Source organism: Rhea pennata, chromosome 31 (genome assembly GCF_028389875.1).
Source record: "Rhea pennata isolate bPtePen1 chromosome 31, bPtePen1.pri, whole genome shotgun sequence".
In the NCBI taxonomy this organism is placed as follows: Eukaryota; Metazoa; Chordata; class Aves; order Rheiformes; family Rheidae; genus Rhea; species Rhea pennata.
The window spans coordinates 3,430,929-3,502,257 of NC_084693.1; the positions used below are offsets into that span (position 1 = coordinate 3,430,929).

The window sequence follows — 71,329 nt, forward strand, 5'->3', positions numbered from 1 at the left end:
GGTCCTGTCTACAGAAGCCCTGAAACTGGAGAAATCCAAACTGTGACACAGGCAAAGGTCTCCCCTCTCCTCCCTCTGCCCAAACACACCTAGTGCAGGGAGGGGAGAAGTTCATCTCTCTGAGCTGGGATCCTTGCTTTGAGCTGAGCCAGGCCCTAGCAGAGGCAGTGTGCAGGCCAGGGGGGTGCCAGAAACATCAGCTAGTGCAGAATGAGGGCTCTTTGGCCGTGGCTGGCAGGGGCTTGAATTTGGTCACTGGCATGACAGACTCGTTATCAGTTTTGCACCCTCAGCTCAAACCACAGCCCTAGTGAGGTCTTACATAAACCAGCTGCCCCATAGCCTTCCAAGAACTGCAGAAGCTCTTCTCACCAGCACCTCCAGGTAAGCGCTGCTCTTTTTGGCTGCTTCTTTGGCAGGCAAGACTCCCTGGCTCTCAGTGTGTTCAGCCCCTGATTCAACCTCCCCTTGTGCTGCAGGCACAGCCCAGCTCTCCAGCTCCAGCAGACTTTCTGCTGGTGCTGCCTCACTTCCTTGCCCCAACACTTCCCTCCTAACAAGCTGAGTCTTCCGTGTGCAGCTGCTGTTATCTCCAAAGGCCTTAGAGTTGCAAGGGAGGCTGGGATGGGGTGGCAGAGAGGAGGATGGGAGGGGAAGGAAGGGGATGAGAAGGGAAGGGCTGCAAAAGAGCAGGCTGTATTTGGAGATGGCCTGAGCTGTGGCTAAACTGACAATGTTGTGAATACCATAGAACCCCTTTTCCCTTTCTTAGGTCTTCTTCTGCGTGTGGTTGTCTCCATCTTGCTCTCACCCCTCCTCTGAGCTGACTGAGTTTCCATTTCTGAAAGGATTCAGACAATATTCTTCCCTCACTTGCTAGTGAAATTCTGCTTCTCCTTCTGAAGGGATACAGAATTTTGGGGGCTGGATCACACAGCACTCAGAGTCCCAGGCTGAATGGAGCCGGGGCTTATTAAAAGCCAATGTTTGTGATAAAATAAGGATTTTTTTTGGGGGGTGGGGGCAGAGCTTTGCAAACATGCAAGTCAACAACAGGTTGCAGTTAGAGGAAAAAACAGTGCGTCCTTTTCAGTGTGCATGTCCATTGTCAAAAGCACTACTGAAAACGCTGAGACTTTTGATTCTTTAAACAGAGGAGTCAGTAATATTTTTATTCCTTTAAAAAGTTCAGCAAGTGTGCATTGAGTCAGAATGAGGACCGATGAGGAATGGGTGCATCTGGATGACAAGATTTGCCAAGGTCTCAAATGTCTTCCCAAGAGATTCCTGAAGTCCAGGGTTGCGATCGTACCTATTGCCCTGCTTCCCCCACACAGGATGCTGAACTTCACCATCTCATGCTCACTGCAGCCAATGCTGCCCCCAGCCTTCACATCTCCAATCAGTTCTTCTTTTTGTTAGCACAAGGTCCAGCAGCACTCCTCTCTTTGTTGACTCCTCCACCACCTGTGTCAGAAAGTTAGCATCAGTGCTCTGCAGGAACCTCCTGGACTCTTTGTGCCTAGCTGCGTTGTCCTTCTGGCAGATGTCAGCGTGGCTGAAGTCCCCTAGGAGAACCAGGGCCTGTGATTGTGAGGCTACTTCCAGCTGCCTGTAGAAGGCCTCATTGACTTCCTCTTCCTGATCAGGTGGGCTTGTTGTAAGCACCCACAGCAGTGTTGCTCATCTTGGCCTGCCCTTTAATCCTTGCCCAGAAGCTCTCGATTTGCTCTTCATCCCGCCCTAGGCAGAGCTTGATACGCTCCAGTGACTCTCTTACATAAAGAGCATTTTCACCACCTTGCCCTCCTGGCCTGCCTTTCCTAAAAAGCACGTAGCCATCCATGACAGCATTCCTGTCAGGCGAGCTATCTCACCATGTCTCAGTAACTGCAATGGAATGAAGGCCCTGTGACCACACACAGATCTCTAATTCTTCTTGTTTATTCCCCATGCTGTGTGCATTGGTGCACAGGCATTTCAGAGAGGTAATTGAGCATGCAGGTTACCCAGGAGGAGCGCAAGACGCTCCTCCATGTTCATGTCCCCCTCCATGGTTATGGCAGACACTTCCCCAGCTGCATGCACCTGCTGGGGGCATTGCGACTTGAGCTGCGTTTTGCTGACTACCCCGTCTGTGCCACTCTCCCCTTCCCCCATCTTTCCTAGTTTAAATCCCTCCTTACCAGGCTGGCCAACCTGTCGGCAAAGACAGCATTCACAAGTATTCCTCGTGCAGGCGGCTGATGATCATGTGGCAGCTATGGAGCAAAAAGCGGCTGTCCAGTGTTAGGTGCAGGGAGGTGCCAGAGAACTACTGCAGGCCTTGTTCAGGCCAGGTATCCTGGAACCTGCTGCTGATGGTGTTGCAGTGGTCTCTGGCATCCATGTCCCCCATGAGACTCCTATTCCGGTGCACAAGAGCTCGGCCTTGGGTGTCAGGGCTCTCGGAGCCTGGGCAGGACTCCAAATCCCGCTGCTATCTCCCGGCGGGTGGGCCAGGAAAAGTCCCTCTTGTCCCCGCTGTTGCCGAGGGTGGAAGGAAGGGCATTGTTGGAGGGGGAGACAGAGGCCACAGCGGGCGATATTTACCCGAGGGATGACTCTGCTTCGTCATCACTGTCTCCACATGTCTTTTCCCTCTGCGTCCTCTTGACTTTCTCCAGGAGACGGGTGATTCCAGCACGCAGGGTTTGCAGAGTCCGTGGGGAAATGCTCCTGTGGTGGCAGGAGAAAGACACCCTTTGGCTGAGACCTCCTGCGTCTCTCCTTGCCCAGCCCCTGCACTCACACGCTCCCCCATGTGGACCCACAAGGCTTTCAGCTTGGGAGGGGCGTTAGGCAATGGCTTGGGGCTGCAGAGCACTGCCTAGCATCAGGGCCTAACGCAGGCCATTGCCATGTGCTGAGAAAGCAGAGGATGCCGTATCTACACCCGGGGTGGAGCGAGAGGGATGCGTGTCGTACAGCTGGGTCACAGCCTCTCAACTGGGGCTGGCACACACTGACCTTCTTGGGGGAATCTCATTGTCCTCTGTGTCCAGGTTTCCTCCAGCCTCTCCCTGCTGCTCCCTTTTCCTAGGAGTGGAGGGTTTCTGTAAAGGACAGAGAGTGCTGCAGCACAAGGGGTTGTTCCCAAACAGCGTTCCTCCCCGCAGAAGGGGCCAAAATGCTGCCTGAGAGCAAGGCTGTATCAGATACTGTCGCCTTTGTTCACTCTTGCTCCTTCTTTCCCTTTCACCCGCCCCCAAAGCAAGCACAAGCTTTGTGGCTACCTTTACTTCTCTGCCCGAATTCTCCGTGCGTGTGCAAGGATGCACGTCTGCCGAGGGCTGAAGTCTGCCTTCTCCATCCGGGGCAACACTGGTGGCTTCCTCTGTTGGCAACTGAAACCAAGGGAAAGACTGGTTCCGGTTTTGTGTTTGGTCAGAGCGCTTAGGAGTGAGTCCCCACAGTTCAGCTAACAAATGACCCGTACGTACAAAGTTACCTTACAAATAATGTTGGTGACCCTGCAAATAGAGGTGGAGTAACTGAAAAGATGCCCTGCAGCTGTGCCTCAGCAGGACACCTGGGCGCAGCTGCCTCAGACCTTTGGACTATGAGAGCTTGCGTTCAGAGCCAAGTGCAAGCAGAGGCTGCCTAAGGTGCAGCGAGGGGTGGTCAGGCCATACCCTTCCACCACCAGATTGCTAGTCTTGCCCTTTGGGCCGTGGTGACTCCTGTGTTCTGAGCGTACAGACTAAGGTGCTTCTTTGAAAGTTAGGAAGACACATGAAGTAGTTTTGTGTAACAATGAACACGCACGCGGGGATCTCTAGCGTGCCCTTATCCATGGAGTGCTGCTTCCCTAGCAGTGAACACCACACAAGTAATTTGGTGAATCTGTCCCACGTACCTGTTGTTCTTCCTCAATACTCCCACATTTAGGGCACACATATATGACTCTTTTTCGAGCGGTTGCTGCCTGCTTGCCACTCTTGCCCTGCGTGCTGCTCTCTTGGATTTCAGGATGATGACTGAAAAGATATAGAAGCATTGAGAATATCACAGAGCAACCTCCTCTTTGGGAATGCTTGTAGACTGAGCACTTCCACAGGACTCACTAGCTCATTGCCATCAAAAGGAAAGGAGGAGGAGGGCCTAATCTTCTGAAACAAAGCACTCGCACAGCTGCCAGAGCACCACAGCACCCTCACCCACTTCTCCAAGAGGCTCACCTTCGAGATGCCTTCTTCCTTTTGACTTTCGGCCCCTTGTCTTCCTTGCCTTGGGTCTCAGCAATCTTGGGCAGAGGAAGCTGCTCTCGGGTGAGGTGGTGTCCGTCAGGAACGCTGCCTGCAGGGAGAAGATGACAAAGCCTTTCAGAACATCACTGGTGTGATGTGTGGGGCTGAAAGGATGTCAAAGATGTGCTGAGGCCTGTGATGCCACTCCTGAGGCAGTGCCTCTGCATGTTGGAGAGCCCTGTTTTGCAGGCCTTTGCTGACCCTGGAGCTTGCCCAACTTTGACTTTCGAGTGTGCAACAATATCCTGTGTGGCCTGAAATTTGTATTGCTTTGCCTGATGCTTCTTCACTGCATGTCTTTGAGGGGATCAATGTCACCAGAGGGAATGTGTTTCCTGGAGGTGTCTGAAGGGGCCTTCTAGATTCGTTTTCTCGGCCACTCCTTTGCTCCAAGGGCACATGCGTGCTACAGGCGTTGCTTTGAAGGTGCGTGAGAGCAATCCCTGGAGAGTGCTTGCAGTGCCATCTTGGGAAAGGAGGTGACGTTGAGGCACAGGTTAGGAGCCTTCTTTCCCTTGGCTCTGGGTGCTTTTTTTATCGTTACATCAAAGCATGCTGCTTCTGTGGGACGTTTCTTCCCGTTGGTCTGGTATGCCTCAAGCGGAGTTTGTTACTGTGGGCAGTGGTGGGAAGTGGCCAGTTTGTGCTCCCTCCTGCAGGGAGAGGCTGGTCAAGTGAATCTGCTGTGTGTAGAATGTGCTGGATGGCAGGCAAAGGCTCACATCTCTGCGCAGAAGGAGCAGCCTCTGACATTACCTTTGCTGGAGCTCTTCTTAGAGCTGTTGCCTGCTGCTTGTTCCCCCTTTGCAGCCTCTTGATAATGTCCTGCGGCAGAGGCTGCCTTTTCTGCAGGACCTGTAGTCTTGACCCTGGAAAGAAGGACGTCACAAGAACCAGGATGACCTGAGAGTCCCTCAGGGTTCTGCAACTCAACTGCCTTTCATAAAGAACACACTTTTCAGTGACCCTCGGGTTACCAGTATTCCATGGAGAATAGAGACACCCACGGCCAGAGGACACAAAGCATTCACAGGGCTACCAGAGCACCACAGCATCCTCACCAGTCCTCCAAGAGGCTCACCTCCGAGATGACTTCTTGCCATTGTCACCCAGGCTCTTGTCTTCCTTGCATTCGACCTCAGCAATCTTGGGCAGAGGAAGCTGCTCTCGGGTAAGGAGCCGTCTGGCAGGAACGCTGCCTGCAGGGAGGAGATGACAAAGCCTTTCAGAACAGCATTGGTGTGATGTGTGGGGCTGAAAGGATGTGCAGACGGATGTGCTGAGGCCCGTGATCCTACTCCTGAGGCAGTGCCTCTGCATGTTGGAGAGCCCTGTTTTGCAGGCCTTTGCTGACCCTGGAGCTTGCCCAACTTTGACTTTCGAGTGTGCAGCAATATCCTGTGTGGCCTGAAGTTTGTATTGCTTTGCCTGATGCTTCTTCACTGCATGTCTTTGGGGGGATCAATGTCACCAGAGGGAATGTGCTTCCTGGAGGTGTCTGAAGGGGCCTTCTAGATTCGTTTTCTCGGTCACTCCTTTGCTCCAAGGGCACATGCGTGCCACAGGCGTTGCTTTGGAGGTGCGTGAGAGCAATCCCTGGAGAGTGCTTGCAGTGCCATCTTGGGAAAGGAGGTGACGTTGAGGCACAGGTTAGGAGCCTTCTTTCCCTTGGCTCTGGGTGCTTTTTTATCGTTACATCAAAGCATGCTGCTTCTGTGGGACGTCTCTTCCCGTTGGTCTGGTATGCCTCAAGCAGAGTTTGTTACTGTGGGCAGTGGTGGGGAAGTGGCCAGTCTCTGCTCCCTCCTGCAGGGAGAGGCTGATCAAGTGAATCTGCTGTGTGTAGAATGTGCTGGATGGCAGGCAAAGGCTCACATCTCTGCGCGGAAGGAGCAGCCTCTGACATTACCTTTGCTGGAGCTCTTCTTAGAGCTGTTGCCTGCTGCTTGTTCCCCCTTTGCAGCCTCTTGATAATGTCCTGCGGCAGAGGCTGCCTTTTCTGCAGGACCTGCAGTCTTGACCCTGGAAAGAAGGACATCACAAGAACCAGGATGACCTGAGAGTCCCTCAGGGTCCTGCAACTCAGCTGCCTTTCAGAAAGGGCACACTCGTCAGTGGTCCTCCGGTTACCAGTCTTCCACAGGGAACACAGACACCTACGCCCAGAGGACACAAAGCACTCACAGGGCTACCAGAGCACCACAGCATCCTCACCCACTTCTCCAAGAGGCTCACCTTCGAGATGACTTCTTGCCATTGTCACCCAGGCTCTTGTCTTCCTTGCTTTGGGTCTCAGCAATCTTGGGCAGAGGAAGCTGCTCTCGGGTGAGGTGGTGTCCGTCAGGAACGCTGCCTGCAGGGAGGAGATGACAAAGCCTTTCAGAACAGCATAGGTGTGATGTGTGGGGCTGAAAGGATGTGCAGACGGATGTGCTGAGGCCTGTGATCCTACTCCTGAGGCAGTGCCTCTGCATGTTGGAGAGCCCTGTTTTGCAGGCCTTTGCTGACCCTGGAGCTTGCCCAACTTTGACTTTCGAGTGTGCAGCAATATCCTGTGTGGCCTGAAATTTGTATTGCTTTGCCTGATGCTTCTTCACTGCATGTCTTTGAGGGGATCAATGTCACCAGAGGGAATGTGTTTCTTGGAGGTGTCTGAAGGGGCCTTCTAGATTCGTTTTCTCGGCCACTCCTTTGCTCCAAGGGCACACGCGTGCTACAGGTGTTGCTTGAGAGCAATCCCTGGAGAGTGCTTGCAGTGCCATCTTGGGAAAGGAGGTGACGTTGAGGCACAGGTTAGGAGCCTTCTTTCCCTTGGCTCTGGGTGCTTTTTTTATCGTTACATCAAAGCATGCTGCTTCTGTGGGACGTTTCTTCCCGTTGGTCTGGTATGCCTCAAGCGGAGTTTGTTACTGTGGGCAGTGGTGGGGACGTGGCCAGTCTGTGCTCCCTCCTGCAGGGAGAGGCTGGTCAAGTGAATCTGCTGTGTGTAGAATGTGCTGGATGGCAGGCAAAGGCTCACATCTCTGCGCGGAAGGAGCAGCCTCTGACATTACCTTTGCTGGAGCTCTTCTTAGAGCTGTTGCCTGCTGCTTGTTCCCCCTTTGCAGCCTCTTGATAATGTCCTGTGGCAGAGGCTGCCTTTTCTGCAGGACCTGCAGTCTTGACCCTGGAAAGAAGGACGTCACAAGAACCAGGATGACCTGAGAGTCCCTCAGGGTCCTGCAACTCAGCTGCCTTTCAGAAAGGGCACGCTCGTCAGTGGTCCTCCGGTTACCAGTCTTCCACAGGGAACACAGACACCTACGCCCAGAGGACACAAAGCACTCACAGGGCTACCAGAGCATCACAGCATCCTCACCCACTTCTCCAAGAGGCTCACCTTCGAGATGACTTCTTGCCATTGTCACCCAGGCTCTTGTCTTCCTTGCTTTGGGTCTCAGCAATCTTGGGCAGAGGAAGCTGCTCTCGGGTGAGGTGGTGTCCGTCAGGAACGCTACCTGCAGGGAGGAGATGACAAAGCCTTTCAGAACAGCGTTGGTGTGATGTGTGGGGCTGAAAGGATGTGCAGACGGATGTGCTGAGGCCCGTGATCCTACTCCTGAGGCAGTGCCTCTGCATGTTGGAGAGCCCTGTTTTGCAGGCCTTTGCTGACCCTGGAGCTTGCCCAACTTTGACTCTCGAGTGTGCAGCAATATCCTGTGTGGCCTGAAATTTGTATTGCTTTGCCTGATGCTTCTTCACTGCATGTCTTTGAGGGGATCAATGTCACCAGAGGGAATGTGTTTCTTGGAGGTGTCTGAAGGGGCCTTCTAGATTCGTTTTCTCGGTCACTCCTTTGCTCCAAGGGCACATGCGTGCTACAGGTGTTGCTTGAGAGCAATCCCTGGAGAGTGCTTGCAGTGCCATCTTGGGAAAGGAGGTGACGTTGAGGCACAGGTTAGGAGCCTTCTTTCCCTTGGCTCTGGGTGCTTTTTTTATCGTTACATCAAAGCATGCTGCTTCTGTGGGACGTCTCTTCCCATTGGTCTGGTATGCCTCAAGCAGAGTTTGTTACTGTGGGCAGTGGTGGGGACGTGGCCAGTCTGTGCTCCCTCCTGCAGGGAGAGGCTGGTCAAGTGAATCTGCTGTGTGTAGAATGTGCTGGATGGCAGGCAAAGGCTCACATCTGTGCACGGAAGGAGCAGCCTCTGACATTACCTTTGCTGGAGCTCTTCTTAGAGCTGTTGCCTGCTGCTTGTTCCCCCTTTGCAGCCTCTTGATAATGTCCTGCGGCAGAGGCTGCCTTTTCTGCAGGACCTGCAGTCTTGACCCTGGAAAGAAGGACGTCACAAGAACCAGGATGACCTGAGAGTCCCTCAGGGTCCTGCAACTCAGCTGCCTTTCAGAAAGGGCACGCTCGTCAGTGGTCCTCTGGTTACCAGTCTTCCACAGGGAACACAGACACCTACGCCCAGAGGACACAAAGCACTCACAGGGCTACCAGAGCATCACAGCATCCTCACCCACTTCTCCAAGAGGCTCACCTTCGAGATGACTTCTTGCCATTGTCACCCAGGCTCTTGTCTTCCTTGCTTTGGGTCTCAGCAATCTTGGGCAGAGGAAGCTGCTCTCGGGTGAGGTGGTGTCCGTCAGGAACGCTGCCTGCAGGGAGGAGATGACAAAGCCTTTCAGAACAGCATAGGTGTGATGTGTGGGGCTGAAAGGATGTGCAGACGGATGTGCTGAGGCCTGTGATCCTACTCCTGAGGCAGTGCCTCTGCATGTTGGAGAGCCCTGTTTTGCAGGCCTTTGCTGACCCTGGAGCTTGCCCAACTTTGACTTTCGAGTGTGCAACAATATCCTGTGTGGCCTGAAATTTGTATTGCTTTGCCTGATGCTTCTTCACTGCATGTCTTTGAGGGGATCAGTGTCACCAGAGGGAATGTGTTTCTTGGAGGTGTCTGAAGGGGCCTTCTAGATTCGTTTTCTCGGCCACTCCTTTGCTCCAAGGGCACATGCGTGCCACAGGCGTTGCTTTGGAGATGCGTGAGAGCAATCCCTGGAGAGTGCTTGCAGTGCCATCTTGGGAAAGGAGGTGACGTTGAGGCACAGGTTAGGAGCCTTCTTTCCCTTGGCTCTGGTTGCTTTTTTTATCATTACATCAAAGCATGCTGCTTCTGTGGGACGTCTCTTCCCGTTGGTCTGGTATGCCTCAAGCAGAGTTTGTTACTGTGGGCAGTGGTGGGGAAGTGGCCAGTCTGTGCTCCCTCCTGCAGGGAGAGGCTGGTCAAGTGAATCTGCTGTGTGTAGAATGTGCTGGATGGCAGGCAAAGGCTCACATCTCTGCGCGGAAGGAGCAGCCTCTGACATTACCTTTGCTGGAGCTCTTCTTAGAGCTGTTGCCTGCTGCTTGTTCCCCCTTTGCAGCCTCTTGACAATGTCCTGCGGCAGAGGCTGCCTTTTCTGCAGGACCTGCAGTCTTGACCCTGGAAAGAAGGACGTCACAAGAACCAGGATGACCTGAGAGTCCCTCAGGGTCCTGCAACTCAGCTGCCTTTCAGAAAGGGCACGCTCGTCTGTGGTCCTCGGGATGCCAGTCTTCCAGGGGGCCCACACCCAGAGGACACAAAGCACTCACAGGGCTACCAGAGCACCACAGCACCCTCACCCACTCCTCCAAGAGGCTCACCTCCGAGATGACTTCTTGCTGTTGTCACCCTGGCTCTTCTCTTCCTTGCCTTTAAGCTCAGCCATCTTGGGCAGAGGAATGCTGCCTGTAGGGAGGAGACAAAAATGCCTTTCAGAACAGCATTGGTGTGATGTGCGGAGCTGAAAGGATTTGCAGATATATGTGCTGAGGCCTGTGATTGCACTCCCTGAGGCAGTGCCTCTGCATCCTGGAGAGCCCCGGTTTGTTGGCTTTTGGGCCTTGCTGGTGCTGCATCTTGCCCAGCTCCGATTTTCAAGCATACACCACCATTCTCTTTGCTCTGGCTTTTCCCATGCTTTCTCTTATGCTGCTTCATAAAAAGACTCTTTATGGCTATTGGAAGACCCCCCTGCCCTTCTGCCGGCTGCCACTCTTAGGAGGGCTGGTTCATTTGCCCTGCAGGAAGAGTTTCCTGGAGCTCTCTACTGCTCTCAAGGACCCTTTGCTCATTTTCTATACGGACACATGCACCCCATGGGACATTGCTTTGGAGCTCAACGTCCTGCTTCCTCCTTTGTGCTCCCCTGTGCTGCATGGAGTGGCTTGTCAAGTGAAAGACCTGTGTGTAATACATGTTGGAGAGGAGGAAAAGGCTCCAGTCTCCACAGGGAAGCTCTGAAATTACCTTTACAGGGGCTTCTGTTCTTTCCACTGCCTTTCCCTTGCTCCCCCTGCACTGCCCTTTGAGAGCGTCCTGTGGCAGAGGCAACCTTGTCTGCCGCAATCGCAAACCTTGAAACAAGAAGAGGACATAAACAAAGAGGACGTGAGCATCCCCGAGGGGCCTGCACCTGGCCTGCCACCAGCAAGCACACGCTCGCCAGTGCCCCTGGGGTTACCAGCCTTCCAGGGGGAACACAGCCACCCATGCCCAAGGGACACAAAGCACTCCCACAGCTACCAGAGCACAGCGGCACCCTGGCCCGCTCTTCCAAGAGGCTCACCTGAGAAACCACTTTGTGCTTTTGTCACCCTGCTCCTTGTCTTCCTGGCCTTCGAGCCCAGCAGTCTTGGGTGGAGTAAGCTGGTCTTGGCTCAGGAGATGGCTGGCAGGGGTGAAGCCTGTAAGGAGGGGATGAGAAAAGCTAGAAACCACCTGTCCGGAGAAACCCCCTGTAGGGAGAACCAAGGTTGCCATAAAGCAGCTCATGTGCACCGCCTCTCATCCTTTGCCTGCAGTCCTTGGAGAAGAATCTGCTTCTGCCTTCTCTACCTCCTCCCATTAGGTAGATGAGGACAGCATTGCCATCTCCCCTTTGTCTTATACAGGCATAACATACCTTCTTTTTCCACTTGTGGCTTGCATGATGTGCGCCGCAGCTCCTTCTTTAGCTGCACGGCTCTCCCTTCCGTTTCCTTGCCCACCTTTTCCTGCACGGGGGCTTCCGGTAAGGGCACGGGGATGTTCTCTACTAAATCCCTTGCAATCCTAGAAGCCAGAGGATAGAACAGCAGTTGGGAGAAAGAGCGCCGCCTTCCTTTTGCAGCTTCCATGAACAATGAGGTTGCCGAGAGATTTTGGAGCAGCTTGGTGAGTCCACAGAGTTCCAAAGCAGAGTGTGAAACAGCTGTATAAGGCTGTATAAGGGCAAGTGCGTGACACAAGGGCCTCCCTCCGGCGGTGCCAGTGCTTCGCTCTGCTTAGCGTTCATGTCGGGGCATCTCTAAAGGGTTAGCTGCGCTGCCAAGGCCTCCAGGGGAGCTCCTCTGCAGGACTGGACCCAAACGGGACAGAGCTTGGCACAGCCCCACTGCAGAGACTTCCATTCTGAGGAACTTTGGGGGTGGGAAAGCCCTGGCAAGCTGGTGTGACCAAAGAGACATGATCTGAGAAGCTGTTTGCTTGGTGTGCCAAGGGCTGCAGAGGTAAAGATACTCACGCTGGGAAGACGAGGACACAGCCAGGACACATTTTATAAGCCAACAATTCTGGGCCAGTTATGACCAAATCCTCCAGCTGTGGGTTCTGCAACAGGGACAGAGACATGAGAGGTGACTCCAAGGAAAGGATCTCCTTGCTCACAAGGACAGCAAGTGTTTCCGCTGCTCAGAGAGGAGGCTGTCTCTAAACCCTCTCACCAGCCGCTCCTTCATTAACATTAGCCTCTCTCCCAGGTGCTCTGAGGAGCACTGGGAAAACTTACACTGCACAGAACTCTCATGAGGTTTCCACTCAAGTCCACAGTGAGAAGAAAGTGGTCGCAGTATCTCATCCTCACATCTTTCCCACGAACGACGAGAATGCCCACATCCTGGAGAACGAGGTCTACGTTCTTGCCATCCAGGAGGTAGCACGCAAACAAGAACACGGTCTCGTCTACACACCCCTGCACTGTGTCTGGAGAAAAGGCGGCCTCCACGGCAATCTCTGCGTAGTTTAACGGAACAACTTCTCTGTCCCCTAGAAGACAACAGGGGAGGAACAAAGTCACTCTGAGCTCCCCTTCGGGAGGGCTGCTGGGCTTCTCTCCATCACCTCTCAGCAGCAAGTAGCCACTGAGAAGCTGCTACCAGGAGAAGCCAAGGTTTTCACTTGTGCTCTAACCAAGAATCTCTTCACTAGGAGGTTTGAGCCCGCGGAGCTCCACAAAAGCCTCCGAGGGCAGGAATACAGGTCTCCGAAGAATGAAAGAAGTATCCTTGTATGCACTGTGATATTGCTCCTTAACAGTCGAGAATGTGCCGATTCCAGTTATTTTGACCGCCTGAGATGAGAAACAGAGAAAGAAAAAGGAACGAGCCTGGGTGTGGTTCAGATATAAAAACACTGATGGCTTGCAGGAGCGTAGGGAGAGGGCTTGGCGCACTGCCCTTTCCTGAATGGGTGAAGGGGCAGGATGGGGCCACATTCCAAAGCTTTGGAGAACACCTGTGTGTTGTGGGCTTTCTTTTTTTTTTATCCTCTGCCTCCTCCTGACCCTTTCAAAAAACCGGGGTGAAGTGAACACCAGGAACACTTCTCTCCTCTGGGTAACATCCACAGGGTTTCCAAGAGTGAGCAAAAATCAGTGCCAGCAGTGGGGAAGGCAGAAGGCAGAAGAAGGAGGCCCACTTTGTCTGTCCGGATGTGGAGTGTGAATTTGAGGAGGATGAATGCGGCAGCTGGGCTGTGGCATGCTCATCCCTTGCAGTGTCCCTCTGGGGTGTTTTTTCTGTTTTCAACGGAGGGGAAGGCCAACTGCACTGCATGTCACGGAGGACTGTCAGCGCTGCTGCACTGCTGGGGCTCAAGGGGAGGAGGAGGACCCAAATCCCACCTTGTTGAACAGCAGCTGCAGCTGAATGTATTGAGACACAGCAACCCAAATCTTGTTGACATCTGGAAAGCAAGTGAGAGGCCTGTGGCGCATGCTCTGCATCAGCAAGCTCACAACCACCCAGCACAACCAAACCAAAGAGATGACAGATGCAGGTGTGACCAGATAAGGCCCTGGTGCCAGGGACTGCTGCTTGCGGGTGGCCAGGAAGGCAGGTACAGGCGTGTTGTTGCAGCCACCAGCCCTGTGTCACTGTCTCCCCCGTGCCCGGGGCTTCCACAGCTTTCTTCTACCTAGTATTCCCTAGGAGACCACGCAGGGAAGCACCTGAAGGCCTTACCGTCACGGGTAAGCTTCCTGAGGGTTGGGCAGACGTCAGGCCCCACGAATGCCATCTCTCTCCCTCCTTGCTTTGGGTAGCTCCTTTAGCTGGAGGGTAGATAGGAAAGTCCTCCTCTCCGATCGCCTCTCTCCTCCGCACTTCACAGAACCGGCTCCAGTGCTGTCCTGCTGCCTCCCTTTGCCTTCTCCTCTGTGCTGCAAAGCAGCTTCTCCAGGGAAAAGTGGTTGCAAGAGCAGGCAGCAGCACCTGGACTCACCCCTGCCTGGCAGTGAAGTGTGGGGAGGGCCTGGGAGGTGTTGCGATGACATGGGAACCTCCCACTGTTACCCCGGACTAGGTCATAGGGAGCTGCACCCGCACGGCACTCCCACGCCTCCCAGGATCCTGCCAGATTCTCACAAGTATGTTGAGGATCCCTTGCATCCAAGAGAAGAAGTGGCAGCTGTCCTGCCTCCGGGTTCCAGCAGAAACAGCCTCCCACCCCACAGCCCCCATCGCATTCTCCTGCCCGACTTTGCCCGGCAGCCCCATCTGAGCAATTTCCTTTTTGGCCACGTACATAAGTCATTGATCAGAGGGAGCCAACTATCCCTTTTTCCTCCAGCGATAGCCATTGGGAGGGAGGAGTGCTACCCTGCTAGGTTTCAGGACCCCAAACCGATTTGTGGACGTGCAAACAGGGGCTAGTAGAGTATACTGAAGGGGATCGACTCAACAACAAGACTTCACCCTTTCCAGGCCCTCTTTCTCATAGGATGTGCAACCGGTCATCAGCACCATCTCCTTCCTGTCTGACCTACAGGCCTCCCTCCACAGGTTTAAGTCTTGCTGGAGAACTGAGTAACTCAGTTCCTCGGGCAAGTCAAGAATCCTCTCCTGTTTGGCTGCGTGCTGTGCCAAGAGTTGCTTTTTCTCTTCAAGCCTCATGCTGTCCACGCCATCATATTCCAGTGGTGAAGAGGGCCCACCTAACTTTGGTTTTCAGCAGTGTTGAGAAACGGAGGGAGAGGAGAGGTGAACAATTCAAAGAGCAGAGCCACTGCTAATACAGCTGTCCCCATGCGTATGCAGTGTATGTCAAAGATCACCAAAGTTGCTCGCCCCAAATACCTTCTGGGCCTCCTTAACACTGTAATGATACGTTTTTCCACTTGCATCCATTGCCTCTCGACCTGTCCCTGGGCACGAGCACCGAGAAGAGTGTGGCTCCTTCTCCAAGGAGAATGGAGATTTGTGTGACGCAAAGGCAGTAGCACAGGAGTTGCTTATGACCCAAACTGAAAAGAGCCAGGACCGAACCCCTAGGGTAGAGCAGTTAGCTTTATGAGTGGCTAACAAATGCTGTGCGTGCTATGGTAAAGCCCCAGCTACAGCTGCCCGGGTGAGAGCAATAATAAGTAGACCTCCTGGGACCCAGAGGAGTGGGATGGTAATATTTGGAGTACTTCATCTGACCTGAAGGTTGAATTTGGATTAGAAGGAGAGCTGGCTACTCCCCAGGTCCAACCTCTTGTGCAGCTGAAGGGGGAGAGGCAAGTAGATGGGAAATCAGTGGAGCAATCTAGGGCGTGTAGCCCGAAGGAACTGCGTGAATTGCTAACTACCTTCCAGCAGCAGCCTGGGCAGTATTTGTCAGTCTGGTTAGTGAGAGCACGGGATGCAAGTGCCGGATCGCTTACTATCTAACGAGAGGAGCTGAATGTAATGAGCCCTTTATCAATCGATGCTCAAGTACAGTATTGTCTTATCCAATAACTTTCTCCACGAGATGAAGCAGGAAATGTTGTTGTAGCTCTAACACTATGTGAACGGTCGTGTGCCACTGTAGTAGGTGCTTTCCTATGCACAGGTGAACCAGCTGCCGCAGTGGCAGCGTGGCACACGTTTGCGGAAGGGAATGACATGTTGTGGCAGCTAGGGGCAGCAATTGAATTAGCAGAGGGAGATGGCCCGCCTGGTGTGGAAATAACACGTCAGACGAAAACTCAGTTATTAAAGGGGGCTTCAGGTGCCTGGAAGCCGTTAACTCCTAGGCACAGTAATGCCTGCAACTGGGACAGTAAGGGCTTTGGTAAGCAATATAAGGGATTTGGCACTTGTTGGTGAATGAGGTACTAAGCAACTGAGAGCAGTTGGGAATTCCAAGGCGAGAAAATTGGCAGAGACTACTAAGTCGAGGGGAAAGATAACAAGACCAGAGATGCGGGCTGATTTGCTGCAGGTAGGGGTATTATGTGATGAGATAAATGGTCTTTCTATTGCTGACTTATTTAAGCGGTGGCAGCGGTCGCCTGCTACTCATCAGTGTTGAATAGAGCCTACCGCCTCCCTGCCCCGCACCAGCTGCACAATGGAAATAGCCAGCCAAAAGACAATGAGGAGGAGGCAGGCCCCCCCCAATACCAGGGTCTGTTGCAGCTTACCGTAGCGGGGGAGTGGTGGTGGCGGGACCAGTGCCCTTCCGTACCCTTGTGAATTCCCTGGCACTTTGGAGGAGAGATTGCTGTGCTTGCTTTAGTAGATACTGGGACAAAGTCACTGTACCACATAGCGCGGTAGCTCCGGGGTAGGCCACCACCCATATATGCGGGTTGTGAGGATTGACCAGCCCAGCGGTAAAGGCTCTACTTACCTTAGCAATTGGCAAAACGCCCTCCCCCTCCATTTTCTACTCCCGTTTTATTAACACCAATTTATGAGTACAGCTAGGGAATCATTGTGATACTGGGTAGAGAGATTCAGACTCTGCAAGGATTGTTCTCCTTTGGAAAAAGTCCTGCGTTACCACAGTTGTGATCCATTACTCTGATTAGAGGGCGTCCAAAATGGGACCCAGTGGATTTAGCGGTTCCCCCCACTGTGGTGCAAGTGAAGCCACAGAGAATTCCTGCTGGGGAAAAGGAGCATCAGAAAACTATGGACGCTTTACCGCATGCTCCCATAATACGCCCTGCCCTGTCGGCTGTCAAGAGTCCGATTTGGCCTGTTTGGAAGCCTGAGGGTTCATGGCGTATGACTGTGGATTACAGGGAGTTAAATAGAATTGCCCCACCTTTAACAGCTGTAGTACCTGACATGGTAACTCTGCAACTGTGTTGCTCTATTGCATACAATCCTCCCACAGATACTCCCTGTTTTGCCTCAGGAAGGGGCTACTCAGTTCAGTGGGCCGAACTGAAGGCTGCAGCTATAGCTCCTGATGAGGCAGATGCACACTGCCTCTATAGGGCTAGCAGGGCAGTACACAAGGGTCTGTGAACCTGGTTATGAACACGGGCCACCACATGGTGGTGGATAGATGACAAGGAATTCTGGGGGAGCCCCTTGTGGGAAAAGATTTGGGAGTTTGTGCAAACTAAAGCTGTGTCTGCGCGACATGTTGACACCCATCAGAAAGAGGGGACCCTCGAAACTCAGCATAATACAGCATTTGATCAGATGGCAACTCCCTCAGAGTAAAAGCAAGCTTGGCAAGTGCAAGAACGATCAGTGCATCGCAGCCCCATCACAGCTTAGGCTTGGGAACCTCTCACGAGGTCATCCCATGTTAGCATTACATTGGTATAAGACAGCACGTGCTAACTGTCCTGTCTGTAGGAAGATAACAAAAGTGCCTTTCACCAGCACACATGGTTGCATCAAGCGAGGTGAACAAGCCTTTGCAACCTGGCGAGTAGACGATGTGAGCCAATTGCCACCCTCAAAGGGACAAATGTGTATATAAGCAGCTGCAGACACTTACACAGGCCTTATGTATGCATATCCTACCTCCTGTGCATATCAATCCTCTACTGAACGGGACTTAGAGCAACTCATGTCTACCATGGTATACCAAAAGAAATGCAGAGTGACCAAGGTAGCCCCTTTGCAGGCCAGATAGTACGAGAATGGGCAAAGGACTTGGGGATCACCGGGGTCTTGCATATACCGTACCAGCATCAAGCTAGGGGATTCATAGAGAGGATGAATGGTCTGCTAAAAGAACGCATTTGAAAACTTACCACCATGCAGACATTAAGGGGATGGGTGAGCATGCTCCCACAAGCGCTGTGCATGCTTAACAACAGGCGTGTTGGAACACTTACTCCCTATGAGCGAGAGAGTAGAAGCCAAACTGACGCTAGCAATCCCTGTCGAGTATCTGTAATGGAAGGGGGCACAGCCACCCACATACTCTCCTGTGCGGAGGCAGAATTGTATACCTCTGTGCAACCTGTGATTACTGAACAAAGAGACAGACGCTTACCTTTAAGTCTTCTCTGCCCTTCACAGTGTGTATGGGTGTTTATACCTTAGATGCCTGTTCAAACAGTGCCACTCTTCTTCACCTCAAGATCTATCTTTCCAGGTATCCGCATCTACGCCAGTGAATGTCTCACAGGGAGCACTAATTCTGCAAGGAATTCTGATCCGCAGTGCTGGAGTCCCTCAAGTTCAGCAAACACCCTCAACACACACTTTAGCTGGTGTGTCGATACTGACCCCTCAAAGGGAAAAACAGCCTGGCACTGTTTTAGCAGATAGTCGAGGAGCCACTGCTCTGGTTCTGCTTAGTGGTGATACCATGCCTTTCTATCATCCCGTCAACAGGTTATCACGCCGGCATTTGTAAGTTGCTGTTGGAGCGTTGCCTCTTGCTGACCACGACAGATGCCATTGATCTACAAGACCATATGGCCTCCCATGTAAATACATGGATTTGGCTCACACAAAGATGAGCTAACCTCTCTGCTTTCTGTATTGCAGGAGGACGATCAGTGGATGATGTCTTAACTATGTGGTACATATGTGTACCAACTCCACTCGCGATATCGCAGAGATATACTTTTCTAAAAAATTGTGATATATCTGTAAACTGAAACCGAAGCACAGGAAGTTCCACCTGAATATGAGGAGGAATTTCTTTAATTTCTTTCCTGTGAGAGTGACAGAGCCCTGGAAGAGGTTGCCCAGCGAGGCTGTTGTGTCTCCTTCTCTGGAGATATTCAAAACCCACCTGGATGCAATCCTTATACCTTATACTACCATCAGGATGGTTCCTTCTGTGTGGCACTACAGCATATACATATGTGGCAGCCAGTGCCACATGCGGCCCATGCACTGTAGGTCGTGTTACTTTAAGCTTGCTTCCCTTTATGATGGAGCAGTGGAGGACCCCATGGCGTATCCTAGATGCCATGTGTAAGTTTATTTTCTCAGAAAGAAGACAGGCCTATTGTTAAAGCTAGCTGGGATCTTGGGGGCGATCACGCATAATTATAAACAGTTAGAGCATGTTGCGTGTGCATTAGCTCTCGGCCTAATTTGGACATCCAGCACCATTGCCTCTTTAAATAAAGAGTTGGGGACAGTCCAGCAAGGACCACTGCAAACTGTCTAGTGATCGGCTCTCTCCTATTGCGGCATAACCCAGGATGTCATGCCTTCGCTGGGATATAGCATTTTGACATCACTTATGAATTGGCATCTACTGAGAATGACATCAGCCACTTACAAGACATTATCCAACATATCGGGCAAACTGATGGAGATGCCTGTCTGTCTAATTGGTGTGGCTCCCTAACAGGATGGCTGGGCCATCTCATAAGGAGGACTCTTGCTTATCTTTTGCTCTGTATTATGTTATGTTTTGATTTCATTACTTTGAAAAGTCCCTTGCCTCACACCCCATGCCCTTTTGAAGACTGGATTGGCCTGCAATTAGCTTTCCACTGTGCTGGTGGAGCATATGGGAAAATGCGTAAGAACATTGAGGAGACAGGCAATGTAAGCTAGTCAGACCATATGTGGGAAAGTGAGCATCAAGTGGGCACACTGACCCATAGCCGTGGTCGCTCATATGGGCGCATGCCAGTGCGGTGGTACACCTGGGCTTTGAATCAAAATTAGCCTTGAGCTCAAAACGTGTACTGCACATGTATATAGTACATACTTGCCTCTGCAGCGTTCCTCACCAGGGATTCACGTTCAAGGATGCCTTGGATTCTTCTATGGCTTCATTGCCTCAATTGGGAAACTTCCGGGGACTGCCCACTTAGACACTGAGGTAATACATGCTCAGTATCAACCACAGTGTGCTTTGTGTTTGTGTATGTGTTGCTGCTGGGGGTCCTGGCAGTGTCCCTGTCTCACCCTTGCAATTCCAGACCTCAGGCACCTCTCTTGCTCTCCATGACCTGTCAAAGAATGGCCTAGCAATAACATCTGCCAGCTCCCTCAGCACTCATGAGTGTATCCCATCAGGGCCCATGGATTTTTTGGGTGTCAAGTTTGCCTAAATGATCTCTAACCCAATCTTCCTGCACTAAGCGAAAGTCTTCCTTTCTAAAGACTTTCTGTCTTGTCTCTCGTGTCTGGGATTCCTGAGTGCTGCCCTTAGCAGTAAAGACTGAAGCAGAGAAGGCGTTTAGTACCTCTGCCTTCTCTGTATCCTTTGTCACCAGGGCAACCACCCCATTCAGCAGTGAGCTCACATTTTCCCTAGTCCTGTTTTTGCTACAGATGTATTTGAAGAAGCCCTTCTTGTTGTCCTTGGCATCCCTTGCTAGATTTAATTCCAACTGGATATCCTTCCTCATCGCATCCCTGCATTGTTCCCTTTTTCCTCCCAGTGGCCTGTCCTTTTTTCCACATTCGGTGAACATTCCTCTTCTGAGTTTTGCCAGCAGCTCCTTGCCCATCCATGCAGGCCTCCTGCCCCCTTTGCTCTTCTTACTCATAGGGATGCACCACTCTTGAGCTTGGAGGGAGTGATGCGTGAATATTAACCAGCTCTCCTGGACCCCTCTTGCTTCCAGGGCCCTAACCCATGGAATTCCTCCAAGTAGTTCCCTGAAGAGGCCAAAGTCCAGGGTCAGGGTCCAGTCCTGAAGTCCAGGGTTGCGATCCTACTTACTGTCCGGCTTCCTCCCCGCAGGATCCTGAACTCCACCATCTCACGGTCACTGCAATCCAGGCTGCTCCCAGCCTTCACATCTCCAATAAGCCCTTCTTCATTTGCCAGCACAAGGCCCAGCAGCACACCTCTCCTCATCGGCTCCTCCACCACCTGAGTCAAAGTGTTAGCATCAGTGCTCTGCAGGAACCTTCTGGACTCTTTGTGCCTAGCTATGTATTAGTCTTTGCTTGGATGTTTGTCACCACTGATATGAAATTCAAGAAGAAACATTTGTGGGCAACGCACTGGATTGCTTCTCTAGGATAGATCTGAGATACAGCAACCTGATCCAAGTCCCCAGCAAGCTTAATATTTATATTATGAATAGCCTATTTCTAGCTATAGGAAGCTATATGAACTATATGATAATATATGGGTGGAACTCGTCATGGCTTTGTTCAAAACGTGTGTGCCTCAGATGTACTGACCACTTAATGCCTGGCCAGGTGAGATACAGGTTTTGTTTATAAATAAGTTCCATATTGTAGCTTGTGTAGTAGTACTCACTTTGCCTTTAGTAACATGCCTTTAGTAACAGGCAGGAGGTTTAATGTACAGAGAAAACAACATAGCTACATCACATCTCAAAGCACCACACTCATGTATTTTCATAACTTCACCTATGTAAACATAACTTCACGTATGTGATAGCTCACATGTCTTCAGGCTCCACATTTATGTCCTACAATAGCATGGCACAGACGATCTGGCATACTCTTCAAAGGGTCAGGACATGCCAAGCCTTTCCTCAGCTGCCAACGCTGCTTCCCAGTCCTGAACCAGTGACTCTAAGGTCCCTGCTATGGGTTCTCAGAGGTGGTGAGGAGCGGTTATCCTGGAAAGCACCCCAATGGGCAAGAGGCCAAACTTGATCCTGTCCCAACTGCTACGTTTCCAGAATAGGCTTGGGTAGGGAAGAGATGGATGGAGGAATCAAACCTTACCAGGTTGGCTACATGCCCGCTATGCTCTGAGATCCCAGCTGACCCTCCTTGCCTTTTCCTGAAAAATTATATCAGGCTGCTACAGACCATCTTAGGTAGTCTACAGTTGGGTGAAAAGGAACCTCATGAAGTTCAACAAGGGGAAATGCAACATGCTGTACCTATAGTGGAATAACCATGTACAGGCTAGGTGCTGACCTGCTGTAAAGCTGCTCTTCAGAGAAGGACTGGGAATTTTGGTGGACAAGAAGTTAGCCATGAGGCAGCTGTGTGCTCTTGTGGCCAGGAAGGCAAATAGTCTCCTGGGGTGCATTAAGAAGAGCGTTCCCAGCAGGTCGAAAGAGGTGATCCTGCTGCTCTACTCAGCCCTGGTGAGGCCTCACATGTAGTACTGTGCCCAGTGCTGGGCTCCCTAGTACAAGAGAGAAAGGGAACTACTGGAAAGAGTCTAGCGTAGGGCTACAAAGACGATAAGACGGCAGCATCTCCCCTAGGACTAATGGCTGTGAGATCTGGGCCTGTTTAGTGTGGAGAAGAGAAGCCTGAGAGATCTTTTCAAGATCTGTAAATACCTGAAGGGAAGGTGTCAAGAGGATGGGCCCAGACTCTCTTCTGTGGTACCCAGAGACAAGCTAAGAGGCAACAGACACAAAATGAAACACAGGCAATTCCACCTGAATGTGAGGAACTGGAACAAGATTCTCAGAGAGGTTGTGGAGTCCCCTTCTCTGGAGATACTCAAATTCTGCCTGGATGTGATCCTGTGCAACCTGCTCTAGGTGACTCTCCTTGAAGGGGGAGGGGGTCAGACTACATGATCTCCAGAGGTCCCTTCCAACCTCAAACATTCTGTGATTCTGTATTCCTTGCTTGCTCAGAGCTGTCTGCACTTCTCTTTGCAATCGTACTGATACCTTCAGGTTCAGAAAGGAAGTGCTGTCAATTATCGGGGAGATCTCTGGCATGGCCAGAAACCAGGTCTGGTATGATTTGTCCTTGATAAATCCATGTTGGCCTCTTCCCAGTAACTTTCCTGTCCTTCAGGTATTTAAAAATGGCCTTCAAAGTGATGTGCTACATCACCCTCTCAGGTACTGAGGGTAGACTGACCGACCTGTAGTTACCCAGATTCTCTTCCTTGCCCTTGCCCTTGTTCTCTGATATTTTTTTCCCAGTCATCAGCAACCTGCCCTGATTGCCATCATCTTTCAAAGACGATAGACAGTGGTCATGTGTCTGATCAGAGAACAGCTGGGCAGGAAAATTCAGAGGAGACCAAGAGAGCAACATCAGGATTACAGACAAGCAAGTCCTTGTCATGACTCCTTTGCTGACCCAACCCTCACCTTCCTCTTTGTCTGCCACTGGGGCAATGCTGTGGCCCTTCCTCTGCCCCATAGCATGGGGTAGGGGTGACTTCCTACCCACTTCAAGGGCTGCCAACCCAGCTAATACATAGCAGAAGCTCTGCTGTGCCCCAGTGTCCTGGCTAGAGCCAGTTCCAGCGCAGTCAGTAGTGCTCAGCTCACCAGTGTGGCAAAATCAAATGGTCTTGGACTTTCCTCAGCTCCAAGCTATGGCTGTTGCATTTGCAGCTACAGAGGGATGATGTTGGAATTGCAGAGACAATAGGGGAGGGGAATCCCATGTGCAGTGGGGCTTTATCGCTCAGCATTTTCTTGGCAAGTGGTGTAATATCTAATCTCTGCTGCACATGGGTTGAATGTTTCCTAGCACAAGGGAATGGTTGCTGGCAAAAGAGAAGGCATAAGGCTCTGTGAGATAGTTCTTTTCCTCATAATGAGGTCTTTCACTTTTTCATGCAGTACATGTCTCAGAGCAACTGACTAGGTCTTTCTGGGGAGTGGTCACAGTCCTTACAGTGCCTTCTGTAGTTAAACGTTTGATTTGGCCACCTCTTACAGCCCGTATCTCTGACTGATGATGGGGGTGATGGCTCTCAATGTGCATATGTAGAGGTTCCCCGGGCTGAATCTGTGCTCAGATCAGTAGGGTTGGCTATGGGGCTGACAGCCTGGGCTCTCTCTGCCCATTTTGGGCCTGGCCTTCTCAGGAAATGACAGGGCCCATGCAAAGCCTGCATGAAGTGGAAGGTGTGAGAAGAGGGTTTATACCCTTCCTGGACATTACCCTTCAAGTTAAAAAAAGAACAGGAAAAGGGTTATGTTCCTTCAGCTGCTCTCCTGGCCACAGACCACAGCTTCACAGCTGTCCTTCAACTCCCAATGTGAGTGAGCAGGGGGCTGCCTGGAAGTACAACGTGTGTGCGTATGTGTATGTTTCTCTCACCTGAATGAGCTCCCCTCCACTTCCTCAGTCATGGGCACCGACAGCCCAGAGTTACCAAGCCCTTCACCAGAGATGTTGCTCTGATCTTGCAGACCACAGTTACTCTGACTGTCCCAATACTGTCCGCTGCCACTCATGTGCTCTGCCTGCCTTACATCCTAAGTGCACTAAAAGCTGCTTGAAATAGTGGTAGGTGAATTGCAGGCGCCAATGACAGATCTCAGTCATCTTGGTTTTACATGTATGTGTGTGTATCTCCCTCTCCCTCTCTTTATATATATATATATATATATATATATATGTATGCATGTACATATATGTATACATGCACATGTATACTTGCCTATGTTTGGGAAGGATTTCTGTTAAAGAGGGTGTACATCTCAAAGGAGATAAAAGTCAGCTGCCTCTGAGGCAGCAGTCTTCCTAAGATAAGAAAATGACTTGCAGCCTGGAAATGCAAGTGCTGAAGCCTTGAGAAGGATGGTGGTAGAAAATCTGCTTTTGAGCGTTCTGTAGACAGGGGTCCTGTATGTTCTCTGTAACTTAAGTGAATTCTGGAAGAACGGAACACCAGCAGCAAAGCAAAACTGCAAGCCGACATTGGGAAAGGCAGCAAGGCCAGAGCAGAGCTGGAGCAGTGTCTCAGGGACGCAAGAGCAAAGGTGCACCAGGCAGAGCAGGAAAGGGTAGCTGCCTGTGGCCTCACTGCCCACCACAGCAGATGGCAGAGCCCTGAAACTGGAGAAATCCAAGCTGTGACATAAGCAAAGGTCTCCCCTCTCCTCCCCCTGCAAGACAGACTTGTTACCAGTTTTGCACTCTCAGCTCAAACCACACCCCTAGTGAGGTCTTATATAAACCAGCTGCCCCATAGCCTTCCAAGAACTGCAGAAGCTCTTCTCACCAGCACCTCCAGGTAAGCGCTGCTCTTTTTGGCTGCTTCTTTGGCAGCACAAGGACTCTCCTCTTCCCAGTGTGTTCAGTCCCTGATTCAACCTCCCCTTGTGCTGCAGGCATAGCCCAGCACTCCAGCTCCAGTAGACTTTCTGCTGGTGCTGCCTCACTTCCTTGCCCCAACACTTCCCTCCTAACAAGCTGAGTCTTCCGTGTGCAGCTGCTGTTATCTCCGAAGGCCTTAGAGTTGCAAGGGAGGCTGGGATGGGGTGGCAGAGAGGAGGATGGAAGGGGAAGGAAGGGGATGAGAAGGGAAGGGCTGCAAAAGAGCAGGCTATATTTGGAGATGGCATGAGCTGTGGCTAAACTGACAGTGTTGTGAATACCACAGAACCCCTTTTCTCGTTCTTAGGTCTTCTTCTGCGTGTGGTTGTCTCCATCTTGCTCTCACCCCTCCTCTGAGCTGACTGAGTTTCCATTTCTGAAAGGATTCAGACAATATTCTTCCCTCACTTGCTAGTGAAATTCTGCTTCTCCTTCTGAAGGGATACAGAGTTTTGGGGGCTGGATCACACAGCACTCAGAGTCCCAGGCTGAATGGAGCCGGGGCTTATTAAAAGCCAATGTTTGTGATAAAATAAGGATTTTTTTTGGGGGGTGGGGGCAGAGCTTTGCAAACATGCAAGTCAACAACAGGTTGCAGTTAGAGGAAAAAACAGTGCGTCCTTTTCAGTGTGCATGTCCATTGTCAAAAGCACTACTGAAAACGCTGAGACTTTTGATTCTTTAAACAGAGGAGTCAGTAATATTTTTATTCCTTTAAAAAGTTCAGCAAGTGTGCATTGAGTCAGAATGAGGACCGATGAGGAATGGGTGCATCTGGATGACAAGATTTGCCAAGGTCTCAAATGTCTTCCCAAGAGATTTTCTCTGGTTTTGGCAAGTGACAGTCAGGCCAGTTCAACTCACCCATGGTATGAGTCTTATGCTAGGAGGGGCCTCAAGGGAAGTATAGGGTAGCTTTTACATGTCCTTACTCTTCTCTGAATTTTTGCATATGGCTTTTGTTGAGGGCTTTCTCTTAGGTTTTATGTCTCCTTTAATAGGACCAGAACAGCTTCACCTGTGCTTTTCTGGCCCATAGCAGCCCTGAGCACTGCTCCAAGAATGGAAGGGAACAGAGAGTAAGGATCTCAGGAGCAGGGAACTTCTTGCTCAAAGCAAATCCAAATAGAGCAGGTTGCTTTGGGCTCTGTCCAGTTAAGAACAGAAGACTTCGGCTCTGTTTTCTCTACATCCTCCCATTATGTAGTCTAAGACAGCAATCATACCTTGTACTGTTTCTTGTCCAGGCTGAGCAACTCAGCTTTCTCAACTTCCCTTTTCCCTCATGTGTTCCTGCCCCCAGGGATATTGGTGGCATTCCCTGAACCTACTCCAGTATGCCCAAGTCTGTCTTGTGCTAAGGGGCTCCAAACTGGACACAGTACTCCAGGTGTAGTCTCTCAGGTGCCCCATAAAGGACAAAAATCTCCCTTGCCCTGCTAGCTATACCCTTGTTAATACAGTTCAGGATGCAGTTGACCTTTGCTGCAATGGCATACTCTTGACTCCTGGTCCAGTTGCTGACCTCCTTTTTCTGCAAAGCTGCTTCCCATTTATTCGACCCTCAGCTTGTCCTGTGGCATGGAGGGATGTTGTTTGTTCTTGTGGTCACGGGGTGGGAAAAGGAGGATTGGATACTGGAGTGGAGAGACACTCAAGGCATGTGAGGAGTTAAACAAAGTAGATTTAATGAAGGACTTACTTACTCTCCAAATTTCACAGGAAGCCCCAGGAACTTCGTGTAGGGGTCACTAATGGGAGGCTGATGGATGGATTGGTTGCCCAGGGTGGACTCACTTTGTGTATTCTACTAGAGCTATTGCAAAGCTTTAGTAGTTGCTGGCTGCGAAGCAGCTACAGGTTTTTGACAAAACAGAATATGCATGTCTGGCCCTGAGTGGTTTCAGTTAGTGTATAGAGAGCATGCTCCGGGGCTGCTGTCAAATACTCTACCAGTCGCCTGATTCGTCACTGGATCTTCTACAGGTGTTCTCTCCATAGCCCTGCATTCTCTTTTTTTTTCAGTGCAGACTCTGTCAGGAGTCCTAATTAATCCATGCTGGCCTCCTATGATGACTACTTGAATTTTGACATGTTAGAGTGGACTGTTCTTGTGCTTTGAGGAGGTTGTCTCTGAAGAGGTTTTGCATGTTGTGGGCCCTTTGCCCTCCAAGATATTATTTTGTGTCCTGCAAAGCAGCTTCCAGAACAAGCCAAAAGCTGATCTCAAACTCCAGAGCTGTATTTCTGCTATTTATCTTTGTTATTTCTCCTAGGGCCCACCATTTTCCCACGCTGCATGTGTTTATGTATAGGCACTTGAGAGAGGGCTCCGGTCATGCCACTTTCCCAGAGCAAGTGCAACTACCTATCCCTTTATATTATTTCCTGGGCACCTCCTTACATTCCTTACTTCTGCACTTCTCTTCAGGTTGCCATCTACTTCTCACTCTTTTGCGCTTGGAAAACCAGTCTGATTTGAAAGATCACCTTGAGAGACACCTAGATAAGAACACCACTCTGAAGGAGATTAGTCCAAGCACAGATAAGCCTGAAGAGGGGAACACTTAGAGAATGCCTGAGAAAACCTTACTTTAAGGAATGACATCATTTACTTCTTTTCCTTTATTTAATGTATCTACAGGCTAGTCCTACACCTGAGCATCCCAGTGGTTCTCTGCTTCCAACAGAATTTTGACTTGCCTGAGGTTATACTTTCACTCTTGGGCAATGTCTCAGTATTTTCCCAAGGTAACTCATCATTTCTTTCACTTTTTATGCACTCCCTTTCACAATTTCAGTTCCACTGGAGTTCCCTGTTTATCCATACAGCGCTTCTGCTAAGCCTGATCAGATTTCTGCATGTTCAAATAGACAGTTCTTGTGGTTGAGGAAGTTATTGAAAATCAACCATTCCCCTGGACCTTTTTGGCAATCTCCCATGGAATTCTTCCAAGAGATCCCTGAACAAGCAAAAGTCTGCTCTCCTGAATTTCATACTTGTGATTCTACAGTTTGTCTTGGTCACTTCTCTCTCTCTCTCTTTTTTTTTTACTCCACCATCCCATCTTTACCACAGGCAATACTGCCCTCAGCCCTTGCTTCCCATCCTAGTTCTTCTTATTCAGGTGTAATGGATCTAGCAGAGAATGTCCCCTAGTGTGCTCATTGATCACTTCTATCAAAAAATAGAACATATCAAAAGGGGATAGATTGCCCACAGCCACATTACATTCCCGGTAGATATTGGGGTGTTTCAGGTTCCCCTGAGTATCAAGGCCTATAACTGTGAGGCTTCTGCTGCCTAATCAACTTGCTGCAGCTGATCAGAGGTGCTTCCTAGTGGGTATTCCTTCCAGTTTTTGTACAGCTTCATCATGCAGTAGGCATCTCTGAAAGGGGGAGATTTTCATTTTCAGCATATACATTGGCTTGTCTTTTGCTTGCTCAGGCACCACCTTTCACTTCCCCACTAAAAAGGGCTGAATTCAGGCAATGCAAAATTAGTATACAGCTATTGGCTGGTTGTCCAGTGAGTGGATTCCTCTATCCAGCCCAGTGAGAAGATTCTCTACAGACTTCTTTTCCACAGTTACAATAGAATACCCCTTCAGACTGTAAGGGTGAATCAATTCACAGTTATTTACTAAGGTACAATGTGAGTGTGGACCAGAAAAGATATGGGGGAGGACAAAGACACTCAGATCACAGCTCTAGTTATGACCCAGGCAGCTCTGTCAGCCCTGCAGTAGCTGGATGGGAAGAGAGAGTGAGGGAAGGGCAGCATCAAATAAACATTTCTGATCTCCTCAGCACAGTGAGCCCTGCCTGAGAGAGTGATACACAAACACAGCTGTCCATCCACACTGAAAGCCTTCAGCAACACCCCATGGCTACATACAAGGTCCAGGTGGCCACAGGTGATGTTTTTCAGGCAAGGACAACAAATTCCATCAGCATCACTCTGGTGGGAACTGAAGGGGAGAGCGCCAAGACGAAACTCAGCCATAAACTCCTGACCAATTGTGTGAGTTCATGGGGTCTTTGTGTAGAGTCCAGGGATGGATGGAGTAAAGGGGCTGCAAGAGAGGGAAAGCACGGAGTGCCTGGAGAAGCACTACCCCTTTGCAGCCTAAGTGGACAGGAGAGTTTGGAGTCCAGCCCTCAACTCCTTCAGCTCTCCTCCACCCATCATGTTTGAAAACCTCTGGGGAGGCACGATGTGGAGTTGGGACTAATGGGGCAGGGGCCCTCGTGACAAAGGATACAGAGAAGGCAGAATTATTGAATGCCTTCTTTGCTTCAGTCTTCACAGCTAAGGGCAGCCATCAAGAATCCCAGAGGCTGGACGTGAGGGAGAAAGTCTGGAGAAAAGACTTTCCTTTGGTTGAGGAGGACAGAATTAGAGACCTTCTGGGCAAGCTTGACATCCACAAATCCATGGGCCCAGATGGGATGCACCCACGGGTAGTGAGGGAGCTAATGTTGTTGCCAGGCCGCTCTCCATCATCTTTGAAAGGTCATGGAGAACTGGAGAGATGCCCGAGGACTGGAAGAAAGCCAATGTCACTCCAGTCTTCCAAAAGGGCAAGAAGGAGGACCCAGGCAACTATAGGCTGGTCAGCCTCACCTCCGTCCCTGCAAAGATGATGGAACAGCTCATTCTGGATGTAATCTCCAGACATATGGAGGAAAGGAAGGTTATCAGGTGTAGTCAGCATGGATTCACCAAGCCAAAATCATGCTTAACCAATCTGATCAGCTTCTATGATGGCATGACTGGCTGGCAGATGAGGGGAGAGCAGTGGATGTTGTGTACCTTGACTTCAGCAAGGCTTTTGACACTGTCTCCCATAACATCCTCCTAGTTAAGCTCAGGAAGTGTGGATTACATGAGTGGACAGTGAGGTGGATTGAGAACTGGATGAAGAACAGAGCTCAGGGGATTGTGCTCAGTGGCATGGAGTCCAGTTGGAGGCCTGTGGCTAGTGGAGTTCCCCAGGGCTCAGTACTGGGTCCCATCCTGTTGAACTTATTCTCCAATGACCTGGATGAGGGGATAGAGTGCCTCTTCAGCAAGTTTGCCAATGATACTATGCTGGGGGGAGTGGCTGATACTCCTGTGGGCTGTGCTGCCCTTCAGAGAGACCCAGACGTGCTGGAGAGCTGTGCAGAGAGGAACCTCGTGAGGTTCAACAAGGGCAAGTGCAGGGTCCTGCACCTAGGGAAAAATAGCCCTCGGCCCCAGAACAAGCTCGGGGCTGGCCTTCTGGAGAGCAGCTCTGCAGAGAAGGACCTGCGAGTGCTGTTGGATGACAAGCTGACTGTGAGCCAGAAATGTGCCCCTGTGGCCAGGAAGGCCAACGGTCTCCTGGGGTGCATTAGGAAGAGTGTTGCCAGCAGGTCGAGGGAGGTGATTCTGCCCCTCTACGCAGCCCTGGGGAGGCCTCACCTCAAGTACTGTGTCCAGTTCTGGGCTCCCCAGGACAAGAGAGACACGGAGTTACTGGAGAGAATCCAGCGTAGGGCTACGAAGATGATCAGAGGACTGGAGAACCTGCCCATGCTTGAGCAGAGTGGTTGGACTGGATGATCTCCAGAGGTCCCTTCCAACCTTAATGATGCTATGATTTTAATGTGTTGATGGATGAGGCAGAGGATCTGCAGAACATGTGTAGGCACAACCATCAGCAATCTCTTGCTGTCCTGCAGTTCCTAGAGGAGTCAGGCCCTCCATGACCTTCTCTCTATGGCTGCTCTGAAGTATCCTTTTGTCATTTTCCCTAGATGAAGTCCAGGATTCACTGTGAGCATGACCTGGGTCCTATCCTGCTAATTCGCTTGTATAAGGAGCGAATCCTTTTTGAAGATGCCTGGTTTTGCAATGATGTCTGTGTGACCTCACCCCAGGGAAAGATCTACCACTTCCCCTGCTACCAATGGGTGGAGAATGAGATCCCACTGCAACTCCGGGAAGGGACAGGTAGAAGCCTTTGGAGAACCTTTCCCCAGTCCTCACTTTTGAAAAAACAAGGAGGCAGCTAGAAACCTGCCTTCTCTGTGCAGCTATGTTCAAACTCTTTCTTTGGGAAAGAGGCCCAGATAATCCAGGGCATCCTTCCTCATGGCAAGAGGTCTGACTTCAATCCTTCTTTCCTCTTTGCTAGGTAAAACTCTCAGTGATGAAGAATATGACATCCTTAAACAACATCGACGAAATGAACTGGAGGAGAGACAGGCGGTGTTCCGGTGAGTTCAGCCTCATGCGGAATGGGGTCTCAGTGCTGTCTCTGCAGTATGGGGCATTTCCCACTTTTCTACCATCACCCCATAGTTAAGAAGAACTTCTCACCTCCTGCCTTCAAGCTTTCTTCAACCTTTCTAGTGTACAAGTTGTTGAGGAAGAGATAGGAGCAGTTTTGGTGAGCACTTATGGGAGAACAGCATCTGAAGGACTCAGCCACTGAAGAAATAAGAGCTGTGAAGGTGGTCCTTACCATAACTATATTTTCTTGAAAAATTGTCCTAAATCACATCAAATTTCTGTTCTTCTTGGTTGGATGGCTGAAAGTAATGCTGCATGTTGAACACTGACTTTGGTGTGATCTTTGCCTTTATATTGCATAACTTTCAAGTGTCAAAATAATTGCAGCACAAAATCCACTGTTTATACAATTTATCCAAAATTGTACTCTTGAGTACCTATCTGATTGCCATCTCTTTACACCATGGGTATTGTGAATCCAAGAACTGGACAAAGTTCTTGGGAAGTGTGATCTGTGCCCCTATTTTCTTCAGATGTTAATGTCCCTGCCTCAACGTACAGGTGGAAGACCTTTGCTGAGGGCTGGCCCCTGTGTTTGGATGAGGATTCAGTTGAGGACCTGTCCTCAGATACCAAGTTCTCCTATATACGGACCAAAGAATTCCATGGTATCCAAAAATTTCAGTAAGTTTTAAAAAATATATTTGAATGATGTAATATTCTGGACACTTGGTATAGTTTCCCCCAGTTTTGGGCAGCTGGGAAAGAATCATAGAACCATAGCATCAGTAAGATGGACGGGACCTCTGGAGATCATCTAGTCCATCCCCTCTGCTCAAGCACGGTCAACTAGAGCATGTTAGATAGGGTTGCATCCAGGCGGGCCTTGAATATCTCCAGAGAAGGAGACTCCACAACTTCTCTGGGCAACCTGTTCCAGGGCTCTGTCACTCTCACAGGGAAGAAAATCCCCCTCACGGTCAGGCAGACCTTCCTGTGCTTCAATTTCTGCCCATTGCCTCTAATCCTGTCACATGGGACAACTGAAAAGAGTTTGGCCCCGTCCCTTGACACCCTCCCTTCAGGCACTTATACACATTGGTAAGATCCCCCCTCGGTCTTCTCTTACCCAGGCTAAAGAGGCCCAGCTCTCGCGGTCATTCCTCCTAGGGCAGGTTCTCCAGTCCTCTGATCATCTTCGTAGCCCTACGCTGGATTCTCTCCAGTAACTCCGTGTCTCTCTTGTCCTGGGGAGCCCAGAACTGGACACAGTACTTGAGGTGAGGCCTCCCCAGGGCTGCGTAGAGGGGCAGAATCACCTCCCTCGACCTGCTGGCAACACTCTTCCTAATGCACCCCAGGAGACCGTTGGCCTTCCTGGCCACAGGGGCACATTTCTGGCTCACAGTCAGCTTGTCATCCAACAGCACTCGCAGGTCCTTCTCTGCAGAGCTGCTCTCCAGAAGGCCAGCCCCGAGCTTGTTCTGGGGCCGAGGGCTATTTTTCCCTAGGTGCAGGACCCTGCACTTGCCCTTGTTGAACCTCACGAGGTTCCTCTCTGCACAGCTCTCCAGCACGTCTGGGTCTCTCTGAAGGGCAGCACAGCCCACAGGAGTATCAGCCACTCCCCCCAGCATAGTATCATTGGCAAACTTGCTGAAGAGGCACTCTATCCCCTCATCCAGGTCATTGGAGAATAAGTTCAACAGGATGGGACCCAGTACTGAGCCCTGGGGAACTCCACTAGCCACAGGCCTCCAACTAGACTCCATGCCACTGAGCACAATCCCCTGAGCTCTGTTCTTCATCCAGTTCTCAATCCACCTCACTGTCCACTCATGTAATCCACACTTCCTGAGCTTAACTAGGAGGATGTTATGGGAGACAGTGTCAAAAGCCTTGCTGAAGTCAAGGTACACAACATCCACTGCTCTCCCCTCATCTGCCAGCCAGTCATGCCATCATAGAAGCTGATCAGATTGGTTAAGCATGATTTTGGCTTGGTGAATCCATGCTGACTACACCTGATAACCTTCCTTTCCTCCATATGTCTGGAGATTACATCCAGAATGAGCTGTTCCATCATCTTTGCAGGGGTGGAGGTGAGGCTGACCAGCCTATAGTTGCCTGGGTCCTCCTTCTTGCCCTTTTGGAAGACTGGAGTGACATTGGCTTTCTTCCAGTCCTCGGGCATCTCTCCAGTTCTCCATGACCTTTCAAAGATGATGGAGAGCGGCCTGGCAACAACATTAGCTCCCTCACTACCCGTGGGTGCATCCCATCTGGGCCCATGGATTTGTGGATGTCAAGCTTGCCCAGAAGGTCTCTAATTCTGTCCTCCTCAACCAAAGGAAAGTCTTTTCTCCAGACTTTCTCCCTCACGTCCAGCCTCTGGGATTCTTGATGGCTGCCCTTAGCTGTGAAGACTGAAGCAAAGAAGGCATTCAATAATTCTACCTTCTCTGTATCCTTTGTCACGAGGGCCCCCGCCCCACTCAGTAGTTAGCCCACATTTTCCCTAGTCTTCCTCTTGCTACTGATGTATTTGAAGAAGCCCTTCCTATTGTCCTTGTTGTCCCTTGCCATACTCAATTCCAACTGGGCCTTAGCCTTCCTTGTCACATCTTTGTATACTCTGACAACATTCGTATAATTCTCCTAAGTAGCCTGTACGCTCTTCCACAGTCTAGGTACCTTCTTCTTTTTGAGTTTTTCCAGGAGCATCTTGCTGCACTTCTTTCACCTTGAGATGCACCGCTCTTGAGCTTGGAGGAAGTGATCCTTGAATACTAGCCAGCTTTTCCTGGACCTTCCCTCCCTTCCTTCCATGGCCTTAACCCATGAGATTCCTCCAAGTAGGTCTCTGAAGAGGCCGAAGGCTGCTCTCCTGAATTCCAGAGTTGTGATCCTACTTACTGCCCTGCTTCCTCCCCACAGGATCCTGAACTCCACCATCTCATGGTCACTGCAGCCAAGGCTGCCCCCAACCTGCACATCTCCAACCAGTCCCTCTTTGTTGGTTAGGGCAAGCTCCAGCAGGATCCTTCCTCCACAGCCAAGGCTATAAGTGCCATATGCATCCATGAAAGAGAAGTCCATTCTAGCCTATACTTCTAAGAGTGTGAGAGGCAAGGAGAAAGGTACACACTTATGTGGACAAGCTGCAAATGCCTGAAACAGGGAGAATCCTCCTGGGTGACCCTGAAAACTCCCTCTAGGTGCAGAGTCCTGTACTTAAGCCCAAAGAGAATCCCCACAGTTGTCTCTCCTGCCCTTCCACTGAGTCTACAGGAAATCTGGCAAGTGTTTCACATCCCTCAGCAGAGACGATCAAGGTAGCCCTAGTTCTCCTAAGAGGGTGGATGTCAAATTTTCCAGCAGACAGGCCTATCTCCTAGCCTTGTCTCTCCAAAGATGTTGGAAGATTCCCTATAAACTTCTCCTTTTCCACAGCTACTAGCCACTGTGAATCCCTCTGTACACCACAGCATTTGGCAAAAAATTTCAGGACTCCATTTATACATGCAAACATGCCCATCATCTGAGTCTCCCGGAAAATTTAAATCTGCACACATCATCAGGATCGTAGCTCTGCTGCACTTTGTTGGATTTTTCTACAATCTCCTCCTTCCCCACTCTGTTCCCATTGAGACCTACCAGGGGTCTCCTCTCAGTCAGAGAGGCCTTGCTTATGCTAAGACTATGGAGATGCTGCTTTGTGCTCCAGCATCAAGGGCATCATGTGACTATGGTGTGAGAAGGAGAAAGAAGAAATCCAGAAGTAGGGACATGAGTGTCTACGGGGGTTACCAGGAGATAGAGAAAGCAAAGGAAGTCATAATGAAAAGGTGATGAGAGTCTCTGACCAGCTATGGCATTCACTCTGTCCAACTCTTTTCACAGAATACTCAGAATGACTTTTATGGGATTTCTGAAAAACCACTCCTCCTGGAAGAGCCTGCATGATATGGAAAAGTTATTCTCCAAGATAAAGGGGCGAAATACTGGTATGTCAACTTTGTTCTGATTCCAAAGAGCCCTGAGATCCACAGCCTTAGTGACCCTTTGAGAGGACTACCATGCGCAGCAGAACTTCCCTTCTATCACTCAGCGTAACATGACCAGTAGCAGAATAGCATCCTCCCCACATTCAGTGCATTATGACCCAGTAGGAATAACATCCCCTAGTCCATACATACCTTAATCACATCCACTAGCAACAGCTACTGTGCTCTGGTCTCATGGCACATCTTCATATTGCTCCTCCACTATAAAACTCCAGCCTTATCACTTCACACACAAATGTTTATCAGAATCATCAACTATCTGACAAAACCTCTTAGTGCTTCTCTGGGGCACTCACCACAGTTTAATAGATATCATCAGGCACAATAATGTTCCCTACACATGCCATCCCTTATATTATGTATAGATACTCTAAGTAGCTTCTCAGGTTATGTCCATCACTTGACAGATGAGTTAAAGGTGAGTTTTTTATTGTTTCTGAATGCTCTGCTTTCAAAATTAATGTTATTAGCAGCAGGAGATGCTGAGGACAGGATCCAGCAGTGCAAGGAGACTGTAAGGAGATCTGGGGATAGGATTGTGGCCAGGTGGTGCTAGAATTGCCCTTGCTAGGAAAATTTTGGAATGCTTCCATGCTATAACACTGTTTACACAGAAAGAGCCCTGTGTTTTTGGTCTCAGTATGACTGAACAGCAGGAAGTAGATCTCCTTTCCCATACCTCTAAAGACTGTACTGGCTCTCGCACAAATATCCTCTGGACCACGTTCTGGGCCATATCATGCTTTCTTCTCAGACCCACACTTTTCTATGAATTTGTTCCCAGTCTGTATTTGCATTCAGCCTAGTTTGCACAGGTGTCTCACAATATTTCTAATGCCTGCTCCTGATCCCAAATGGGAAGCAGGTAGCAGATCCTCAGCCTCACAGTGGATCTCACTGATCTCACTGCCCATGAATGAATGGTCCTATATCTCCTATCTGACAGTGTCTCAGTTGTTCCTCCCCCAACCCCTCTGCTCCTTATCTTTCCCTGGTGTGCTTTCATGGACTTTTGGAAGAGATTATTTGTTTGTCTAGCACTGCCTTCCTGTTGTCCTGAGGATAGAGGAGGCGTATGCTTTGCTTGGAGGTTCTCTGTGTGATTCCTACTTGATGTTAATAGCATACATTTTGCAATGCTTTCCAAGGTCTATCCATGCTTGTACATGGATCAGCACTATCCTAAGAATAATCTCTGCTGTATCTTGTCCTCTCTTGAGACAAGGGAGAGAGAGGCAGGGAACAAAGATGCTGACTTCATACCCTTAGAAGAAGGATGTTCCACTGAGAAGGCAGAGCCTTGGGATCTGTTTCTCACTCCCTTCTTCCTTCTGCATTTAACCATTCAATTCAGATCAGCCATAATATGACACAGTATCATATTGCAAAAGAAATGAAGAGTTAATTTGTCACTGCAGGAGCAGTGTGTGTGCGCGTGTGCATTTTGAAGGAAGGAGCAAGATCTCTGCTTTACACAGCATCCCAGACAGGTCATATAACTGCAGCAAGAGTCCCTTGACTGATAGTTCTAGCCCTCCAGATCCTGGCCAGGAGAACTGTAGAAACACAGAAAAAATTTCACTGGAAGGAATTACAAAGTTTTTGTAACTGTTTTGATCCAGTCCCCTGCTCAGAGCAGGGTCAACTTAAAAGGTCTCAACGGAGAGCTTTTGCTTAGAACTTTGACCATGTGAGTTCTGGGTTTCTCCAAGGATGAAAATCCTCTCAGTTCTCTGAGAAATGCATTCTAGGATTTGACCAGGCCCATAATATCTTTTTCCTCATATATAATTGGAATTTTCTTTACGGTAACTTGTGTCCGTTGCCTCCTGTTCTTTTGCTGTGCACCTCTGAAGAGTCTGGCTCCATCCTCACTATACCATTAGATAGCCAACCATAAGATAGTTGCAGATGATGAGTAGATCATCCCTTCTGTTCATGTGTCCAGGCTGAACAAACCTAGTCTTCTAACCTCTCCTTGAATGTCATGTCCTTCATCTTCCTACCCATTTTGGTGGTCTCTGCTGGATTTCCTACATTTTATCACTATCTTTTATGTATCTACAATACAAGGGGAAAATATACAGTAGTATTGCTTCCCTCAACCTGCTGGCCATGCTTTTACCAGTGCAGGCTAGGATGCAGTTGGTTGGCATCACCACAAGGGCACACAGCTAACAGCTTATTTCCTGGAATATTTTCTCCCCATCATGTTCCTCTTACAGTAGATGGCAGGCAGCCAAAGTCTTCCTCATAAGAAACAGGGCCTATGATCATGAGGGTTCTCTCTCCCCACACTTGCTCTTCCCTAGTTCTCAGAAAAAAACTTCGTCTTCTTGCTCTTCCTGATTAGGTGTTCTGTAGCAGATGCCAACCACAAGATCCCTTTTGTCGACTTCTCCATTTATCCTAACCCGAAATTTCTCAGTCATCTGTTCCAAAGTAAAACTCTTTGCATTTGAGCCATGTCTTTGCACAAAGTGCAATCATCCCTTCTCACCTTCCTAGCCTCCTAAAGAGACTATATCCATCCATTACAGTATTCCAGTCATGCAAACTATTCTACCACAACTCTGTAAACCTAATGACGTCATAGCCTTATGACTGCACGTAGGCTTCCAGTTCCTCCTCTTTGTTTTCTATGTTCCATATGCTCGTGCACAGGCAATTCAGACTGGCCACCAGATGTGCTGTTTTCTCAGGAAGAGTGTAGAAGCTTCCCTGTTGCACTGTCCTACATATGTTTTCTCCCCACCTCATTTCTTTGCAGCCTTTGGTCTCCAATCCCAAAAATCTAGCTTAAATACTTAATAAGTTAGCAAACCTGTTGACAAAGATACTCTTGCCCAACTTCATCAAGTGGATCCCATCTCTCCCTAACAGTTCTTGTTCCTCAGGGTCCTGTGATGATAAAAGCCCTCACTGTGACTCTAGCCACACAGCCATATAGCAAAGTATTAACTGAGAGGATGCAGGAACCTAGATAAGACAGAGGAAAGGGTCAACAGGAATCTCATGAAAGTCAACAAGGACATATGCCAAGTCCTGTACCTGTGAAGAAATAGCTCCTTGCAACAATACAGGATGGGGAGCAGTTCTGTTGAAAAGTTCCTAGGGGGTCTTGGAGGACAGCAGCCTAAACAGAGTCAGCAGTGTGCCCTGGCATCAAAGAAAGCAAACATACTGGACTGCAGCAAGACGAGAATAGCCAGTATATCAAGGGAAATTATTTTCCCCCTTTACTTGTCATTTGATAGACTGCATCTGGAATACTGCACTCAGTTTTGAGTCTTCCAGTACAAGAATGACATCAATAAACCAAATAAAGTCCAATGGAGAACAAAGAACATGATCAGGGGCCTGGAGCACTTTGCTTGCAGGGAAAAGCCGAGGGAATTGGGCTAGTGTAGCCTGCAAAATAGAATACTATTGGTGGGATCCAATAGCAGCATTCCAGTATGAATGAGGAATTTATCTAGACAGGACCCAGGTTTTTTACAGGAGGCAGGAGAGTGAGATATAGTGGTCAAATAATGGAACAGAGGAGGTTCTGAAATGACCTAAGTGAAAAAAGTTCTCCATGAGAACAGGTTTCTCAAATAGTCTGTATAGTTCATCCCGAAAGGTGTTTAGGACATGACTGGACGAGGCCTTGAGCAACCTGATTAATCTCAGTGCTGACTGTCCTCAGGAGGAAATTGGGTAAGAGACCTCCCGGGGTCCCTTTCACCCTGAATGGCTCTGTGATCTCCTCCTGCTCAAGAGTTTCTTGAGGACTGAGGAGAGTAACAACTGGGAAACCAGGCAAGCCTGTCATGACTGGAGAGACTCCTTTTGGCAGCAGCATGGCACTCAGAACAGGCCATCAAAGCAGATGCTTACCAAAGGTTACTGACTCCTCAGGCCACCACATAGATCTTTGGTGGAGGAATCTGTCCCTGAGGCCACACACCATAGCATTTAATCCCAGCAATTTAAGGCTACTTTTTTTTTTTTTTTTTTTTCCCTGAGGACTCAGTGGCATTTTGTTCAGAAGCCTTGATGGCCCTACAGTTTCTCCTGCCAGCAAAGAAACAGTTCCTTCTCAATATCAAGCATAAGAGCAGACTTGCTGGCAACGGAGGAGATGCGAGTAACAGTTGACACTTCCCAATACTTGAGAGGTTTCTCTGGTTTCCAGCAACTGATCAACTCATACCAGACCCCTGGAATTAGTAAGGCAACTTGCTCCTCTATCCCATACCTAGCTTCAGGGAGCTGCCATGAAGGGCTCAAGGTGTATTTCACATGTGACAACAATTTATGAACTGTGAAAGAGATAGGCCGTGAGAAAACCAAAATGCTTTCTTCCTCCTGCCCCATAGTACACCACAGAATAGAAGGCTACTGGGGGCTATTGGTATAGTACACTATAACATACACATATGTGTGCACGTGACTATGATCACCTAAGTTCTTTTCCATAGGGAAATAAGGATTGTCTCTAGAATTCTCACTGTAAGTACTGTCATAGAGAAAAAATGGAGATGCTGTTATTGCATGAAAGCACCCATGCAGGGGGCTCCACAAGAGAGTGCTAATGTCTGGTGGTTTTTCTCCTTCAGTTCCAGAGTATGTAGCCCGCCACTGGAGTAAAGACACATTTTTTGGCTACCAGTTTCTGAATGGCAACAATCCAGTTGTGATTCAAAAGTGCATGGAGCTGCCAGACAAATTCCCGGTGAGGCAGGAGATGGTGGCTAGTTTCCTGGGGGCTGACACTAACCTCAGGAAGGAAATGCAGGTAATTTCAGCCCTGGAAAAGCCTGAGGAAAGGTTCCCTCCAGCCACAGCCTCCTGGCTCTGCAGAAAGTGTGAGGTGGTGTGTCACCCCAGTAAGACAGAGCTGCTCAGTCTGCATGGATGAGTGTCTAGCATAGCCTGGGAACACCAGGGAATGGTAAAGAAAGACCTAAGGACCTGGTGTCCCTTGGGCACCAGTGCTAATGCTAGAGTACTCTCCATGGGCCTCAACACTGATCCTCTGTGGGCATAGACTGGCTGGGGACACAGTAAATGGGAATTTGATTTTATAAGGGGAGAAAAGTGTATGGGAGAAACCACTGCTCTGGCACAGGTTGCAGACTGGTACTCTTAGGTTTCAGTTCCGCTCCTCCCCATTCCATGTTATCTATACAAATACCTGAGGTGAACCTAACCCTGGAGAACACTTTTGTCTCTGTTTCTCCTCCTGCCTGCCAATTGAGCATATGGTTTCTGCTTACAGGAGGGACATATATTTATTGCGGATTATGAAATCCTTGAGGATATTCCCACTGGAACCATCCATGGGCAGCAACAGTACAGTGCTGCTCCTCTGTGCCTCCTACACCAGGACTCTGCTGGGCTTCTGCACCCCATTGCCATCCAGGTAAGGCAGAACTTGGCAAAGCTGTTAGAATAATAAATCCTTAGCAGAGTTGAATGCTCTCCCCTTGGAGTCACTACTGCTGGCCCAGTATTCCTGAACATTAGCTTCAAATAGTTGCTTTTCCTTTATGAGATGCAGTTACTGACAGTGTGACATCTACAGTCTCCTGACTGGCAGCCTGAGTTCCCTGTATGCTGTAGGTGGAGAAATCAACTCTCATAATGGAGGTGTATACTTCAGGATGAGAAGTTGTTGCTGTTTGTGCTGATTCCTTCTCTGTGTGCTGTAAAGAGAGATGAGGACAAATATGTCAGATAGAGATGCCTGCATAGCAGTCATCCACATCCACTTTCAGGAGATGCACCTCAGTGCCCACAGAGGCAAGGGACAAGAAAGGTGACATTGTGAGGGAGGTCCTGGACACCTGGGAAGAGGCCAACATATGCCATCTTAGAGAAATGCAAGATGTATAACCCAGGAAACTGCAGACCAGATAGCTTCACCTCAGTCCCTAGAAATAGCATCCATTTCCAAGTATGTATTTCCAGTATGTTCTGGGCTCCCCAGTACGAGAAAGATATGGAGCTACTGGAGAGAGTCAGGCATAGGGCTACAAAGATATTCAATGGACTGCAGCATCTGCCCTAGGAGGAAAGGCTGTGAGAGCTGGGCCTGTATAGCCTGCAGAAGAGAAACTTGAGAAGATCTTATCAATGTGTATAAGTATCTGAAGGGAGGGTGTCAAGGGGATGGGGCTAAACTCTTTTCAGTAATGCTATGTGACAGGACAAGAGGCAATGGGCACAAACTGAAGCACAGGAAGTTCCACTTGAATGAAGAACTTCTTGAAGGAACTTCTTGAAGTTCTTGAAGGAAGAACTTCTTTGCTGTGAGAGTGACAGAGCCCTGGAACAGTTTGTCCAGAGAGGTTGTGGAGTCTCCTTCTCTGGAGATATTCAATACCCACCAGGATGCAATCCTGTCTAACATGCTGTAGGTGACCCTGCTGAGCAGGGAGGTTGGACTAGATGATCTCCAGAGGTCCCTTGCAACTTTACCCAGTCTGTGATTCTGTGATTCTGTGAAGGACAAGGACATCATCAGGACCAAGCAGACAGATTACACAAGGGAAGATCGTGTTTGGGGAACTTAATTGTCTTCCACAACAGATTGTTTGCATACGTGGATGATTTGAGAGTGCAAGAAGTAAGTCTTTTGACACTATCGTCAATAACATTTTCTTTTGGAAGTTGATGAACTATAGACTGGATGAAATGACAGATGGTTTGGAAGCTGCTAGGGCTGACAGATTCAAAGAGTATGGATTTGTGGCTTGGCATATAGTGATGGCCAGAGAGCCAGACTGTGTGTCAAAACTGTTCAGTATCTTCATGAACATCCTGGGTGACAGCACAGAGCACAGCTTCAGGAAACATGTGGATAATATTAAATTAGGGAGATTGGTAACAAGCCAAACAAGAGCCTCAATGCACATGGAATGCAGGAACCTTGAGGACTGGGCCTCATGAAGTTCAGCTGTGAAAGGTCCATTCTGCTTGAAGGTCATGAACGAAGAGAATAGACCCAAATTCTACCTATTAGTTATTACGCTTTGTTGAAAAGATTGCTTCAAATCTATAGCTAAGACTTTTTTTCCTATTATCTGTGTGCACTTAGGACAGAAATATAATCAAAGTATGGTTCTTACCATCAGGCAAATCTAGAAAAATATGTCATAGTTGTTGCAGATGACAGTCATAAGATACCAGACAGCAAGACTAGGTGCATGGTACTAAGCCCCTCCCCTACTACAGTAACATTGTGGTGTTGGGCTCTCCAGGTTGTCCCTGGAGAAAGTCAGGCGGGTCTGGCAGATGACTCAACCTTCCCATCCCAAGGTAGGAAGTAGTGGCATATCTTTCAACACAGTACTCTTCATGGCTCTGTCCTTCAACAGCTCAGCCAGACACCTGGCCCGAAGAGCCCCATCTTCCTGCCAAGTGACTGTGAGTGGGACTGGATCCTGGCCAAGACCTGGGTGCGCAATGCTGAGTTTTACATCCATCAGATCATTACCCACCTGCTGAAGACCCATCTCTTTGGGGAGGTCTTTGCCATCTCCACCCTGCGACACCTGCCCATGTGCCATCCTGTGTTCAAGGTGAAGGGAGCACCTGGGAAGGGTAACATTTAGAGCAAGCTGGGATTATATATGCAAGTCTGTGGTAGGCACCATCGGGCTCAGTTCCAAGTGGCAGTGGGTTCTATGCCAATGTAGCTGTAGCCTGAGCAGAGCATCTGGGAAAAACCTTGGCTGGGCAATCACATTTGATCAGTCTGGGTGCTAGAATTTTAAATGGCACCTGTCCTCTGAATTTGACAGTTAGAATCACCCCGGAGTGGTCTGCCTTAATTCCCTAGTAGGTCTTCTCTAATACATTACTTACCTGACTGGGCTCCTCTTTCCTACTAAGATCCTTGAAATACTTCCTTCTCCAGCTTACATTGGCTCTGTTTGTGCTAGAACTCATCAAAGCATCTGGGAGATAGCAGACTCTCATTCTCTTAGGAAAGGGGCTGCGGATATGTTCAGCTGTGGGAAGTGCTGCTGACTGAACCTGCTGGATGGAGGAGAAGGATCTTTAGTTTACGGACAAAGTCAGTTAATCTTTTCCGATTTCTTACATGTCTCCTTCCAGCTGCTGATCCCTCACTTCCGTTTCACATTGCACATTAACACCTTGGCTAGAAGCGTGCTCATCAACCCCGGTGGCATCGTAGAAAAAGTAAGTGATTGCACAGCTCTGCCTTTCCTAGTGATGACAAGATAGGGCTAGGACAGGTCCCTTTGTTATGAGAAAAGGGCCAGCCACTCCATCTTTCCATTGCCTTGAGAAGGCAGCTGATGGGAATTGCTCTGGCTTAGACATTTTTGTTTGAGCTGCCTCAGCTAAAATAAAGGAATTAAAGTGTTTGTATTTTTCTACCAATATTTGCGATATCCAGAAGAGAAGTCAAGAGTCTTGTTTGTGTGGCTTTGCTGGATAAAAGGGCCTGTCAGAACAGGGCTACCAGCAGCTCCTGCTTGGAGCAGTGTGATCCTAACCTCAAGCTATGGGGTCTCTCTTGGGAAGACCACTTAGTGCTTCTGTAGCCTGTCATGATCTGGGCTCAGGAGTCCTGGGAACATATATAGAGAGTATGTTTCTTGCTGTTGTCACTAGCTTCATGCTGTCCCTGTGTAGAGGAGTATGTACTACAGTCACAACTTCAGTCACTGTGAAGGCAAATGCCTGAGTGTGAGAAGTGGGAACTGTCAATGCATGTATCTCTAGGACCACAGAGATGGGTGTGGGTGAGTGTTCTCTCAAAAAATCAATGTCCTGGCCTGCAAGGATGGTTCTTGTAAGTGACATCATTTTGGGGGTGCATTTGTCTCCACGGCCCAGGAGGCCATGGGTTCCTGTCACTCATGCAGTCATCCTTTTGCCCTACAGGCCCTACAAAGAAAAGGGAAGATGTTTCTCTGTCCCCTTGGGGCACAGTGTTGTTGTTCATGAACTCAGCAACCACAGCAACAATGCAGTGCGTCATTGCTCATCTGGATTAAGGCCTATGTCATTTCCATGTCACTCCTCTCATCCTCAAAAGCTCTATCTTTTTCAGGGTACTGGTGCTTCTTATGAAGGGCTGACAATGATCCTGAGAAGGGGATTGGAGAAGGTGACCTACAGGTCTCTCTGCCTCCCTGATGACATCCAGGCCCGAGGAGTCTCCTCTATTCCCAATTATTATTACAGAGATGATGGGATGAAGCTCTGGACAGCTGTGGCCAGGTAGAGTCTGGGAGAAAGAAAGAGGCAGAGAAGGGGGTTGTTGATGAAAAAGAGGGGGGAAAAGACTGATCACATCTGTCCAAAGGGTCAGAGAGATGTAAAGTGATTCCCTTAGGACAGAAACCTTGGACTTTTTTTTTTTTTTTTTATCTCCAGTGCCTCAGCATTAGCTGTTTATACTGTAGCTTCCAATGTCCTCACTGTCCCATCTGGCCCCCAGCTGCAGCTTCAAAGCAGCACAAGTTCTCTGTAGCTCCTGTCTCATATATGTCAGACCTGGGTACACAGCTCAGATATTCTAGAACCTCTAAAATGACTCCTATGATCTGGCATGAAAAGAACTCCTTATACTAAATCACTGTAGAAAAGCTCACTACAGCCCATATTAGAGACCACCACTACTGAGAAAACCATGGTTGTGAATGTTGTTTTTCTCTTACTCAGTGTGCTCCCTGCAACTGGGAAGCTTGATACTGACATTCACTGTAAGAGAAGCCTTATTCTCTGAATCAGCTGGTTATGAACCAGGGACATTTCCTGGCCTCCCCAGTACTCACTTCAGTCCCTTCTTCTCTCCCCTGTCCAGCTTTGTCTCTGGCATTATTGATTTCTATTATGCAAGTGATGAGTCTGTCCAAAGAGATGCTGAGCTGCAGGCCTGGGTAAAGGAGATCTTCATGAATGGCTTCCTGGGCAGAGAGTCTTCAGGTACTGTTCCCTCTTCAATCTAGTCCTCAAGCTTCTTTGAAATGTCCATCCTCCTGTATATTGTCCTTAGGAGATTTCACAATGACCTTGCAAGTTCCCAAACTTAACCCTTCCTTGCTGGAGAACACATACTGATATGCCCAAGACTATAATGTCACTGGTGAGGATAGAGTACTGCAGCATACTAGGAGTTTCTGCAGTGAGGAGGTCTCTGCTAGAGTTTTCATCTACTTTCTCAGGCTCAGTGCATAGAGTATTTGCAAAACCTGTCCTCAACCTCAGGATCCAGGGCCAATGTACTGGGCTTGGAGAGGATGACTCTGAGGGAACCCAGCCCTCTCTGACTTTCCTCTCCCCTCCTCAGGTATCCCTTCATCTTTACAGACCATCCCAGAGCTCAAGAAATTCCTCACCATGGTGATATTCACATGCTCAGCCCAGCATGCAGCTGTCAATACTGGACAGGTGGGAGAGAGGAACTACATATATTTAATCTCTTGAACCTTGCTTTCCCTCACTCATCACCACAGGCAGTATTGTAGAGCTTTACCCCTAGCCCATGGCATTAACCTACCAAACCATCCTGTCCCTGGCATTCCTGCTTTACTCAGTTGGGTCTCCCAAGGCAGAGGATGGACTTGAGAGCCAGGAATATAATCCTTCAGACCTAGCTGGAGAGCAAGGCCTGCCTGCCATCACATTTCTCCCCAAGACTGGAGAGGCACAGTCCCGAGGCCAGGGAGGAATCTACCAAAGAGGAAAAGGGCAAAAGGGTGAAGATGAGACACCTCATACAGTAAATTCCAGAGGGCAGAGGGATCTTTGTTCCCTGCCATTGCTGACAAGCAATGCCAGGGCACAAAGTTGATCTCTACTCTAGTTGATCCTTACTGAAGAGGCAGACCCTCACCTATCCATTTCTTCATGCCTCTCATTACAGGGCAGCTAGGGCAAGTCTTTGCATCTGAATGGGGTGGGGAACAGGGAATAACTCTCTGGGCTGCTGAAGCTCACATCTCACCATGGCATTTTTGACTGCAGTACGACCTAGGAGCATTCCTGCCCAATTACCCATCATCCATGAGAGAGCCTCCACCTGAAGTGAAGAGCAGGTACTCCCTGCAGCTTTTCCTTGATACCATCCCGACTGTGGCCACCACAGCCCAAAATGCCACATCCCTCCTGCTGTTGAGCAGTAGACTGGCAGACACGGTGAGCACATAGGATTGCACAGACTGGTCTCTGCCTTGAGCAATAAGTCCTACCTGGTCACCTGCTTAGGCAGGCCTAATGAGAAAGGTTCAGCTTGGAGGTAGAGGGAACATCTCGGGAGATGGCGTTGGGGAGCAGAGGGCAGGATGAGGCAGAGGTGAGAGTGGTGGAAAAGGATGTTTGGGAGTGTTGCCAGAGGAGCATCAATAGCTTGTGTAGAGTGTGTGCCAGAGGCCTCCTGAAGGCAGATCTTGATGAGTCCTCTCTCAGAGAGCCTTCAGATCTGGGCTTCTGACTCTGTTCCACATGCCTTTCAGAGGTTCCTTGGCCAGTATCCAGAGGAGCATTTCACGGAACAGGAGCCAAAGCAACTGATCAAGGCCTTTCAGGAACGCCTCCAGGAGATCACTGAGGAGATTGAGGAGAGGAATAACCCCGTGGAGCTGCCATACAACTATCTTAATCCCAAGCAGATAGAAAATAGCATCTCCATCTAATCCAGCCTGGGCACAGGGGCTCTGTCAGAGCATCTCAGTGCCGTACAGGGCCTCTGATAGTCAAGCCCTTCTGTGACCTCTCTCTCCTCAGAGAGAACATTGCTTTCCTGCTGCTCTGAAGCCACCAGTTCCAGTGTGATCTATGACCCCTCATGGCCTTAGGGAGAGCATAGCAGCCATCATCCTCTGGAAACAGAGCAACCCACCAGCACTGCACACCCTCTGCCAGACCTCTGTGTTTCCACACACACCCATCTCCACAGGATGCTCTCCACAGGATAGGTTTCCAAATAGAGTCCTGCAACAAGGTGGATCCCATGTCCACTGGAAGGGAGTAGTATCCTTTGCTTCAACCTACAAGACTCCAGAGAAAATAAAGGCAGAACCTGTCACTCTCCATAAGGATCTGTATCTAAAACCATGAAAAGAATCCACAATTACATGAGTTTGCACTCAGATATCATGTTGTCCCTTTCAGTTGCTGTAGAAATTGCTCTCTAGTTAAGAATCATAGAATCATAGAATCAGTAAGATTGGAAGGGACCTCTGGAGATCATCTAGTCCAACTTCCCTGCTCAGCAGGGTCACCTGCAGCATTAGACAGGGTTGCATCCAAGTGGGCCTTGAATATCTCAAGAGAAGGAGACTCCACAACTTCTCTGGGCAACCTGTTCCAGTGCTCTGTCACTCTCACAGGGAAGAAATTCCCCCTCACATTCAGGCGGAACTTCCTGTGGTTCAATTTCTGCCCATTGCCTCTAGTCCTGTCACATGGGACAACTGAAAAGAGTTTGTCCCTGTCCCCCTGACATCCTCCATTCAGATACTTATACACACTGATGAGATCCCCCCTCAGGCTTCTCTTCCCCAGGCTAAACAGGCCCAGCTCTCACAGCCATTCCTCCTAGGGCAGATGGTCCAGTACTCTGATCATCTTCGTAGCCCTACACTGAAACTCCTTGCAGGTACAACTGTCTGCTACTGTCTGGTTTGATGGGAGTCTCTGCAGATCAAGGTAACATTGAACCATGACTTGACCCTTTTATGCACCTTTTGACTAGCCTTGCTTGGCCAGGAGAGGTCACTGGCCCTACTAGGCATAAACTAAGTTGGGCTCATTGAGCTAGAGAAGAGCACAGCCTCCATGACCTTGCAAAGCTTTCAGGGGCATGAAGGAACATGCAGAACTAACTTTTTCATAAGTTGTACTCAAATGTAACGTGAGATTCAGTTTCTTGGGTCCTGCCACAGCCTCATTGCTAAGTGCAAAGATCAGGACTGCCCTGTCAGTGAGGGTCCTACACCTCTCCCAAAGAAAATGGTTCAAATAGTATCTTTCAACATTAGATGCTGCAGGTTTTACCTTTGCCTTTTACCACCACCATTTTGTTTCGACCCTGTTCTTCCAAGATCAGAATGAGATGCGAGTCCCTCCCCTTCTCCTTACCTTGGAGAAGCTCCTATTCCCTGCGCCACGAGAATGATGGAGGGCAAGAAGTATGGGGCCCTTCTCACTCTACCTCTTTGCAGACACCTTTCTTGTGCTCACTTGAACATAGGCAAGGACAATCGCCCTCCTGGGTGCTTGTAGTGGGAAGGAGCTGAATGTCACTGCAAATTTAGTGCTTCTAGTCCCAAACTAGATGTCTTGACTGACTCAACTGCCTCTATAACCTATATAACTGCATCTATAACAGGTGATCTCTGTACACTCTAGAGGTGTACAGTCTAGTTACTGGAGAGGAAGAGGGACACTTTGAAGGAGGATCCACATTTCCCCTGTTTCATAAATCCCCTGTGAGGACAAACCATGATGCTGGAACTGGTATCCCTCTTTTCTTTAGAAAAGACATGTAGAGAATTTCAATCTGCCTCCAGGAATGCTCCCCAGCCCTGCAGGCTCTGCACAAGAGTATCCCCATAGGAGGCTGTGCAGTAATATTGCCTGCTCTCACTTTGCCTGGCTGACAAGATCTCATAGGGAGTGTTTGTACTGAGAGTCTGTGCAGAGTCTTCTCTGTGCAAGGAGATGGGCCCCGTGCCTGCAGTCACTGAGCACTTCAGCACTAGGTGCTCTCCTTCCACCACCTGCTCCTCCCCTCCCCCCCCCCCCCCCCCATGGAGTTGCACCTCCAGGAACATCTCTGGAGGAAAGAGAGAGGCAGAGAGTGTGTGGTAGAAATAATGAAATCCAGTGAATGCTAACATTTTTCTGAACAGTGAAGGGCTTGTGATGTCAGGTGCATAAACAGGAGAAGGAACATACAGTAGGAGACGGGCCATCAGAATGGCAGGTGCTGATGGTTAGAAGGTGAGCACAGCCCTAGCACATCCACATGCAGCCTGCCATGTAACTCAAACAGGAAAAAAAGGAAAAAAAGAAACACATATAAAAGTCTATACCCAGAAGACTCAAGTCATGAAGAGACGATGGAGTTACTGGAGAACGATACTGAAGCCTTCAGACACCCTGAGAAGGTATCAAAATGAGACCATCCGAAGGCTTCACAAAGGTGGTAGAGGGAGGAGAGTCAAAGGCTTCTAATCACTGTCATCTCCTAAAGGAAAAAAGACACATCCAAGATCACTCCTTGATCAATAAAAAGGGTATAATGAGGCAATGCTGGAAAATGAGAAGCAGGAGAAGCTTGTTGTGCACCTGATCTGAAGAATACTTGGACAGAGAACCTGCTCACATGTATGTGTATGCTTGGAAAGGTAAGCGTTTGAGAGTGCAAGCAGGTGAAATGGAGCTGCTGCAAAGTCAAATCACCATGGTCTTCTACAAAGCCTGGCAATGAGCTTTTCTGCACTGTTGCTGCACTGGTCAAGCAGTATTTTCTACAACAGCATTGCCTGAGCAGAGAACACAGCCACACTTGTCACCGCTGAGGCTCTCATGGCATCATCAGAAATTTGCCAGTGACCCCTAGTAACCCTGTTCCTGGCTTGCCAGACCTGCTGGAAGGACCTGGAAGAAGAAGGTCAAGAAGGACCTGGCAGCCACCTTCTTTGTGGATACACAGCTCATTGTTTCTAGGTATCACAGATGAATGATGCACTTCACTAGGAAAAGAGAAGCAGCAATAGGTTTTAATAATATAACATTGTGATGTAACAGAGTTCAATGGTAAATAAGACAGTGATTTAACAAGATTCAATGGCGAGGTACACTCAGTTATTTACTGCATATCTACTGTGTCTCTGGTTTCTCTGACAGTATCAGACAGATCTGTTTCCCTCAAAGTCACACTGACTGTACTGCTTTATCCTTTCTTTAATCTATTAGGAACTAAGTCCCACTTTCACTTAACTTCCCTCATGTTGAAGGGCCTAAAATCCCTACTCAGTCCAGACAGTATTTTTCCATCTTGAAGGTGTTTTTCTTTGACGTCCTGAATTTCCACAGGGATCTGAAAATTGGTCTTAGGCATCAAAATCACTCCTTCATCAGCTTTCTTTAAACATCTGAGTTTACATTCCCAGCATCTGCAATTTTAACAGTTCTGAGCTTTACTAGCCTCTGCTGAGTTGAAGGAAACCTCATGAGGTTCAACAAGGGCAAGTGCAAGGTCCTGCACATAGGGAGGAACAACCCCAAGCACCAGTACAGGCTGCAGGCTAACCTAATGGAAAGCAACTCTGCAGAGGAGGACCTGAGAGTCCTTGTGGACAATAAGTTGACTATGAGCCAGCAATGTGCTCTTGTGGCCAGGAAGGCCAATGATCTCCTAGGGTACATTAGGAAGACTGTTGGCAGCAGGTTGAGAGAGGTGATCCTGCCGCTCTACTCAGCCCTGGTGCGGCCTCACCTGGAGTACTGTGTGCAGTTCTGGGCTCCCCAGTACATGGAGCTACTGGACGGAGTCAAGTGTAGGACTACAAAGATGATCAGAGGACTGGAGCATCTTCCCGTGGGGAAAGATTGCGAGAACTAGGCCTGTTTAGCTTGCAGAAGAGAAGCCTGAGAGGTGATCTTATCAATGTGTATCTGAAGGGAGGGTGTCAAGGGGATGGGGCTAAATTCTTTTCAGTAGTGCTATGCAACAGGACAAGAGGCAATGGGCACAAACTGAACCACAGGAAGTTCTGCCTGAACATGAGGGGGAATTTCTTTGCTGTGAGAGTGACAGAGCCCTGGAACAGTTTGTCCAGAGAGGTTGTGGAGTCTCCTTCTCTGGAGAGATTCAAAACTTGTGTGGATGCTTGTGTGGGGGGACTGGACTAGATGATCTCCAGAGATCCCTTCCAGCCTTGCCCATTCTGTAAGTCATCTTCTTCATGTCTATGTCATGTACAGGCAGGTTGTGGCTATCTGAGTTATTCACAGAGCACATCAGGATTCATTGGACCTGAATTTGATTGAAATTGTTGAAGTCATCTCTTCTGCTCTGTGATGAACAATTCTACCATCTCCTACAAATGGATCAAATTATTCTAATTCCCTTTTTTCCCCAATGAACCTAAACTCCTCTGTATTGTTCTGGACTCCTGTGAGGTGTTGGCATTTTGAGTACTGAGCAGCACTGAGTATAGACATAGCCTTCTGTTTAGCGCTTGTAAATTTGACACTAAGACAAGACCACTTCTGCCCACATGCACTAGAACTTGACTTCAAAGACAGTGACGAAATGGAGGGTGAACCATAAGCATGCAAAGAAGGGACTGAGCAGGGTGAGTTTCCATTGTCTCAGATTGTCCCTGCAGGGTCCAGAGACCTCCCCACCTATGGAGAAAAAAACTACAGGACACGGGGGTGCTCTTAAGTAATGTCACCACCTTTTCCCACTCACCCATCTTGTCTTTATGGTAGGACTTATCCAGGGTCAGCACCTATGCTCTGATCCCCAGTGGCTAAGTGGCAAAGTGCAAGATTGAACCGTAGCCCATCACAGAGCTAAAAAGTGCCCAGGAACTGGGGCTCTGTAGTGCCAGACCTCAAGTCTGATCCTTGCTGCTGCACACAGCACTAAATCCACTCCAGAGTACAGCAGCAAATAATCCCAAAGAGCTGCTTAGTGTTATCCCAGCCCAAGCTAACACAGAGACACACAATCCCTGGGACACTGCTCCAGGAGGGAACTGACACCAACTCCCCCCACCCCTCTGATCCCTAAATCTAATAATAAGACCCTGCCCCCTACTTGGGTCCAATCCCTATGCTGAGGGGGAGAGGGCCTGGGGGGCTGGAACTCATCTCATCCACCTTTTTGTGCTCCACTGTTGCACTGATCTCTGCCCTATCCTTCTCTCTCCCCACCTACCTGGTTCCTCACAGCTGCACTAAGATCCCTGCTGACAACAGACCCACCCTGGAGTGGAGTGAATCCACCTGCAAGTTCTGAACTCTGCACTCTGGTGCAAGATCTGGCAATAGACAAAATTCAGTGGCTTCACCATAGTTACAAACACTCCAATTGCAGGGCAATACCAGTGCCAGAGGCCTGGATTTCCTCTCAGCAACTCCATTTTCCTATTTCGTATGGTGAGTGAAGCAACCCAGGGATGTGCTCTGTTGTCTCCCATCACTGAAGGTATGCACGAGTCCAGTATGGGACCTGCTTGTTCTTCCCCGGGACAAACTCAGCTCCTGCAGGTGTGATTGCAACAGTGCTCTTGATTGCAAGAGCAAATACTGAAAAGCATCACAATTTTTCTACCAACCTCCATTTCCCATTCCTCCCACTCTACTGTGGACAGCACAGCCTGTGCTCACAACCTTTTTTTATTCTACAATCCCTTCATCTCATGTTCTTGTGGTCTCTTCCAGAATGATTGATTCTCCAGGTCTCTTCATTCATGATGTTTATGGAGGGCCTGCTGCACTTGATATGCTCTGGTTCTAAGTATAAAGAAGAAATGATTTGATGAAGTTTTAGCTAGAAAGAGTAGACCTCACATATGATCCTGGACAAGCAGATCTATCTCTTCTCTAGGCACAAATGACAGTGGCAGATATTACTGCAAGAGGTCTATATACACTCCTTTTTATAGTGAATACACTATGGCTGAGGTATTGGCTTCCATCCAAGATAAAAGGCTATGTGTATGAAGGGGCTGGGCAGGGCTCAGACTTCTGCTATCCCTTAGACAGATTGCACTTTGCTCCAAGTGAAGCAGATCAACTGCAGTGGAGACACAGGCAGAGTCTGTGTCCAGGAGGATGGTAAATCAAAACTCCAAGGAAGGCAATGACTGGGAGCTCTTGTCTTCTTGTATGAGGAGGAAGGATCCTGCCCTTCCTGAAAACTTGCAGCTATAGAGCAGTTTCACTGCCCTTCAAGCTGAGGAGGAGCTGGGTGTGCTTTTCAGTGAAGCACCTTGGCTCACAGATTTTGAGCCATGAATCCCAGAGAAAGTGGAAAGTGATAGTAGTGGATGACTCCATGCTACTTTCTTCCAGTTCTCAGGCACCTCCCTTATCACTATGACCTTTCAAAGATGATTGAGAGTTGCCTAGCAATGGCATCAGGCAGCTCCCTCAATGCTCGTGGTTCCATGGACTTGTGGATGTCAAGTTTTCCCAAATGATCTCTAACATGGTCCTCCAGATGTAAGGGAAAGTCTTCCTTTCTCCAGACTTTCCCCCTTGTCCCCAGGGCCCGTGACTTCTGAGGGCCAGTCTTACAGGTAAAGATCAGTATAGATGCCTGAAGACTGGAAGAAAGCCAATATTACTCCAGTCTTCAAAAAGGGCAAGAAGGAGGACCCAGGCAACTATAGGCCAGTCAGCCTCATCTCCATCCCTGGAAAGGTGATGGAACAGGTCATCTTGGATGTCACCTCCAAGCATATGGAGGAAAAGAAGGTGATCCAGAGTAGCCAGCATGGATTCACCAAAGGGAAATCCTGCTTAACCAATCTGATAGCCTTCTATGATGCCATGACTGGCTGGGTAAATAAGGAGAGAGCAATAGATGTTGTCTCCTTGATTTCAGTAAGACTTCTGACACTGTTTCCCATAACATCCTCATACGCAAACTCAGGGAGCGCGGGCTAGATGAGTAGACAATGAGGTGGATTGAGAACTGGCTGAAAGGCAGAGCTTACAGGGTTGTGATCAGCAGCGCAGAGTCTGGTTGGAGACCTGTAGCTAGCGATGTCCCCAAGGGGTCAATATTGGGTCCTGTCTTGTTCAACTTCTTCATCAATGACCTAGATAAAGTGACAGAGTGCTTCCTCAGCAAGTTTGCTGATGATCCAAAACCGGGAGCACTGGCTAATACATCAGAAAGCTGTGCTGCCATTCAGAGAGGCCTCAACAGACCAGAGAGATGGGCAGAGAGGAACCTCATGAAGTTCAACAAGGGCAAGTGCAGGGTCCTGCACTTCAGGAGGAATAACTGCATGCACCAGTACAGGCTGGGGGCTGATCTGCTGGAAAGCAGATCTGTGGAGAAGGATCTGGGAGTCCTAATGGACAATAAGTTTACTGTGAGCCAGCCATGCGCCCCTGTGGCCAAAAAGGCCAATGGTCTCCTGGGGTGCATCAGGCAGATCATTGCCAAGAAGTTGAGAGAGGTGATCTTGCCTCTGTACTCAACCCTGGTGAGGCCACACTTGGAGTACTGCATCCAATTCTGTGTTCTCTAGTAAAAGGGAGACATGGAGCTATTGGATCATGTCCACCAGAGGGCCACTGAGAGGATGAAGGGATTGGAGCATGTCGCATGAGAAAAGGCTGAGAGAGCTGGGCCTGTTTAACCTGGAGAAGAGAAAAATGAGGGGGGATCTTACCAACGTGTTTAAGTATCTGAAGGGAGGGTATCAAGAAGATGGAGCCGGACTCTACAGTTGTGCCCAGTGATAGGACAAACAGTAATGGACACAAAGTGAAACACAGGAAGTTCCACCCGAACCTAAGGAAAAACCTCTTTACTGTGAGGGTGACTGAGCACTGGAACAGGTTACCTAGAGAGGTTGCTGAGTCTCCATGCTTGGTGATATTCAAAAGCCATCTGGATAGGGTCCTGGACTATGTACTTTAGGTGATCCTGCTTGAGGTGGGAGGTTGCACTAGATGATCTCCAGTAGTCCTTTCCAACCTCAACCATTCTGTGATTCTGTGATCTGTTTTCAAGGGCTAAAAAACTTTGCCCCACTCCGTCTTTCTGACTCCCATTTTGTCCCTTCACACTACGGGCTCTGTCTGTCTCCCAAGACTTATTATTTCCCTAGGGATGACCCTGTAGAGGATGATTACAGACCTCTTAGTATGGAGAAAGTGACTCTACGTGGAAAGTATAGCAAATGCTTTTGTCAGGGAAAGAAGGAAATAGAGATATTCCAACCTCACAGTCTAAGTCTGAGGACTCAAAAATTTATTGCAGAAGGAAAGGACACAACATTTATTGGAAGCATATTTGACATGACTCATCACAGACAAGAGGTAAATGACCCATTTCACAGCCTATGCTCTAGATACGTAGCAACAAAACTAAATGACTTCTCACAAAGGCAGGGAGCTGCCCTGCATAGCAGGAGGGAACTGTCTTTCCTCATGATTTGGAGCTAGGCACCTCATCCTTGGAGTCTCTGAAAGCATTTTTAAGGTATAACCTATGCAATGGGTTGTTAATGTAGGTAATGATGCTGAGGATCCCTTATGAGTCACATATTTCTTGAGTGGATCTCAAACCTGCTGTTGATCCATTCTTTGCTATGCTCACCACTGCACACTTTGTCATGCAGAGACAGCTCACTACTCAACATGTGGCAGTAGTTTGGCACTCAGGAAGTCTAGGAGTATAAAGTAGGAAGTGTGAAAGAAATAAAGAGTTTGGAAGTAATGTTTTACTCCACAGAGCGCTATTAAGTGAGCAGAGTGGGATAAGAAAATGTTTCCTAACATATCTACATGCAGAGAGTTATGGCACATCAGCAAATGTGGCTTTTTGCTTGCATGCAGTGATTGCAAGAAAGACCTTATAAAAGCAGAAACCTCTTCATACACTTGCATCACTACTGCAGATATATCTTCATTTCTACAAGGCGATGAAGTTTCTAGATCAGGGCATTGAAGAAAGAAATTTATGCATCTACTGCAACAAGGTTACTCTATATAAGAGAAGATAACAAAGATATCAGTTAGTTACTTTATGGTCAAGATCAAAATTGTGTTTCTTCCATCAGCACATCAACAAGGAGCATAACTGAGACAGTCCTGCTGGTGAAATGGGGAAAGACATACATGCAAACATCTAAGAGTGTACATACCATCATGTCTGTACGCACACACGCAAAAACGTATCACACACGGCAGACATGCACATATTTCCTCTCCATGATATTACTTTTTCCTTACAAACCAATTTCCATCCACTCTGATTAGTGTACTGGACCAACTAGAAGGTCTCTCACTTCCCTTTTCCTCATCTCTTTCCATGAAGGATCATCCATGCTGACCCCAAGCAACTCTCACTTACCTTCCTGCTATCAGCAGTAGCAAATCATGTGGAAACTAAGGAGTGTGGTGAGGAAAGACTTGTTCTTCCCCTGTTCCCAAAAGCAGGAGGCTGATTACAGAGGGTTGGAAACAGTAGGAAAATGTCAAAATAAAACCTTTGGAGCTGGGGCACTTGCTGTGCAGCTGCCCTTGTTCTTCTGCAGCTCCAGAGCTGTCTCTGTATGGCAATCACTATACTTTCCTCCTTGCAGGCCCACATTCACTTCATCTGCCTATGGAGGGTTTTGTGGTGTTGAACTTGCCCTGAGCAGGGTGCCAGGGAGACAAAAGGTCTCTGAGATGGCCTGTGCTCACCCATTCTGGTAATGCCCACCCAGGTTTGGCCTCAAGGTAATGAACTATTCTACTTCATTTTCCCGCTCTCTTTGAGAATCATAGAATCATAGAATCAGTAAGGTTGGAAGGGACCTCTGGAAATCATCTAGTACAACCCCCCTGCTCAGCAGGGTCACCTACAGCATATTAGACAGCGTTGCATCCAGGCGGGCATTGAATCTCTCCAGAGAAGGAGACTCCACAACCTCTCTGGGCAACCTGTTCCAGTACTCTGTCATTCTCGCAGAGGAGAAATTCCCCCTCACATTCAGGCAGAACTTCCTGTGCTTCAATTTCTGCCCATTGCCTCTTGTCCTGTCACATGGGACAACTGAAAAGAGTTTGGCCCCGTCCCCTTGACGCCCTCCCTTCAGATACTTATACATATCAGTAAGATCCTCCCACAGCCTTCTCTTCTTCCGGCTACACAGGCCCATCTATCACATCTGTACCTCCTAGGGCAGATGCTCCAGCCCTCTGATCATCTTCGTAGCCCTACGCTGGACTCTCTCCAGTAGCTCCATGTCTCTCCTGTATTGTGGAGCCCAGAACTGGACACAGTACTTGAGATGAGGCCTCACCAGGGCTGAGTAAAGCGGCACTATCACCTCCCTCAACCTGCCGCCAACACTCTTCCTAATGCACCCCAGGAGACCATTGGCCTTCTTGGCCACAAAGGCATCTTGCTGGCTCATGGTCAGCTTGTCATCCAACAGCACTCCCAGGTCCTTCTCTGCAGAGCTGCTCTCCAGAAGGCCAGCCCTCAGCTTGTACTGGTGCCGAGGGCTATTTTTCCCTAGGTGCAGGACTCTGCACTTGCCTTTGTTGAACCTCACGAGGTTCCTCTCTGCTCAGCTCTCCAGCCTGGCCAGGTTTCTCTGAAGGGCAGCACAGCCCTCACGTGTGTCAGCCACTCCTCCCAGCTTGCTATCATCAGCAAACTTGCTGAGGAGGCACTCTGTCCTGTCATCCAGGTCAAGGATGAAAAAGTTGAACAAGATGGGACCCAGTACTGAGCCCTGGGGGACACCACTAGCCACAGGCCTCCAACTAGACTCCACGCCACTGATGATGACCCTCTGAGCTCTGTTCTTCATCTAGTTCTCAATCCACCTCACTATCCACTCATCTAACCCACACTTTCTGAGCTTAACTAGGAGGATGTTATGGGAGACAGTGTCAAAAGCCTTGCTGAAGTCAAGGTACACAAGGTTTGCTGCTCTCCCTTCATCTACCCTGTCAAACATTCCATCATAGAAGGCTATATTGCACTTGTGTGTCCTGAACTGAGAGACTTTTGTTTAGGAAGAGCTGCAAAGGTACATGAACAATGTTCATCAGTAGAATAGGGCAAGAGAGACAGATGAAGGGATGAAGGGAAGATGAAAGGAAGATGAAGGGAAGATGAAAAAAAAAGAGAAAAGGGAAGGGAAAGGGAGAGGGATAAAGAAAGGGGAATAGAAAATCTCACAGCCAGAAGATGTGTCAGGTCAGGACCCCCTTGCTTTTTTTGCAGGGATTAACTTAGTCTTCACCACACAAAACCTCTTTTCCTGCCAACAGGTCAGCTCAAAGCCTACCCAGAAATCCTTTGGCTGGGGGTTGGGGCCTAGGCGGGGAGTGCACAATGATAGGTATACTGTTAACATGAGATATTGTGTTAGCATAAAAAATGATCAAGGCAGAAAACCACTGGAATATATAGATTTCTGGCTTTTCCTATCTCAGTCAAAATGGAATTTCACACAAAATGGCTCATTCCTTTCTCTCTCATCCCCATGATTTCACTGCTGGGTCCTCCTAAAAGAACTGGAGGTCATCTTATCACAGTGTAAATGTTCCCTTGAGCTAGTCAGCCTAAACTCCATTTACAGATAGGTGAAGTATGGTCTGAGGAGTCTCAGGAATGATTAGTTCCTAGAGAAGTAAAGATTTCTGTGGCTTCTGGAAGCATTGTGGGCTGTCCTGTCATAATGGAGATGTGTATTGTAGATATCATATATTGGGGAATATCTTTCACACATCCAGTGTCTGATTTACTACTTTTCTCCTTAGAAATGGGACTGTAGAATTATTAGCAAGTTTTTATCCTCCTGTTGGTAAAGCTGTCTTTTCCTGATAGAAGGGTCTCTACCCATCAAAGTCATGTTATCCTAGAGATGCATAATGGGATGGGGGATGAGGTATCTGGAACAGAAAATTTCCACTAGAAAGCACAGTGTTTAGTGAGTAAGTGGAAAGGCCATTTGTTTGAGTCTCATTGGAGTATGGGAAGCTATCTCTTTGTCCAGACTTTCTCCCCTTCTCCCTCCTCCACATGCTCTTCTAACTCCTTCTTTCTGGAAACAAATTTCTCTTCTACTAGGAACCTTTTCTAATTAATTATTGTAAGGTTTTGTTCATATCTCTTTCTGCAGCCCACATCCTCAATGTTTTCATTGCAATGATTTACAGCCACTGACAGACCCATGTGGAGAATGAACAGCCCACCCACAAAGACACCACTTCTCTCTAAGGGAAGAAAGAGTGAGTGAGTGTGTGTGTGTGTGTGTGTAAAGTGTATGTGTAGTGTGTCTGTACTGTGTTAAAGATGACGCACAACCCTACCTTCCCATTCATTTTGTTCTCCTCAGAGCAGCCTCTAAGATTGCTGGAGATCATGATGACATTTTGTCCCTGCTTCCATATGCAGTCTTTCACTTTTCTCACTTCCTGCCTATTCTTTCCTTCCGTATGTTCAATTAACCAAAAAATTTTGGTACTCTGTACATCAAGACCTCAAAAATGCCATTGTTGCCAGCCTGCTTCCCTGCTGTGCCCACACACCCTCACAAATACATTTAAACCTAACAAGCTCTGCTCCCTGAATCTCATGCAGATGAGGGCAGTTAGTGAGGTGTTGGTGAGTCAGCACAGAGGCAGCCCATGTGAGTTATGTTCCTTTACCCCAAGGCTGGAATGTTCCTAAGGCATGGTCCTCAGTCAATAGTCACACCCGGCTTATCTCCTCAGTGTTTTGCAGGGTGACAGAAGACAGGAACATGGCCTGTTTGACTGTCACAAAGAAGAAAAGGAACAGCATGAGTGACAGCACTGGGTACTTTTATGACCTGTAAGGGAGGATCTAATTCCTAGAAGGTGGTGGCAGAGAAAGATTGCCAGGGGTAGAAAGATTTACAGGGTGGAGATTTACTTATCTAGCTTGTCACTTTACAGCCTTTTTTGGCACCTGGAGGCTGGGCTGCCTCCCAGGTACTGGGAGCACAAATGAATGTCCCAGGCTGTCAGCAACTCCCCTCAGGGCTTCCGGACACTTTAGCTCAGGGACTCAAAAACTCCTTCTAAGGTTATGTCTTTGAGGAGGGCACATTCAGAGAGTTAAGGCATAGCCACAAAAGACATTCTTTACCTCCACACAGTCAGTGCCAGAGAGACCATCTCAGAGAATAAACTTCCTTGAACTCTTGCATCACTGCTGCAGACATATCTTCATTTCTAGAAGTCTACAAAGTATATAGATCACAGAATGGTTGAAGTTAGAACAGACCTCTGGAGGTCATCTACTCCAACCTCCCTGCGCAAGCAGGGTCACCTACAGCATGTTAGACAGCGTTGCATCCAGGCAGGTTTTGAATATCTCCAGAGAAGGAGACTCCACAACCTCTCTGGGCAACCTGTTCCAGTGCTCTGTCATTCTCACAGTGAAGAAATTCCTCCTCATATTCAGGCGAAACTTCCTGTGGTTCAGTTCGTGCTCATTGCCTCTAGTCCTTTTGCATGGGACAACTGAAAAGAGTACAGCCTCATCCCCTTGACACCCTCCCTTCAGATACTTTTACACATTGATAAGATCCCCCCTCAGTCATTTCTTCCCCAGGCTAAACAGGCCCAGCTCTCACAGCCTTTCCCCATAGGGGAAATGCTACAGTCCTGTGATCATTTTTGTAGCCCTGTGCTTGACTTTCTCCAGTAGTCCCCTGTCTCTCTTGTATTGGGGAGCCCAGAAATGGACACAGTACTTGAGATGTGAACACCAGAGACATCACAATCAACAGGCAAGCCTTCTTCCTCCAGCTGGTTATCGGGTACTCAGGCAGAAGTGACCTCATCATCAAGACTACTTGGAGGTCTGTGGCTAGTGGCGTCCCCCAGGGCTCAGTACTGGGTCCTGGAGCAGTTACAGCTCCCCAGAAAAGATCAGATTTCATCTAGGTAGCCTCTACGTGTAGCAAGACAGCAGGGCCTCATGACCCAGTCAGAAGGGAAGTCCTCCTGCAACTCAGAAGTCTAGTTCTTCCAGTGCTGAATAAACCCAGCAAACCCTCTACACATCAAGCACAACCACTCTCCTATTTCACGCCATGGCAATTTGAGACACAAGGATGGTCTCCATCCAGGACATTTAAATTGCTGAAACCAGCAGAGTCAAAATTCAGCAACCCTTAATCCTCACCAAGGAGTATGGAAATAACAATTGCAAGTACAAGGATATCATCTTTCAAGGTCCTTGAAAAGTAAAACAGCTCACACTTGCAGAGCTCTTCTGCAAATACCCTTCAGGCTGCTTCCAGGGTCACAGGTCCTGAGGCAAAGCAAGAGGCAGGGAGCAAAAACAACAGCTAAGGCACAGCATGACATGTGCAGACTGCCTTTCCCAGAGAGGCTCTGAAAGACAGTTTTCACAACAAATGTGATCACTGGGAAGGACATCTCGTGAGGATACCAGCAACCTGCTCACACTTTGCCCAGGAGCTCTCAAATGCAGCTCTGAGCAGTACCTGGGGGCTACAGGGGCAGCAGCTGCTCACGGAAATGCTTGAAAATGTATCTCAGATTGACAACAGGTGCAAAGCACTTTCCTGCACCTTCCTGCACCCAAATCTCACCAAACTGCCCAGGCCCGCTGCTCGGGGTCAGGCCGGCACATCTGGCTTGTGGGTCAGTTCCCCTCAGTTACAGGGAACTTCGTCCCCTGGTCACAGCCCCACCAGCCCCTTTGGGAGCTCCTGCAGGAAAACAGCTCTGTCACCAGCGTCACTGCCCCTGCCCCAGAATGAGGGCACCCATTGGCATTTGAATGCACTCGTAGCCCCCACCAAACCCACTTGCATCTGCTATCGCTCCCACTCGCTTCCCACCTGCTTTGCTCCCTCTCCTCTTGCAGGTCCCCCTTTTCTTTTTCCTTTTCACATTGTGGACTCTGATCGGCTGTCAGAGCCATCAGTCAAATTCATCCCCACCCTCCTCCTCATGTCAGCCAATAGGAGAGCTGCACTGAGGCGATGTCATGAAAACACTGTACCCTTCTGCCCCAATAGCCTGCTCTGCCCCCTCTCATCTGCAGGACGTTGGTCTTGCTAGTGGTAGTGTGTGGCAATGTGGGGCCTTGGGGCAGCCCAGTGCCCTGTGCCCAGGCAGTGCTATGGATTTGCATACCCCCCCCCCCCATGCACGAGGCGATAGATCTGGCTCCACAGAAGCCTTGGGGCTCAGGGCAGCCCCAGCTCAGGACCCAGCCATAGGGGACCCTCAGGCAGGGCTCTTGCAGCAGCCACCACCAGAGCCCAGGACCCACAGCAGTTTTTACAGTTAACAGTTTCTGTGCAACAGCTTGGGGGGGGGGGTCTAGCTCAGGTGGTTAGGGCGTGGTGCTGCTAATGCCAAGGTTGTGGGTTCAATCCCCACACGGGGCTATGCTGAGGCCTGGACTAGATGACCTCCAGAGGTCCCTTCCAACCTTACCATTCTATGATAACCTTGGGAAGAAGTTCCCAAAGTGCTTACCCTCTGTAAGCCACAGGAGCATAGGGATGACAGAGCTGTGGTCCAGGCTGATGGTGCGCATCCAGCAGCCCTCCATCTCTTGCCCTCTTGCCATCAGCTTGCCTCTCCAGCCGGGGAGGAGGGACACTCTTCCCATCCTGTCACCCAAAGGTCCTCTCTGATGTGCCCCTGCTCCTCTGCTTGCTGGCAAGGGGCCCCAGTTCAGCCCCGCTACCTCCACTCCCCCCCTGCTTGCTATGGAGCCACTGCAGAGGGCAGCAGAGGGGAGTGTGTGAGCAGTGCCCAGCACTGCCTGAGCCTGGCAGGACAGTGAGGGCCACCTGCCACAACACTGGGGAGACCTCTCTGACAGTAAAGTGATAAATGCATGTATCTTGTACAGCACTACCCTGTATTGGAGAAGATAACAAAGATACTCTTTGGCCCTCTTTTGGGCCAGATCTTGTTCATTCTATCAGCACATCAACAAGGCAGAAAGGTAGTCACTGAAGAGGAGCAATTTAGGCATGGTCAGCTGTCCAGCATGATACAAAGGCGATATGATATGGGGGTATCTGGGTGTGCTGCTGTCACAAGCGGCAGGTGGAGCCACACCCTGGGAAAAGCAGGTGGCTCTAAGAGGGCTGTGAGTGTGCAGTCAGTACCCTAACTTGACACCTTGCTGCTTCTCTTGCAGGTAGGAAAGCATGAGAAGGGACATGGAGGGTGAGAGTAAGTATGGCAGGGCAAGTTAGGGGGAAGTGAAGCCTCAGAAGTAACAGAAGAGAGACCTGGACAGGCTGGAGAGTTGGTGGAGAGAAATCTCATGAGGTTCAACGTTGGAAAGGGAAGAGTCCCACACCTGCTGGAAAGCAGCTCTGCAGAGAAGGACCTGCGAGTGCTGGTAGACAAGTTGACTATGAGGCAGCAATGTGCCTTGTCTTATAGACATTGATTTTATCAATGTGTGTAAGTATCTGAAGGGAGAGTGGCAAGGTTATGGGGCTAAACTTTTTTCAGTTGTCCCATGCAAAAGGACTAGAGGCAATGGGCACAAAGCGAACCACAGGAAGTTCCGCCTGAATTTGAGGAGGAATTTCTTCACTGTGAGAATGACAGAGCACTGGAACAGGTTGCCCAGAGAGGTTGTGGAGTCTCCTTCTCTCAAGATATTCAAAACCCGCCTGGATGCAACGCTGTCTAACATGCTGTAGGTGACCCTACTTGAGCAGGGAGGTTGTACTAGATGATCTCTAGAGGTCCCTTCCAACCTTACTGATTCTATGATTCTGTGATTCTGTGGCCTGGAAGGCCAATGGTCTCCTGGGGTGCATTAGGAAGAGTGTAGCCAGCAGGTCGAGGGAGGTGATCTTGCCGCTCTTCTCAGCTCTGGTGAGGCCTCATCTGGAGTACTGTGTCCAGTACTTTAGAAGTACCACTGCAGGTCCTTGAACCTGAAAGTAGCATAAGTTGTGTTGCCTTAGCTTTAGTAGAGAGGGTCCCATGCTGGTGGTGCAGGAGCTGTGAGAGCCTTGGGCTCTGGACCTGGACTGTCCTAAAGGGCCTTTCCTTTGAAAATTTTGGGGCATGTTGGAGGTGTTTCCCACAGCATCCCTTGATTCCTGGAAAGTTTATAAATACCCACACTGAGACTTGCCAGCTTGGGACTTGTCATGCTTAATGTGAATACAGATAAAATGTGTACCCGAAAGGAGCACGGACATAAGACCCTTCCTGAGAAATACAGCTATTGGTGGTGCAGGCATCAAGGGTCCAGGCTACCCCTTTACGGTTACCCTCCTTTGCTGGAGGGAATACAAGAAAAGGGATACTTGCACTTGCAGTTTGACCTATGAGGTTGGTTTTATTAGTGAAGATGAGAAGTGTGGCAGCTTGGGCAGGTGAGCATTATGTTCAGGGATTACTCTGGTACTTTTGGTTGTATGCAGAGTTCCTGTTTCCCAAAGCTAATGGGAAATGGTGTTCAAAGAAACTGCAGGCAAAGACTATGGTTAAGACACTCTGTTCTTCACTCTGATGTCTTTCAGAGCAGCTCTGCTAAAATGTGGTTTACACAAGAAATTGTGTGGTGCAGAGGGATCTCAAAACTAGCTCTGTTCCTGTCATTACCGAATCAATGTGATCCATATCAGAAACAAGCGGCAGCAACTAGCCTGTTTCTTTCCTGTTGGTGTCTGCTCTCGAGCAGATAGAAAGCTTTTGTGGCAGAGAGAAAGGTCCGGGAAAATCACAAATCTAACCTATGACTCCAGAAGAGCCTGAGGTTCCTGCCACGTGAGAGATAGTCAGAGACTGTCTGGTTGATGAGTGGTCTCCAAGACACTGAGGAAAGAGGGGAATGGCAAGCATCAAGAGCCTTAGAACAGAAAGATATTGCAATCTCACTTGTCTGTGTGTAACAACCCCAGAAAGTGATGACAGTCACTCCAGGAGGAACAGAGGAGGGATCTCAGGCAGGCCTGAGGATGGAGGAGTTGCATGAAACAGAGAGAGCTGGATAGGTCTGTGGATCTTAGTGACAGAGTGAGTTCTGACGTCTCAATGAGGTGAGAAAAATGTGGACTCATCACAGTCATTTCAGGAACAGTTAGGTTTCCTGTTAGCAGGGCTCATTTCTTCATGTAGTAGCAATAAAAAAGAAAGACATTTCCTTCCTCTTTTTTCAGAAGAGCAACTCTGTTCAAGGGATATCACCACTGCTCTTACTGTTCAGAAAAGTCAGCAAGCACCTGTTGCCAATTCCAAGATGATGGGGAGCACAGCTCTGCTTCTCCTTAGTGAGTGCAGTAAAGGGAGTATAGGCTGGGTGCTAGGGCTGAAGAAGGCATGGGGGTATGGCTGGTGCCTAGTGCTGTCCACTGGCATGGACAGCCCATGCAGCTGTGGGGAGGAAGCCTGTGTCACAGGGACCCAGAGGGCTTCAGGGTCTGGAGGGAGAGCAGAAGGGTCTCCATCTCCAACACAGACTGTTCCAGGCACTGTGGGCATCTGCACCTGCCACTCCTCTAGTATGGGTACATGTCCATTGATGGTGGTGGGATCACTCTGCACAAGGAAGGGGGAACTGGTTTGGAGTTTGGGTTCGAGCAGTGTAGGCTCTTGGCTTTCTCTTTGGGCTGGGGGTCGTGGTCCCAGTTGTTGTTGGGAAGGAAGGAGAGTGGATCAAATAAGGCTATTAGATATGAATGTGGTGGGAACGGGAAGTCCCAGGTGTTGTTTTCCAGTCTCATTTTCCAGGCCCACTGATATATCCGCAGGAACCTTGTGACATATCTTGTCATCCTAGTAAACACCCAGGCACTGGAAGCCATGCTTCTGTTTTCTGGCAATAGCTCTCCCCTAGGGCCATGCTGCTTTCTGAATTTCTAGTATCAGAATTTGTGTATCTGGAGAACTTGATGGGAACTGGGTGCTTATTACAGTTCATCTGTATATGTTCTTCTGTACAGATTCCTGTGCTTAGGAAAGACTGGCTTGCTCTGATCTTCTCCTTGATATTACATCTTAGTCAAGCTAGGTGACCCTGAAATGAAAATTAGATTAATCTTTGTGTGGTGTTGCACCAAGGATTCTTTTGAATGTTCACTAACTTAAGGGGAACCATAAAAGAGAAAGGAATTCAGATGCTGCACTGCTACAAGCAAATAAGCATTTATTGCTCACTCTTAGATTAATCTCTCAGCCTAATTTGTTATAGTCAGGGACTAAATATTATTCTGTATGTGCTTTGGGTTAACAGCTAAGTTACTCTCTTACATATTCTGATCGCTCAATCGCCCATCAGTCATGGAGGAATCATGGTGTGGGCATTCTCTTCTCGCCTGGTGGGGGTCCTGTGGTGATTTCAGCTGTCCAAAGCAGGATCCATGTAGGATGGTGTTAATCTTTTATAGCTCCCCCTGCTATTCCTTCTTAGAAGCAGTAGTTTAAATCAATAATAAACCGAATTGTCTTTTTATCTAATAATGTTATGTTGTGTACTTATGATTCTTTTGTTTTTACTTCTTATCACTATATTCCCAAGTAATACTACAAGAGTTGATGGTTTCTGCAGTGTCATTTCACCTCTTATCACTGTATTTCCACATAGTTCTGCAGTGTGGTACCTCAGGCAGTAGATATCCTAAGTAAATGTCAACTGGTGGAATAGACTAGCACTACCTATTGTAGTAAGGGTTGTGCTGTCCGCTGTTGCCTGCAGGTCTGTGACACTTTGCAGTGTCAGAAATGAGCAAGATGAATGTAAAAGATGGAGATGAAGAAATGAGAAGATTCCCTCCCCTGGGAATGAGGTGATTTTTCGAGGAGTCTCTCTGTGTCTCATGTGCAAGAATAGGTCTGTACAGAAACATGGTTTGGGTTTTTCAGACTGTACCTCACTGATGTCCTCCAAGAAGGATAGATAATTCAGTCTGCTTTTCTCTAAGTTAATTTAGCTTTTCCTTACCTAGGTAAGTCTTGCACTTTATACAATCAGCTGTACTTTATGTCCCTGGAGGGTCAAAGTCTCAAAGCTGGACATTTTGTTCCCCCTCCTTCCGTGGGACTGATAAGGAGACATTACTTTCCTCCAGGCATAAAGCTCTTCCCCCTACCCTCTTCAGTAAACCATGGGCATGGCTCACCCAATTTCAATTCATGTTGCATTTCCACAGCAGCAAGGAAAAGATTATAGGAGAGGAATGCTATCCATGTCTGACCAGGAAGTATTTTATTTCCCCAGTCATCCTCTTTCTTAGCTTCCAGACAGGAATACTTTGGTTGTGACCCCATCTGGTTCTTTTTCAGATCTCTTCTCCTCTCCGGTGCTGAGTGTGGCCTGGCCAGCTCAGTTGAGCCTCTCAAAGGAAACCCTTTCAACAAGAGCTGTGCCATGCAGCTCAACCTACTTATTGCCCTGCTTCCTCCCCACAGGATCCTGAACTCCACCATCTCATGGTCACTGCAGCCAATGCTGCCCCCAGCCTTCACATCTCCAATCAGTCCTTCTTCATTTGTTAGCACAAGGTCCAGCAGCACTCCTCTCTTTGTTGACTCCTCCACTACCTGTGTCAAAAAGTTAGCATCAGTGCTCTGCAGGAACCTCCTGGACTTTTTGTGCCTAGCTGTGCTGTCTTTCCAGTGGATATCAGGGTGGCTGAAGTCCCCTAGGAGAACCAGAGCCTGTGACCATGAGGCTACTTCCAGCTGCCTGTAGAAGGCCTCATTGACTTCCTCTTTCTGATCAGGTGGGCTGTAGTAAGCACCCACAACAGTGTCACTCATGTTGACCTGCCCTTTAATCCTTACCTATAAGCTCTCGACTCATTCTTCATCCACCCTGAGGCAGAGCTTGATATGCTCCAGTGACTCTCTTACATAAAGAGCAATTCCACCACCTCGCCTTCCTAGCCTGTCTTTCCTAAAAGCATGTAGCCATCCATGACAGCATTCCCATCAAGTGAACTATCCCTCCATGTCACTGTACTTGCAATGAGATCATGGCCCTGCGACCACACACAAATCTCTAATGCCTCCTGTTTATTCCCCATGCTGCATGCATTTGTATACAGGGATTTCAGACAGGCAATTGAGCATGCAGGTTTCCCAGGAGGGGTGCAAGAGGCTCCTCCATAGCCATGTCTTATATGCACTTCCCTGGCCACATGCACCTGCTGGGGGCATCCCAACTTAAGCTATGTTTTGCTGACTCTCCTTTTTCTGTAACTCTCCCCTTCCCCTATCTTTCCTTGTTTAAATCCCTCTTTACCAGGCTGATCTTCCTATTGTCAATGTGTGTCCCACTTAGTGAGGTGGATCCCATCTCTCCCCATCGGTTGTCAATCTTCAAACAGGGTCCCATGGTCGTAGAAGCCAAAACTGATTAGCTGGGGCAACCTATTGTCCAGATTCACCCACCTGCCATTGTCTCTCTGTGCTTCTTTGTGCTTGCAGAGATGAGCTTTTTATCACGTAACTTAACAAACAGGGTCTCTTATAACACCCTTGTAGCCAGACTGAGAAGGTGTGGACCAAGTGAGTGGAGCATGTTGTGAGTAGAAAGCTGTCTGGACTGTTGGCCTCAGATGGTTCTGGTCAAAAGTTTGAAGTCCAGCTTACAGCCAGTTACTAGTGGCATCACTCTGTAGTCTATACTGAGACTTATACTGTTTAACATCTTATTCATTATCCTGCATGATGGGATGAAGTGTTCTCTTCAAGTTTGTGGATGACCTAACTGAGCTATGTGTATGTGAGGCAGTGTACAGTGATCATTTACAGGTCAGCTGCCATTCATAAGGAGCCTGATAAACTGGAAAATGCCTTGGCAAACCTCATGAAATTCCAAAAAGACAAGTGCAAAGTCATATACCTGCAAGAAAATAAATGCATATAGCTGTACAGTCCAGGGCTGGCTGACTAGAAAGCAGCCTTCCAGAAAAGGACCTGGGAGTCATGGTGGATAGCAAGTGAAGTCATTAGTGTACCTTTGTGCTAATTAAAGCTATTGCATATTGAATTGCATTAGCAAGACCATGGGCAGCAGGTCAAAATAAGTGATTATTTCTCTCTATTTGGCACTTCTGAAATCCCCATTTGGAATATTGTGTCCAGTTTTGATCTCCTCTACAGTGCATAGTGTCCCACTGAGGGCTACTAAGATGACATTATACACCATCTTGTCATGGGTAAAGGATGTGTGGAGCTAAGAATTTATTATTAGTCCAGTTTCTATGTGAACAGTATTCCAATTTATCTAATACATGAAAGAGTCACAATACAGTTAAAATTATTATTAAAAGGAAACAAATCTTCCAAAGATCTCCCCCTTTTACCTAGCAATATGCTGATCTTTCCGATATTCACCTAGGTCCTGAGGGGAACAGTTTAAGTCTTTCTAAAGCAGAATGGGAAGAGGGGATTACAACAAGCCATCAGCACCCTGAAGTTAGTGCCAAGAGGAATCTGACATTCATGATGGCAATTTCTTCTTCTTTAGTCTTGAGCACATTTGGGTTCATTTTTGTATCTCTTAACATTGTCTGTTTCCTTCTTACTGGTTCCTAGCTAAAGTTTGGATGTTTCATAACAGCCTCTCCATCCTTGATTATCATAAAGGGTCATTGTTGCACAGTGATGCCTAGGTTTATCAGACCTACAGATCTATACCATAATTGCCACAGATGGTATTCACAGAGCTCAAGCTAAGACAAGTCAAGCAATAGTCATTGACCACTATGCAGTTGCTAGACATATCTTAGGCCATAACAAGCGCACGCATGTCCTGAGACCTTTCACTCTGGGATCAATACAAACCCTGTGGTCTTCTATAATAGTGGCATAGGTCATATTTACTGTGCTACAGCTACAGTGTCAGTACATGGTGTACAAGCAGGACTCGAGGACACAGGATTTATTTATCCGGGTGCACAATGAAAGGGTGAGAGGAAACAGTCACAAGTTGCAGCACAAGGAATTCCAACTAGATAAAAGGCATTTAAAAATCTCAATGACAGTGGTGCAATCCTTGAGCATTAAAACAAAGAAGTGGGAGACTCTCCATCCCTGAAGATATTCAGAGGTCAACTGGACAAACCCCTGAGCAAAATGATCTAGTTCAGCTTTGGGGATGGTGTTGGACTAGAGAAACATTAAAGGTCTCTATAAAGCTATATATGCCTGTGATTCTAATCCATGGATGGATAGAGAGCTCAGGAAAGACTATTGCTTATGTAGGAACATTATAGGCACTTTTATTAGGTGAAACAAACCTTGGTCCTAGATGCTGTTTATGGTCACTAAAAAGAAATAAACACTTCTACAATTAATTAGTTTAGACCTCTACCATAAGATAAGAATAATCAATTCTAGAGTTAGGCAAGATGAAGCTAATTCATGTCAAATGAAAGACTTAACTGCTATAGATGTCAGTATAACCTTAGTTATAGGCAGTTCTTCAGACTGAAACACGTGTCACTAATACACTAAGGTTTTAATCTCCCCTGAATCAAAAAATAAAAACTTAAATGTACATTCACCCAATTTATGTAAAACATGATCAAACATTGAATTTGGGGGTCTCTAAAATATTATTCTCTTGTTTGTGTTTTCTTTTTTTGTGCTTGCTCTTTTGTAGGAATGAGTATTTTCATGCAAGAGAAAGTTGTTTATGGGGATCCTAGATAAAATTATTTGTATTCATTCCTGATGGAGAAAAGTTTAGTCATGATATGTATTCCGGCAGTATTAAGCTCCTTGGTTATCTTATTTATATATCATACTTTTTATTATTAAATTAATAAAGAGATGAATATTTAGCTGTTACCCATGTAATCATGATGTTACCTCTGATTTCAATGGCCTGTGTTTTTCATCTCAGCACTGATGTCAGTAAAACTTGATCAATGATGTGTTGGCTATTTAGCAATGTAGAAAAATGGCACACAGGTCTGAGATTTACATACAAATAAGATTTATATGTATCTACTAACTTCAGTCAATTTTTTCCTTGTCCATTTGCTATCAGTGATGAATCCCTTTCCTTCAGTTAAATTGATTTGCAGGTACTGAGTGGCATTCACTTGCAATAACCTAAGCAGATAAATGTGAGATAGCTAAAACTGGACTGTGATTTCTCCCTATTAATTGAACAACACCATCAGGTAACTAGCTCAAAGAATGATTCATCTCATCCTAAGATAGGTGGCTTAGAGTAATGAGATAAATATTACTCTCTAGTGAGCAGTCTCTTATCACTACATTAGATGATTAAAGAGACCAGCTCAAAAATATGTATCTATGTATAAAGGCATATGAGAATAATATGATTTACTTTACAAGCTTATTTTTCAGAACCATTGTAACCTGAGAGAATTGCTGTATTAGTCTTTACTCGTATACTGACATAGTACTAAAAGAGTTACAGCTTTTGAGAAAAATAGTAGCAAATATGTACCTTCAATGTATCTTTTCTTGCATATTCATCTTTAAATTCCAGACTCAGTGTTTAATACTTTTT

The 71,329-nt window shown here is 48.4% G+C and overlaps 1 protein-coding gene across 1 annotated transcript; it reads left to right on the plus strand.

Moving 5' to 3' along the window:
* Window positions 1–28,660: 28,660 nt before the first annotated feature.
* On the plus strand, window positions 28,661–47,193 carry LOC134152365 (hydroperoxide isomerase ALOXE3-like). The gene is made up of 14 exons (XM_062597635.1): window positions 28,661–28,798; window positions 30,559–30,754; window positions 30,939–31,020; window positions 31,407–31,459; window positions 31,570–31,704; window positions 39,708–39,886; window positions 40,370–40,513; window positions 42,471–42,674; window positions 43,213–43,299; window positions 44,180–44,349; window positions 44,936–45,057; window positions 45,422–45,522; window positions 46,099–46,269; window positions 46,587–47,193. Exons 1-14 carry the CDS (start codon window positions 28,661–28,663, stop codon window positions 46,764–46,766), a joined length of 1,962 nt encoding a protein of 653 aa, XP_062453619.1. The 3' UTR covers window positions 46,767–47,193.
* Window positions 47,194–71,329: the final 24,136 nt, after the last annotated feature.

What these genes read in the sequence shown, in the direction of transcription:
- LOC134152365 (XM_062597635.1), top strand. Translation starts at nt 28,661, where the DNA reads ATGGCTACATACAAGGTCCAGGTGGCCACAGGTGATGTTTTTCAGGCA. An exon ending in TGTGCCATCCTGTGTTCAAG is followed by an intron (nt 42,675 to 43,212) that starts GTGAAGGGAGCA and finishes GTCTCCTTCCAG; the next exon opens with CTGCTGATCCCTCACTTCCG. An exon ending in GCAGTAGACTGGCAGACACG is followed by an intron (nt 46,270 to 46,586) that starts GTGAGCACATAG and finishes CATGCCTTTCAG; the next exon opens with AGGTTCCTTGGCCAGTATCC.